The sequence below is a fragment of the Nomascus leucogenys genome, chromosome 11, assembly GCF_006542625.1.
Source record: "Nomascus leucogenys isolate Asia chromosome 11, Asia_NLE_v1, whole genome shotgun sequence".
Classification (NCBI taxonomy): Eukaryota; Metazoa; Chordata; class Mammalia; order Primates; family Hylobatidae; genus Nomascus; species Nomascus leucogenys.
Window position 1 is genome coordinate 24,899,376 of NC_044391.1, and position 72,089 is coordinate 24,971,464.

At 37.1% G+C, this 72,089-nt stretch overlaps 1 protein-coding gene across 1 annotated transcript; it reads left to right on the forward strand.

The window, feature by feature from the left end:
• The first annotated feature begins 255 nt into the window (after positions 1-255).
• On the forward strand, positions 256-36,837 carry COL1A2 (collagen type I alpha 2 chain). Its single transcript, XM_003252507.4, has 52 exons — positions 256-796; positions 3,416-3,426; positions 4,050-4,064; positions 4,715-4,750; positions 5,862-5,954; positions 7,234-7,287; positions 10,189-10,233; positions 10,326-10,379; positions 10,472-10,525; positions 10,832-10,885; positions 11,306-11,359; positions 11,878-11,931; positions 13,475-13,519; positions 13,811-13,864; positions 13,965-14,009; positions 14,401-14,454; positions 14,957-15,055; positions 15,199-15,243; positions 15,358-15,456; positions 15,874-15,927; positions 16,051-16,158; positions 16,520-16,573; positions 16,685-16,783; positions 17,698-17,751; positions 18,215-18,313; positions 18,719-18,772; positions 19,327-19,380; positions 19,533-19,586; positions 19,862-19,915; positions 20,864-20,908; positions 22,042-22,140; positions 23,361-23,468; positions 24,142-24,195; positions 25,139-25,192; positions 25,867-25,920; positions 26,025-26,078; positions 26,175-26,282; positions 26,638-26,691; positions 27,539-27,592; positions 28,582-28,743; positions 29,936-30,043; positions 30,717-30,824; positions 31,211-31,264; positions 31,351-31,458; positions 31,599-31,652; positions 32,033-32,140; positions 32,621-32,674; positions 32,801-32,908; positions 33,240-33,498; positions 33,906-34,090; positions 34,789-35,031; positions 35,855-36,837. Exons 1-52 carry the CDS (start codon positions 727-729, stop codon positions 35,999-36,001), a joined length of 4,101 nt encoding a protein of 1,366 aa, XP_003252555.1. The 5' UTR covers positions 256-726; the 3' UTR covers positions 36,002-36,837.
• Positions 36,838-72,089: the final 35,252 nt, after the last annotated feature.

Below are 72,089 nucleotides of genomic sequence, written 5' to 3' on the forward strand. Positions count from 1 at the left end.
GGGGCGGGGTGCACGGGTGGAGGGGCGGGGAGGCGGGCTCCGGCTGCGCCACGCTGTCGAGTCTTCCCTCCCTCCTTCTCTGCCCCCTCCGATCCCGCCGGAGCCCTCCACCCTACAGGTGGCCTACAGGGCACAGGTGAGACAGGACTGGACAGCTCCTGCTTTGATCGCTGGGTTCCCGATCCCTCTCTAGCTGCTCAGCTGCCCGGAGATCTGCAAATTCAGCCCCATGTCGGGGCTGCAGAGCACTCCGACGTGTCCCATAGTGTTTCCAAACTTGGAAAGGGCGGGGGAGGGCGGGAGGATGGGGAGGGCGGAGGTATGCAGACAGCGAGTCAGAGTTTCCCCTTGAAAGCCTCAAAAGTGTCCACGTCCTCAAAAAGAATGGAACCAATTTAAGAAGCCAGCCCCGTGGCCACATCCCTTCCCCCATTCGCTCCCTCCTCTGCGCCCCCGCAGGCTCCTCCCAGCTGTGGCTGCCCGGGCCCCCAGCCCCAGCCCTCCCATTGGTGGAGGCCCTTTTGGAGGCACCCTCGGGCCAGGGAAACTTTTGCCGTATAAATAGGGCAGATCCGGGCTTTATTATTTTAGCACCACGGCAGCAGGAGGTTTCGGCTAAGTTGGAGGTACTGGCCACGACTGCATGCCCGCGCCCGCCAGGTGATACCTCCGCCGGTGACCCAGGGGCTCTGCGACACAAGGAGTCTGCATGTCTAAGTGCTAGACATGCTCAGCTTTGTGGATACGCGGACTTTGTTGCTGCTTGCAGTAACCTCATGCCTAGCAACATGCCAATGTAAGTGCCTTCAGCTTGTTTGGGGGAGACTGGGTAGAGAGGTTAGATGCGAGGGCACCCTGCCCTGAAAAGGAAAACCTGTAACCTGAATTCAGGTACACTTGGAGGGCAGACTCTCAGGCATGTGGGAAAACGCCGGAATTGATAAGAAACATGGAAATTACTTTAAAAAATGAAAACATAAAAGCCTTGCCAAAAGTTAGGGAACTTTTCCTCTAAGTTCAGAGTGAGACAGTTAACTCGATCTGGCTCCTCAGCTTAGTAACCCCCAAAGGGAGCTGAAGGTCTTTTCCCTAAGGATGAGATATTAACGACCAATGTGGTGGAAGAAGTCAAGGGCCTCCACCCCACAGGCCCCATAACCGCACTGATGTCCACCTTGTAAAACTTGAGGCCTGCGTTAGAAAGCCCTTCAACTGAGTAATGTAAAACTCACCTCCTAAGAGCTTTTATCTTGTGGGCATTGTAAGGCTTGTCCAGAGGAGGAGGAGGATGACGATGATGATATGATGATGGTTATAAGGCGCCCTCTGGAGGAAGGAAAATGAAAGTACAGGGGACAGGGCCTTAAGCAAATGGAATCCCAATTAAAGCTTCTACGGGTTTATACAGATTAATGATCAGCATTTCTGGTTGGAGCCTTTCCCGGTGGCTAGTCAGTGAACCCTGGAAAGAAGAATGGATGCTACTTGGAATGGGTACATTCTGAAAAGTAATATAAGTGTCTCAATTCACTTTCTAGTCATGGAAATGGTAACATTTTTTAACTCAAATCTGCTCTAAATTTTGTTTGAGCCTGAGAATTACCCCTTTGACATGTTCCCAGTGATAATCAACCGTTATGAACTCAGCAAGTTGAGAAATATCAACATTGACATGAGACTCAAGAGACCGGGGTTTTTCCCATGACTCTGACACCAATTTGCTGCGTGACTTTCGGCAAGTCAAACGGCCTTTTCTAAAATGTGAGACAGAGATTAAAAGGACCCCAAGGCCACTTTCCAGCTCTAGGTTCTATGGCCAGACTTTCATGTCAAGAGGGAATGAAGAAGATCGGTCCGTTTTCATCTTGAAAATGGCTGCCAAAGTACTAGACAAAGATATTGACTAGATGGGGGATGGTATTGTCTGACCACACCCAGTACTCCAAAAAGTTGTTCCACCCATATAGCACGGTGTCTACCAACGCATAATTTCTAACGCATTTGTGTGCGTGTGTGTGTGTGTGTGTCTGTTCCCCCTTCATTCACTTTTAGTATACATACTGTGGATACTAAGGAGTAATTGCAGTGAACAAATTCACATTACCGAGTTCATATTTTTAATGAGATCTGAGAGTGGGAGGAAAGAGTCGGCTCCTAGAGAATAAAATGAAGGCAGACTTAGGGAAATTTGAAGGTACAAAGGCAACTTACCTTCTGATCAACAGCCAACCACAGTCTGGAATAAATGTTATCAAACACACATTCTTCAAAATGGTCCATGTCTGAGTAATTAAAAGGCAAATTTCCAAAATCATAAGGACTTCCGTTAATCAAGTCAGGCATAATTATTCTTCCTACTGATGGACACAATGAAGTAAACATATCATTCTTGTAATTTAACAGTAATTCTCATAAATTGCCCTTAAATGTCAGTGCTGGATGTGGTCCACCCTCCTGAATTGTGACTGTCGCAACAGATGTTCTCACTTCAGATAACGCACTTCTTGGCCACCTAATTAAAGCAATTTTAGGGGTGATTCATCCTATTGCAAGCTTGGCCACACTTGTATCCTGTATTAACCTATAATTTTTATACCATAGGAGAGGAATTCACTCTTTAAGGACTTATAACAATTATGGCAAAAGGGGGGATAGTACTTTTGTTTATTTTTTCTATCATTTTTCAAGATCTTTAATCCACAGTTTTTCCATTTATACAAAACTATTTCTCTGAGACAAAAATGATACATATTGGTAAAATGATCTTACCTAATTTAAGTGAACTAATTTAAAGCAAAATTCAGATGTCTGAATTAATCCATTTTCATAGTTAATAATGTGCAAATTAGACCTTTTGAAAAAGGATATTAAGAATGGCACAAACTCAGTGAAGTACTAAGTAACTTCAATGTTTTATAAAAGAGTAAGTCAGCTTCAATATTTTATAAAAAACAAATTCAATATAGAATTTTAAGGTAACATACTTTCCTAAATTTTACCTTTTTTAGATATTTAGGTATTAAAAATGATCTAAATCGTAAATTATTTCCTCATCAATCTACCAGTCTTACATTCAGCGATTCATCTGTGCACTTTACCAGCTCAATTGCTAAGCATTCAAAATATCCTTCAGACACATTAATATTTTACAGCATTTATAAAATAGTAAATAATTAACAATTTAATTCAAAATATATTTACATTTTAATATTGCAAACAAATCACCCTGCTGATTCCTGCCATACTTCTGACCTGCATAATTTCCGAGTCATTAAAATATTCTTAATAAAAAATATAACTGGTACTTTAGGTAACTCAATTCTATAATCTTGTTTCTCTATTTGCTAATTATTGCTATTGATCCGTGAAGTGATACTAATAATTATTTCCTACTTTTTCTTTTTTTTTTCTACAGCTTTACAAGAGGTGAGTAAAACTTTTTTTAGAATTTTTAAAAATACTTTGATTCCCTTGGCTACAGTGATGTCTTCTCTTGGAGGGGAAGAAGTTACATTAATATTGATCATCCTAGATTCCCAAGAAAATTGTGAAGAATTATGATAGTCAAAACCTTTCTGGCTGCCTTAGAAAGTACCCACCCAATTTTCCAAAATAGGCGGGGCTACTGAATAAGACTAGGTTTATAAAATACTCATAAGAAATATAGAGTAAATAATCAAATAGAAGCTTGAGTTTTAGGATCAGCTTCTATGAAGCAGAAAATTTCACTAAGCTAGAGAATCTTTTCACTCCTTTGGAATCATTTGCAAAAGCATTTATTGTTAACACATTCTTAGCTCATGAATTGAATTTGAGGCATAAGTACAGGTACGTATTGCTATGTATTTTTTGTTCTGTAGGTACATATTTTTATTTGACATGTTGGTAAAATTTTAAATTGTAGTTTGAAATATTAAACTAAGATAATAGTAAATGCATAATGTAATGAATTGTGAAGGTATATTTGTATACTACACCAAAATGGAAGCTGTTTTTAAATATATATATACAATTTTCTTCATAATAATCTTTGATTTATTCTTTTCTAGGAAACTGTAAGAAAGGTAAGAGTACACTACTTCTCTATAAATATCTAAAATTATCAGGGATAACATAATTTAACTAAATTCATAGTAGACTATAGAAGGAAAATACTTTATCAAAATTTTGCTCATATGAATATGCATTAGCTAAAGCATAAAATAAAGTAGCTTTGATGTTTAAGATAACAAAGTTTAATTATCTTCCAGAGTCATCTGTAATTACGTTTATGTGATGCAAACTGGTGATTTACATACAAAAGGAAAAAAAAGACTTGTTTTTATTCTGGAGATGGAAGGCATATTATGTTAATTATAGGTAGTAAAAAAAGTTTATTTTAAAGGGCTTTGACTATATAAACGTGCTGTTAAAAATGTAACAAAATGGTCATTTCATCTACAGTTATCATCTTACTCAAAATGCTATACATAGTATTGACCTAATAGTGAAGACTATAGCAGCTTCCAATCCCCCAACTGAAAAAAAATTACATATAATTATAATTAAAATATATACTTTTATCTGTTGCATTGCTTCAATTTTTTATGTGCTATCTAATAACATTGTAGTTAGATCAGTCTTACCAACTAATTATTATCAAGAACGATTTGCTTGTTCACTGGAAATTACTTCTTAGGCATTTATTATTGTCCTGTTTGTATCTTTCCTGTAGGGCCCAGCTGGAGATAGAGGACCACGTGGAGAAAGGGTGTGTAATTTTTGAACTATAAAGAGCTTCGCCCCATATTTGAATAACTATATATTAGAAACTACAGGAACTGGCAATTTATAAGAATATTATGTATCCAGATAATTGTACACCCCTTTAAACAGGTAATGCACTGCAGAAGAAATGAATGAGCATTATTATATGTGATCAATATTTGTTTTAGGTCAAAATTACCGTTAAAAAAGAAAAACTGTTACAGTCATATTCTTTGCATGGTCTGCTTTCTTTGTAATTGACCCATCCAACACATGCATAATGAAAATATATCTACCTACCACCACAGTCCTCTTTTTAACATATTTCATTTGCTTTTGAAGTAAGATCCCTTAGGTAGCTTGGAAATAATAGTGAATTAGTAGTCAGTAACATGTTTCTCTGCTCAAATTCATACATGTACAAGTCAGGCTTACATTTTATTTGTGGCATTCTTAAATCTCCCTGCTATGCTTATTTGACATTTATAACTACGTGGTTTTGCATTATATAACACTTTTGCCAATACATGAATACCTATATCTTATATCTATTAGGAAGTGGAGACTTACATGTATTCTACTCAAACAATTTATTAGAAATAGAATTATATCAGTTAATTATTTTAACAACACAAGTAGTTAATGATGGTAAATCTGCAGGATTTTCTATCCTATGATAAAGTGACCTTATTAACTGTCATATCAGTTAATTCATTCACATGTGACATGCCAAAACAATTGAATCAGTTTGTCACAGTCAGAGATCGGCAATAAAAATACAATGTAAGTCCTTGTGCACTGTTAAACATATGAAGCACGTGGAACCATACATTTTAGCTATAATTTTTATATTTGAATACTGGAGCTTCAGTATGAATTAATATTCAATGGCTGAGATAGTTCTTTAGGAAAACTTCCCTGTGATATCTTGAGAGTTATTAACCCTCTTTCTAAAATAGACTCATAAGTGAATTTCAATTAATGACAAATATAGTATATTAAATTTCCACCCTACTTGCACATAGAAAGGTCTGAACAACTGATCTTACCACATGTAATTCTTAGGTTTCTACAGGGCCTGTCTAACCTGACCTTACTCACTTTTTACATAACAGGGTCCACCAGGCCCCCCAGGCAGAGATGGTGAAGATGGTCCCACAGGCCCTCCTGGTCCACCTGGTCCTCCTGGCCCCCCTGGTCTCGGTGGGGTAAGGTGTCTTAAGTATTGCTAACTTTTAGCTAACTTTAGTTGAAAGAAGGCTTATTGTGGAATTTATTTTTAGCAGTTAAGGGATAATTCTTCCATTTGAAAATTAGTATATTTTATTTCATTTATTTGGTTTCTTCACTCAAGATTCTGCTTTACCCATTCTCTTTGTGAGCCCTTGTCAATTACAGGACGGGTCTTTGTGTGCACTGAAGTTAGCTGTGGCCATCATTACCATTATTTAATTTGGAGATTTAATATCTTTTATCAGTAAGGCACAAATAAGAGGTGTTGCATTATTAAGGATTTTGATTAGATTGAACTACATAAGTGAAATCCCTGATCTTAAGCAATTTTACAAACATACTACGCTTTTTATTCTCCTTGACTTGAAGTCTGCTGAACCAACATTCAAAGCAGTTTTAGGTTTAATTTGCTTGAAACTAATTTGAGAAAAGTACATTTCCCTTTTTCATTAATATCTTCTTTTAGCTTTATGTCTTTAACAATGGTATGAGTGCCAAATGGCCTCACTGCAGGAAGGAAAACATATTTGCTTAATTGGTTAGCACTGTGAATCAGAAGCCTGATTCTAATACCCAACTGTATGCCAGTAAAATAAGACCTTTCTCCCCCAAAGATCCTATTATGATTGCTTATCTATGAATTGCATTAAAAAGCAGCTTCTTTGATAGAGCTACCACTATAAGAGAGATCTTTAACAGTAAAGTTATTACTGTGAACTAGTTTTTAGAAGTTTTATCTTCCAAGGGGCATTTTAATTTTATTTTCCTCTACACTTGAAAACTCTTTATATCCTTCCTGAAACTCCAGCAAGAAAAAGATCCCTTAGTCATTTTGTGTAGCTCTAGTGGGGAAGGGCAACAGGTGAAAATGTGAAGATGTCCTCTTGAGCTCTGTCTAATTTATCAGGAGCCCTTAGCAACATTAAAAGTTTAGAAAGCTTCCCTTCCTCAGAGTAGAGGTAAAAGGTGGGAGTGGAGACACCGAGTTAGGGCAGAAGAAGGGCTCAAAAAATAAAGTAGGGAAGTTCTCCATTTCAAAGAGGTGTCGGCCAAGTTTTAAACGTACAGCTCTCCTGACTTTTTAGGAATTTAGTTCAATATAGAATTTTAAACTAATAACTATATCAAAAACATTGCCCTCTTTTAAATAACAACAGAAAAATATTTACAAGTAGAATGAGAAAATGAACTACATGACTAGTAACTAAAAATATTTTTTATATATATATAATTTTTTTTTTTTTACTTCTCTAGAACTTTGCTGCTCAGTATGATGGAAAAGGAGTTGGACTTGGCCCTGGACCAATGGTATGCTTATCTGTTTATCTTAGCCAAAAAATTTGCTAAATAAATAATTCATTTTATGTCACATTTTACCACTCCATTTATTTAGCTACCTAAGTTAACACTCAATATTTAGATTATACAAAAACAACTCTTTTTGTCTTCAAATTTATGAAAACATAAGTTAAGGAGTTCACTTTTCTTTACAAAAGTGCCTCATTAGGATAGATCATATACTTATGTCCAAGAAATAATCTTTGGACATAGGAACCATAACTTGGGCAAATCAATTTAATTTAAAACAGTAATCACTCTGATTAATTTTTTTAATATTCTTTCACATTGCTTAGAATTTTAAGCAACACTTAGAGGCTAGAACTATTTGTTAAGTTCTCTGAACTTGTTGGAAAGGATCAACAAGTTCTAGTCCAGCTAATTCATTTTAAAATGGGAGAGTTTAAGCCCTTTTCTCAAGGTCATCCAGGTAACTAATGACATAACTAGAACTAGCTGCCAGGCAAGATGTCTAATATTTGATTACATCATGGTTTATGTACCTAGTCCTTGAATAAACCACTCATTTAGTCAACCGATATTAATCAGGTACCTTCAATGGGCCCTAAACTGTATTAGGAACTGGGAAAATTACAAGGAATATGACAGATTCTGATCCTTCCTCAAGGAGTTAACAATATAGAAAATGTTTCTTTTTCTGCATTTTGACAAAAAAAAATCCTTTTTTAGTCTATTGATTGTAAATCAATATAGCATAGAGTATGAGTGAAAATCTAGCATTTATGTCACTCAGTACAGATATTCAGCACCATACCCTATCAGTGGAGCACCGCTTAGAAACATTCCCTATATAATGATGATGATGATGATGACTATTAACAAATGAAGCTTCTAACAAGCATTAGAGAGAAGTTTGAAGGGAAAAATGCTAATATGAGCATGCAAAATGTATACTAGCATATATGAAATAGAGGGAAAAATTGCCAGAAGTCAAAGTGTTAGGTTGATTAAGCACTACAGAATTTAATGTATACACACACACGCAATTTAGCGATTTTAATTAATGGTTTCAAAACAAAGGTATTTATCTGTCCAAAGTCAACATGGTCTTTAAAATGCAAATTTTACCTGGGCAGTGCACTTAGTGCTCTATCTTCAAAAGAAGATGTTCTGCTGGAGCTAATGGCCCACAGTAAGCTAATATACTCTAAGGGTGAGATAATATTTTCTGTAAATTAAAACTCTCACTTGAGAAATAATGTACCTTTAATTGATGACTTCTAATTCCCTAATTTTCTTCTGGTAATTTAAAATGTTCATATCTGAAATGAAAAAGTAGAGTGTTTCTTTTGGCTTTGTTTATATTGGATATTTGAAATTAGCTGTTTCAGCTAATGCTGGACATTAGTCAGTTTTAAAGCAGTACCTATATCTCAAGAAGAAGCAAAGGGGTGGAAAGTAAAGAGCTACTAAATGTCATTTTTAAAAAGCCCACTAAGCTGGGAAAATTAATATGGATTTCAGATTCCCCTGTTTTTGGAACATCTGTCTTGGGGGCATAAAGCAGAGTATTTTACTTTGAAATATCAGTGAAATATAATTTAAGCTTGCACATCCACACACATGCACAGACATACGTAATCAACAGATATCTGTTTCACAAATAGGGAAGATAGGCAGCAATAAAGTATTAAAATAATTTGCATGTTGGAAAATCAATAACTATAAAACCCCACAGGGTTCTTCTCTGAATTAATGAGTAATCATACTGTCTCACAGCCTCCATGAAATACACTACATTTTATGTAAATGAAATTGTTGCAAATACATGAAAAAATAAATATAATTAGAAATTCATGATGTCAAAGAAAATTATTTTTTAATGTATGCCTAAAAAGCTATTGTGATCGAAAAGTGACAGTTTCTTTTAATGTCAGAACAATTTCTAAAACCAAATGAATAATTCTTATAATTAAAATGATGTACATTTTAGATAAAATCCATGTTATTTCACTCTAGGCATTAATACAGTAAGGTAGGTTTGACTGCAGAGTCCCGACGGCTGATGTCATGAACAAATTACTTGAGACTGGTACATGAAATATTTTCAGTATTATGAGGAACAGACCCTACGGATGAGCTTACACAAGCATTGATTACTGCAAAGAGGAGTCAAGAAAGTGTATTTAGCTTACAAACGAGTAACAGCCTGTTTTACCCTACTTTCGTGCTATGGAAACAACAAAGGGGAAAACAATCTTCCATGATTTGGGCCATATTTTCAACAATAATATCATATAATAGACTCTTTCAGAAGGCTGTTTCAATAATATTTTATTTTTCCTTCACCCCTCATTACATCCACTTTTGTTTGACATTTTCATCAGTCACCAATAACCCTTAGAGGAGCGATAAGCTTATAACAAACTTCTCTCTAATCATTAAGAAGGACTTCTGATTCTTTTCCATTTATGTCCTTTGTGGCAATAAAAATACCAATTTCTTAGCTAAATATGACATAGGAAGATGACATATGATCAATGAAATCCATATGGAAATGCTTCATCTGCTGCATAGAAGACAATTGTATATTCTGCACTTCTGCAAAGCCTGATTCACTTCATTGCATCAGAACAAGCTCAATATGCCCAATTGTGCACAACTTTAAGGAACCTATGACTGCCCCGTCTAATTCTCATTGATTTCTGTTGATTTGGATTGGGAGAAAAGGAAAAGCAAAGGGAGAGAACTAGTGCAGGAAGTTTGAGTTCTTAAATTCTTCCTTGGGAGGAATAAAAACTATGGAATTAAACCACAACAATGGCACTGTTAAGTTGGTCGTATCTGACCCCAGCCAACACCATGACAACTTATCAGTGCTAACTGTTGATGTATCTCCTTTCTTTACAGGGCTTAATGGGACCTAGAGGCCCACCTGGTGCAGCTGGAGCCCCAGTAAGTACTGAAAGCTTGTAATGCCTCTTATGTAAAAAGACAGAGAATTAAGAAATAAAGGCTTGGAGTATGACATTCTTTTTTTCTTTTAGGGCCCTCAAGGTTTCCAAGGACCTGCTGGTGAGCCTGGTGAACCTGGTCAAACTGTGAGTACATTTTTCCACCTTTGTGATAAGTTTTTTTCCAGGAAGTTTATGAATATAACCTTAGCGAAATGATGGGTCTCCCATTTTCTTAGGGTCCTGCAGGTGCTCGTGGTCCAGCTGGCCCTCCTGGCAAGGCTGGTGAAGATGTAAGTATTTACCCTTAAGCACTTTCAAAATGCTATTTAAATACTCTTGCCTCAACAAGATTTTCTAGATTCAAATTAAGTATTCTGCCAAAAGCTGAATATGCCTGACAGAACTCTTAATGTATGGGAAATATTATTTTAATGAAATATTAACTAACCTGCTTGTATTAAGGGAAAGATTAAATATGTATCTGGATCCATATTTTTATGTGATAACTGTCTCCCCTTTTGTAAAAACCAAGATTCCCCCATTTTGTCTGACAGTTTACCAAGAAGAAGTTGACTCTACAATGTTTTCATGTTTAGGGTCACCCTGGAAAACCCGGACGACCTGGTGAGAGAGGAGTTGTTGGACCACAGGTGAGAGACTTTTTACATTGGTAGATAGCACAAACATCATAGGCCTATAAGATAGTTGCTAAAACTAGCATCAATCTGAATGACAACATCGATGTCACCCAAACTCATAACATGAATCGGAGGCATCTAACAAAGAAAAAAGCCTAGTAAAAAAAAATTCATATACATTTTATTCATACAAATAAAGGAATATAAATGACAGCAAGCATATATAAGCAACTAAATTGTGTTTTCTACAAATACCGTATTATTAGTTACACACATTAGAGCAAGTTAATTTGTTGCTGTGTGCTTAAAGGTATACTAGACTTTGATTCAAAGCTTGAACTTTGATGAGAATAAATACTTTGGAGGGAAGAAGTCACTGTCTTTTTATTTATGGTAAAACATTATTCACCATCTTCTGTATTTCTTTCTAAGGGTGCTCGTGGTTTCCCTGGAACTCCTGGACTTCCTGGCTTCAAAGGCATTAGGGTGAGCACATTCTTTACTCAGATGAGAGAAAATGCCTATTAATTTTTGGAAAAAACTCAAGTATGTTTAAAATCTTGGGTGACATACACTTACTTTCAAATTCCTGGAGTTTGCCAAAGGGAAGAAAGAGTTAAAGAGTCAGATTTCTTGAAAGTAAAGTGAGGTGCAATTTTTTCAGTCTGTTCATAGCTACCAAAAAACAGGCTCACTACAGAGAAAATTATATAGAACATGTATTACTTATTGAATATTTACAACCATCTGACAATCATAAAATTATTAAGGATGGAAAAGATGTGAGAGAACACCTAGTCCTCCATCCTTCTCTCTCAATGGCAAGAAAGTTAAGTGACATATCTAGGGCAATAGACTGAGTTTGCTGGGACCTAGAACACTGGACTTCTTTCTACTGCAGCAGGCAAGACTTACCCAGGAGAGATTAATGGCAAAGATATACAATTTTTATTTGACCAAACACTATCATGGAACAGCATTTTATAATAAGGCTTGCCTTTCAGGGACACAATGGTCTGGATGGATTGAAGGGACAGCCCGGTGCTCCTGGTGTGAAGGTAAATATTAAATTAGAAGCACTGTTTTTAAGCACTTGATTGCAATTCCCCATGACCTCCAGAAAAGTATATTATACTGAAGACTACCCATATTATAAAAAGCATTTTTTTTTCTTTTCTGTACTTCAAATCCCTCAAGGATGGGGACTATGAGAGTCTGTGAAAAAAGGTCAATTATTAATATTTATTAAAATTCAATATCTATTAAACAATTGAGATAAAAATAATATTAATAGTTTCTTCTTCCATTTCCTTTCCTCCCTCTATAATTTCAGTGTATCTCTGCAGCCAAAATAAGAGTAAATAAACATATATAATCAGAGATTAGGACACTCTGTATTATTTTAAACTGTAAATTCTCCTTTGCCACACACTAATTAGATAGGTACATTCATGTCGCTATACACTTTCCAACCTCTTTCCTGTGATTTATCTGTGCACACTCAAAAAAATTTTAATTAGGTAATTAAAGTCTCAGAAGTGTGTTATCTCTTGGCTAGGCTCTTCTCTGACAGTGTTTTCAACTATAAAATGTTCTCTTTCCTATTAAGGAGATAATGTGATATTAAAGTGAATACCAACGTAATTACAAATTAATGAGTAACGAATACTAGCGGGACCAGAAATGAACATGAATATGGAGAATCTGTTCTAACTTTCCAGCTGCCACACAAATGGATAAGGTCAAACTCATTCTCCCAAGAGCCCAATATAACAGCTCAGACTACTAATCACTGTATCATAAAATGTTAGAGCTGCAAGGAGCTTTGGAGACCCCCTCATTTTGCAGAGGTGGGAAACTGAGGCTTCGTGAGAGCAATTGACTTGCCCGAAGTCACACATCTAGAGGTTAGAAAGTCATAGGCTAGAAATGATCCCCCCCTGCCACTTCAATGCTTATTCCCAAAGAATAGACTTCACACAGGATCCTGGAAATGAAGGGTCCTTATGAGGTCTCTTAAACCATATTTCCTCTATATCTAAATCAGATTATCTTTAAAAAAAAGTTCTTTTACATGTGCCATAGTATTAAATCCCACTACTACTACTACTACTACTACCCTGATTTTTACTCAGGATAAGAATATAGATTGGAAATAAATATGATGGCTCTAAAAAATACCATGAAGCTTCAATTTTTCATGCACATTTTATGAAAGTGATAACACTGAGTGTTCAAAATAACTTTAAAGAGGATAAATACGGTTACATTGAAAGTAAATTTATCCTTTGCCATCTCTTTTTATGATATTGTTTCTAATATATAATTGATATCCTGAATCTAAGGGAGAAATTGGGGAAGAGGTACACTCAAATAACCACATCTCCTTAGAACCTGGATATTTGGTACTATCTGAATAAAAACTCATGTTAGCACATTTTAAAATCTGTGTGTCTGGCATAATTGAAAAACAATCTATATGTGTAGGAAATGTTATGAAATATATGAATGGTTCAAAGTAAAAAAATACGGTAAAATTGCACTATCAGGAAAAATAATTGTTATATTTAATGAACAAAAACTCAATCCTTCTCCATGTAGGGTGAACCTGGTGCCCCTGGTGAAAATGGAACTCCAGGTCAAACAGTAAGTATTGACTACTTCATTGTAAATTTAAATGTGTACACTCTTTATGAGATGGAACTTCTTTAATGTTTTTGCTAATCACTGTATCCTTTAGCATTGTATTCTTTGATATTTTTCTAATAGCCTTCTGATACTTAATTGAAATCCACTACCATTTAGTTGGAATTAGAAGGCAACTTATTTGTTTTTAGTGTATTCTTGTACAGGTTGGAAACTGAACAAAGCAAATGATGCTTGTGACTTTTTTTAAATTAGCATTCTGGATTTTATTGAAAATATTTCTGCTTCTAGGGAGCCCGTGGGCTTCCTGGTGAGAGAGGACGTGTTGGTGCCCCTGGCCCAGCTGTAAGTGCTTCCATTTTTGTTCACTTTCATCCTTTTAAAAAATCTTCTAATGACTGTCATTTAAGTTTCCATCTGATCTTCCTCATTATTTTCTTCCTAGGGTGCCCGTGGCAGTGATGGAAGTGTGGGTCCCGTGGGTCCTGCTGTAAGTTTTGACACTGGGGAATTTGAAAGGAGTTGAGAATGTGGGATGGGCACTGTCTTCTTCATTAATCTCTTATGAAATAGCATCATTTCAGACACTTTACCAAATGTTCTGTGAGGTCTTTTGAAGGCTCCATTTATAAGTAGTGTAAGCCATTTATAAGTACCTGTACTTTTGATTGACGTATAAAGCAAAATCTCCCCACCCTGGATACACCATGAATGTCTTGCCTTTGATGAGATCCTAACAACAACAGACTGGCTGTCGGTTTTTTTCTTTACTAATATAAATAGTGTCATGCCACTGTAAGCAACTTCAATCTTCTGTCATTGTTATTGTTTTCTTAATTTACTTGGAGGACATTTCTTACCACCTTCTGCTTTGATTTCAGGGTCCCATTGGGTCTGCTGGCCCTCCAGGCTTCCCAGGTGCCCCTGGTCCCAAGGTAAAAACACTGGTGACCATTGTCACTACTTTGGTAAACTTTTTACTGTGATATGAAAGATTGGAACTGTGTTTGCAGATAAAGAGATAATTACGAAATAGTTACCTTAATTACTCCTTCCCTTCAAAATGAACATAGAATGACCAGTTTTCTCACTCTACATTTAAAATGGATCATTTCTCTGCACTGTGCACTGTGCCCGTCCATATAGATGGCAACATGGAAATTGACTCTAGGACTAGTTAGTTAGGACTGACCGAAAACCAGAGTCAAGACACAGAGAGACAGAAGGAGAGGGAAGGTAGTAACAGTAGCCAAGATGGCAGAATCAAGCAAGGAAAATAGGAAACCAAACTCAAATCTTGTTGTAATAAAACGGATAAGAAAAATAATTGCAATTTTGAAGTTTTATGAAGACATTTCATAAAACTTGGCACCTTAAAAACAGATACGATGTTTCATTATTTGCTGGTTAATTCCTTGGTTTTATTTCCTCTTTTAGGGTGAAATTGGAGCTGTTGGTAACGCTGGTCCTGCTGGTCCCGCCGGTCCCCGTGGTGAAGTGGGTCTTCCAGGCCTTTCCGGCCCCGTTGGACCTCCTGTAAGTAGCCATTGTCTTTAACATTTATTGAGTAGAAGAAAACGAAGGTGGGGTAGGGGGAAGAAGAAGAATGAAGATGGCGTCAAAGAAGAACTGAAATATTCCAGTTAACTGATATCCTTCTCCTTTCCTTTTCCTCATAGGGTAATCCTGGAGCAAACGGCCTTACTGGTGCCAAGGGTGCTGCTGTGAGTATACCTGTGTAGCTAAAATGTGCTGCTATGATTTTAAAGGCATTTAATGTGTGCTGCCTCTACAGCCCATCACCTCCCTAATGGACCACACTGCATTTTCCTTCATAGGGCCTTCCCGGCGTTGCTGGGGCTCCCGGCCTCCCTGGCCCCCGTGGTATTCCTGGCCCTGTTGGTGCTGCTGGTGCTACTGGTGCCAGAGGACTTGTTGTAAGTGGTCATGACTGTGGTTCTCATCATCCTGAAATACCAGCTCTGCCATCATTTCATCACTATCTAGACTTCCACTCATAGTTTCATTATTCCTATTTTTCTCTTCCTTAGCATTTTTAGTTTATCTTTCTTATATATGTATGTACACTCCCATCTGCTATATGCACACAGACATGCCCCTCCTGTTATCTTAAATCATTACCTCAAGGTAAATGAGGCAAAGTTCTACAATATCAGTTTTGTCCCTTCGACCAATACCATTCCCCTGTACGCAATTTAAATATGAACAGGGTACATTTCCTAGAGAACTTGAGCTTCTCTTTACCTTGACCCACAAATATTCTAAGAGATTTGTCTGCAAGACAGTTTCAACAAATGTTTGTCATTTGACCACTGTTCTGTATTGAACCCTAGGGTGAGCCTGGTCCAGCTGGCTCCAAAGGAGAGAGTGGTAACAAGGGTGAGCCCGTAAGTAGCTCTATCATCACACTTTTATAAAGTTAATCGTTTTTCTCATTCCAGTTTCTCCAGCTGGACATAGTATAAAAATTACTTTTTACTCCCTCTTCTTTTGTTCTTTTCATTAAACAGGGCTCTGCTGGGCCCCAAGGTCCTCCTGGTCCCAGTGGTGAAGAAGGAAAGAGAGGCCCTAATGGGGAAGCTGGATCTGCCGGCCCTCCAGGACCTCCTGGGCTGAGAGTAGGTTTCAAATGCTCCCAACACCCAAACACACTAGAGGCAGATTATGACACCCCTTCATTGGGAATTGGTCAAAATTACTGACTGTGTTTTCTTAGGCAAAAAAAGCATCTGTTTTCCATCTGCCTTATTAAATCAGTGACTCTCAATTTAATATGTTATAAAATTGGCCTGGAAACAATGTTGACCTACTTTTGCAGGATGCTCATCTATGAGTTCCTCTAGGGGTTGGGTGAAGTGTTTTGGCTTGGTTTGTGTCTGTATCTCCCCTGTAAGGAGATCATGCTATTTTTAACAAACTCTACCTTATCAAAGTCAAGAGATTCCTTTAATTCCCTCTATTTCATGTACTTTCTCGCAGGGTAGTCCTGGTTCTCGTGGTCTTCCTGGAGCTGATGGCAGAGCTGGCGTCATGGTAAGTTGTCCATCACTTACTTCCTAGAAAGGAACTTGATGCTTCTGGTGGTGGGTGTGTCATTAGCTTTAACATCCTCCTCCTCTATCTCTTTTTTTTTTTTTTGAATAGGGCCCTCCTGGTAGTCGTGGTGCAAGTGGCCCTGCTGGAGTTCGAGGACCCAATGGAGATGCTGGTCGCCCTGGGGAGCCTGGTCTCATGGGACCTAGAGTAAGTTTCAAACTGATTCTGAGCAAATCACACCTGGCATTACTTCCTTCTTTAAAGGGTTGGTTAATATTGAAGATAACAATAAAAACATCAAAAGTAAATTTGTTAGTAGTCTTGCTGACAGTTGCATTTTTAACTTTATCAAAGCTCAGTAGATATTTTCCTGTATTTAATTAGTTCATAAATTTTCTATTTATTACTTGATACAATGGCTATGAGGTTTTTGGAAGAATAGATCTATTTTAATATATCCAAATTAGATTGGTCCTTCTATCAGCATGAATCTTTTATCTTAATTTGTGAGTTTTATATAAGGTGTTCATGAAATATATTAGGACTATACATTATTCGTTTATTAGATTCATAAGTGAAGTCTTTTTCCTAGCAATCACAAAGTGCTGTAATGTATTCAGCATCACACTAGCTATGGAGAAATAACCTCTAGGTCCATAGACACACTAATCCATAGCAATAGAGTAATTTTTTTGCCTCCATTACCCCTTATGGGTGAATATCAACTGTAATTGTACCATAAACAAGTAATAGGGACACCAAATATAGCAATAAGAAATCCACTTTGGAAATTGCTTACTAAAAGTATTAGTTTTTCTATTATGAGGTAAATAACGTGATACATTTTGCCCATATAGCATGTTGCTTAACAGTTTCTTGAGATATCTATAAAAGGATGAGTTGCACTAAATTTCAATAAAAGGAAAGCCACAAAAAAATAGAAGAAAAATTTCAGAACTCTTTTCACACTTCCCAGCTAGTGGCTAATATTCCTAATGATTTACCCTAGGCAACAAACAAAAAGTGGAGGGAAAGGGTGCCTTTGTTAGACTTCAGTTAATCCGAGGCTTGAGTATGTAAGTTAAAGTGCCAATATAAAAGCATCCTCATTTATTTTATAGGGTCTTCCTGGTTCTCCTGGAAATATCGGCCCCGCTGGAAAAGAAGGTCCTGTCGTAAGTATTGCTTATTTTCCATTATATTTTCAAGGACACTTATTGCACCCTTATCAAGTCTATTTTGTGGCTTATTTATACATGAACACATTGAAAATAAATATCAGACACATACATCATCTGGGAATGCAGAGTAATAGATCGTAATTATGGAGTCTAAATGAATGCAGGACTGAAAGCAGAGCAGGGGAGAGAAAAACATGGCAGGGAAAATTGAAGCAGGTGACAAGGGGATGGCAAGAAAAGGGAATGAGGGAAATTGCATACATACGAGATTGAATTGACTATATGTGTACCGACATTCTAGTTAGAAAAGGAAAATGGATTCATAATTTAATAACACTTTATACAAGAAGCTCTATGCATTCAGAAAATTATTCTGTTTCATCCGTGGCAGCATGATAAGCTTGAGGTTGTGAGAATATGTTGACGCTGAGTAAACTTGAAATAACTCTGCTTTCAGGGCCTCCCTGGCATCGATGGCAGGCCTGGTCCAATTGGCCCAGCCGGAGCAAGAGGAGAGGCTGGCAACATTGGATTTCCCGGACCCAAAGGCCCCACTGTAAGAATCACCACAACTTTCTTACCCTCAGCACTTTCTGTAGCGAAATTTTACCAAACTCTGGTATTCCTCTCCTGCGAATCAGTCCAGTCTCAGGGAGTTTCCTTTCAACACAGGAAAACTGCAGGCCACTTATCACATTAAAAGTTTACCTCTAGTGTATCCTTATATCCCTGCTAAAAATCCATCTCCTGATCCCCATGCTTCTACAGACACAGGGACATCTTACTGTACATGGAGCTGCATGGTGATGGATCACCCTTAGATAACAGAAACCACAGACTAGGGATCTCAAAAGAACACAAAAACAAGCAGGAGTCAACATTCCAAAATCATCGTGGTTAATTTGACATTAAATGTGTAAGGCTGTTTTTTGTTTTGTTTTGTTTTTCATTTTTACTCTAGGGTGATCCTGGCAAAAGCGGTGATAAAGGTCATGCTGGTCTTGCTGGTGCTCGGGTAGGTGCTAACTTGTGTACAGATCTATTCACATAGCATTCATCTAAGAACCACACTTTTTTTTTTATACCGTCTGATATCATTTTGTCACTTTCTTTTCAAGATGGCATCCCCAGGGGTCCTTTTACCATCATAAAATGCCTTTTTAAAAACCAAACTTATAAAACAGTGAGCAAAAACAAATCAGAACATACATTAGGTCAAAAATACAGAAGCACTTGGCTTTAATTTTATTCATTTTGGAATTAAAAGGGTGTGAATATGTAGTAGCATTCTCTGACCTTTATAAATTGCCTTGTGTCTGCATACTTCGCTTGAGTCATATCTAAAGTTAGTAGGCAAACCCATAAATATATATACCTACTATGTACCCACACAAATCAAAAATTTAAAAAGTTAGTAGGCAGTATTTGGGCTTTGGTGGGAACCCACAATGAGTTTAATTCATGCTAAAATGACAAACTTGTTTTAAGGAAGTTATACCTGAGGCTTTGAGACATCTTAAACTACCTGGCTTGCAGCTAACCATCAGCCTTTCTGTTAAATATTTTTAGGGTGCTCCAGGTCCCGATGGAAACAATGGTGCTCAGGGACCTCCCGGACCACAGGTGAGTATTTCTGCCACTCTTGTGCTCTTCTGCACTAGAACGTATACAGTCTCTCAAACTGACCATTTCCATTTTTCAGTCCAAAAGTTATACAGCTAGACAACAGTGGTGACATACGTTGCTATTTATGCTCTCTTTCCTGTCACTTTCAGGGTGTCCAAGGTGGAAAAGGCGAACAGGGTCCCGCTGGTCCTCCAGGCTTCCAGGTAAGTCAACTCAAACATATGCAATACTGCCTTTGGTCAGCCTATTCAGCTGTAAATCACCACACCGTACCTCTCTTCTCCACCACAATAAACATGATTTCAGGACTGAAGCAAAGAAAGGTGCATTTTTTTCAAACAAACTTTTGTGTAATGCTTTAATAACATACGATCATGCTCCTGTTGATATTTGGTAGCCACCACCCCCAAACTCAATTATTAGCAAATCTCCTGAACATAGCCATAGGATTGAGATTTGTATTTCTTTTCATTTTTAGGGTCTGCCTGGCCCCTCAGGTCCCGCTGGTGAAGTTGGCAAACCAGGAGAAAGGGTGAGTAAAACAAGTAATAGTAAGTAGTAACTACTAAACTTGAGAATTTCCCCGTTTAATACCCCACTGCTATGCAATTATAATATGTAAAAGAAAATTTCGTATTTCATATGTTAATGATAGTGTTTTACATACGTTGGTGCTGATGGAGAGAATGAGCCAAATTACTTTAGCTCTGATTACTTTGTTTTACAGATTTAATGAAACATCACCTTATGAAAGTAAAATTTATCAATGAATATTTTATTTAATAGCCTTACTTTTTGTATTGTTCTTGATAACGTTAAGATACAAATTATTTCCTTCCCCATAGTGAAAAAGTAAATGCACAATTTTCAATCAGACTAGATCCTGAAAAATTCCTTTTGTGTTTTTCTTGGCATTCAGACAAGACACTGCTATACACAATCAGGGCATGAGTTCTGAGTCATTTTCTCTCTAATTGTGATGAATGTGCCCCAATTTAGTTACATTCTGTGGCCTGGTCTCCTTTGTCAACAGTAGGACACATTAAGGAGACAGCTGGTCAGTAATAAAAGAGAAACACTTGGGTATACAATTAACTAGGTAGAATATGATAATTTCTCTTAAGAAGACTATCTGTTATATAGCTAAAAATAGGCAACGTCTAATATTGTTCATTATTATTTATCTTATTATTGAAGGAAATAGTCTGTTTTGTCGCTTTTTAAAAAGCAATAAACTAAATAATGGGAAACAAATTTTTGATACCAAGTTCTGGGATGGATACATTTTTGTCACCAATAAAATTCTCTCTTTCTGTATCTCTCCATACTAAAAGTTGTTCTTATTAGCCTGTGTACTTCTGCACTCATGTAGATACTGCCAGCTTTATTTCACTCTTTCCAAATTTTTCAAATATCTTAAGCATAAGTCAATTTAGAGATCACACACAAATTTCACGCTTTATTCTCATGTTTTGTCTAGGGTCTCCATGGTGAGTTTGGGCTCCCTGGTCCTGCTGGTCCAAGAGTAAGTGTTACTTCGTTAACTTTCATAAACTCTGGCAATGCGTTTTTAAAAGTAGTAGTACTTTCTCCTTAAAGCCACTGATGACCCTGCAACAAGTCTCTGATGCTCTTCTATAGTCAAATGTAATCTGCAGAGAGCATTAGATTTCTAAGGTGATAGTAGAATTTTTTGTTTCATTGCTCATATTTCTTATTCAATAATTACATAGTTATAAGAAACAAATAAATCAATATATATTATAGTCAGTGATTTATATAGACAACTATGCAACATTTGTGACAGCGGCTCAACTTGAGCTAAGGAAAAATAATATCTTACTAAGATCTAAAGTTAATTTTGGCAATGTGTGTTGATGTTCAAAGCCTAAAGCTGAACTTATGAGTAGTCATATAAAGAAAAAAATACTTAGTTTCTCAGTGGGTATTAGCCTCACTGAAGTGATTAATTTGCCCTGAAAATATTCCATCATGTCACTAGTTAACACATATGTAGGAAGCTCAAAGAACCAACTTATAACAAGGTCCTTTGAAAGAGTTACAACGTGGACCTATGTGATAAATATTTTGGGCTATAGAATGCTATGTTCTAGTGATATTTAGATGTAAATTGGGAGATATTTAAATAGACAGACATAGATATATATATATACAAATATATATCAAATATACATATGAATATTATAACTGTTACATCATTATTACACAAGGTTATAAAAAGGGGGCATAGATAGGAGAATATCTAATGTTATCTACACCTGCCATTGCTATTCAACCAAAATGACGCAATCTTTTCTTTGAATACTACACATAACTGGTGTCTGTTTTTACCTATGGATTTATGACAGAAAAGACTCCCCAAAAATGAGGAATAAATTGCAAAAATTGAATATTATACTCTAGAAGCAACAAATTCTGGAGTTGTAGTCATGGAACATTAGAGCTAAGTGACACTTTAGAGAATATCTCATCAATCTCTTGATTTTACTAGTGGAGAAATTAGGAACAAAAGAAATTTTAATTTGCTAACAAATGCAGAACCAGGGCTCAGGAGCTACACAAGTGTAAACTCTCATGTAAAACAGTATCACTGAAAGTGATGAATGGTGCAACAATTCTTCTAATCACTTTTTTCAGGGGGAACGCGGTCCCCCAGGTGAGAGTGGTGCTGCTGGTCCTACTGGTCCTATTGGAAGCCGAGGTCCTTCTGGACCCCCAGGGCCTGATGGAAACAAGGTAAAATCTTATGTTTTATATATTGCTGGTTTGACCCAGTCTGCCTAGAATAAGTAGACCCTTTACAATAGAAAGATAATTGTTTTTCAGATTTTTATTTATTTCCAGTTCTGTGATGACTTCCCTGTCAGTAAAGAGCAATCCGATTCCAGTGGACCTGAATTATTCTAAACAAACAAACAATAGCAACAAACTGTGGGGGAAAATTCAGTGTTCCCCAAACATAAATGAATTAGAGTGGGTTGTCACTCTTTTCTCATCACACTGTTTATGCTTTTGTTTTAATCTAGAAACATTGTATACATTGGGCATTATTTTCAGAGAAAAAAACTTTTTATCTTAACATCTCATCCCATAGAGTAAAATTTCAAAAAGTAGCCTGAATTTTAATAATAAGAGTTTATGATGATGAAAATTCACTGGGCAATACATTCACCCCAAAAATTTGTCTGGAAACTTGTGTTCCAAAATAGAATCTGTGGTTTAGATTTTAAAATAGATTTAACACACATTCCTGAAAAAGAGATTACCTTAACCACAATAAAAAGAAGAAAACTCATATTATTTTAATTCTTAACTCTAGAGGAAAAAATGTAAACATTAGTTGCAAAAAGCTATTTTAGTGTATGGAAGGATGTTCTTGGGAAAAAAATAAAAACATGAGGGAGAGAGGAAATAAAGAAACTATGGTTTTGTGAGGCAGTACTTTCAAAGGGATCTATTTATCTCAGAAGCTAGTCAACAGGTTTTAAGTATGTGGAATTGTAGGGTTTTATATAAAAATGGAAGATACAGTTTCTACTCTTAAGGAGATTAAAACACAAACATCTCCTCAATTGACACGGTCTCTTTCCATGTTTTCTATCTGGGCTAAGAGACTTATCCTTGAAAACTGTCTGTGAGTAAACATTTTTTACTCTCTGCTTCCCATTGTCCTATCCTCTTCTTCTCCATGCCTGCCATCCTTAAGAGGATTGAAGCAGGTTATAGAGGAATCGCAGCTGTGCACTCCCACTACCCTCATCTCTTCAGTCACCATGTCATTAACAGCATCTCTCTCGGCTATATTCTCCCTCCTTTCAATAGCCCAGCCTTCTTTGTGTTTCAAAGCAGGCGAGAAGCCTGTCTAGCTAACTGTTTAAATTGGAATTCTCCAAGAGTTTGATTCTTCATTTTCTTCTTTCTCCACTAAAATTGATTTTACATGTGTTTGACTCAAGGGTGAACCTGGTGTGGTTGGTGCTGTGGGCACTGCTGGTCCATCTGGTCCTAGTGGACTCCCAGGAGAGAGGGGTGCTGCTGGCATACCTGGAGGCAAGGGAGAAAAGGTACCCTCCCAGTGTTGAACTCTATTACATATTGTTGATGAACTCTAGCGAAGAAGGCTGCACAAGGATGCTCAAGTTTTCACAATTCTTGGCAGGTGGTCTGGTAGCATTTTGATATCTATCTATATACATCTCCCTCTGCCACCTAGCACCTACACATTTCTAAACTCACTAATCTGGCAAAATTCCTTGCTACCATGGAATTTCACACAAACAGATGGTGTTGAGTAATACATGAGGCTCATTTTAATGCCACTAACAATAATGCCTCATCCTGCCCTAATTAATGGGAAGAAGCTATATTGAACAGCTGTCAACCGTGCTGCTGCATTAGTTATGCCATAAGAGTGATCAGGCGCCGCAGCCCATTGTGATGTTGCCTTACAATTCTGTCCACATGAATCTGTACCTTGCTTGATTATGCTTCAGGAGAGTGTACGGAAATTAGAAAAGATTGTTTAACAATAATCTGGAAATGGCCTTGAATTATTTTTTCCTCATTGTTTTTCTCGATTAACATTCTACAGAATGGTAAGGAATCGAGACATTGCTAAAAATCTTAAATGACTGAAGGTATCATAGCATCTTCTGTAAAAAAGAAAAAACTTTCTGTTAATTTTGATTCAAAATTTTGGTCAGAAAACAAAAAGTTGCTCTTGCTTTATACTTTCAGGGTGAACCTGGTCTCAGAGGTGAAATTGGTAACCCTGGCAGAGATGGTGCTCGTGTGAGTAGAATTTTGTTTGTATGTTTGTTTGTACTTAGATTTTTTTAAATGTTTGAATTGAGAAGTTTTCCAAATTAGAACTACACAACACTTTATTTATCAAGTTTAATAAAATAATATTCCTTTCTCTCCTGCGTCTATGACTAACAATATCATTTATACGTTCCAAAGGAAAAATTAAAAGAGATTTAACCTCTTTGAAAATAATATCCTGAATTTTCTAACTTCCCTAGTGTCAATGATACCAACTACAAACTATAGACCAAAAGCTTTAGGTTTAATAGAATATTAAATGATTGTTTCAAGTGATAATAGAAATTAAAATAAATAAATAAATAACTCTCTTATGCTTTAGGAAGCCGGAACCTCTAACAAGATTCTATAGTTATTCAAACCTACTCCCTAGAAATTTATCACCCAAAGAGCAGCCCCAAAGATTAGCTGTTAATGCCATGAAGATGCCAAAGATAATCCCATGATAGTCTAATTACCTTATCTAGGATGTCAGCCTCATGGGTCTTCCAGGCCACAGTCAGCCTGGATTCCTTTATTCACCTCTCCTTCGGAGCTGAAAACTGACTGTAGCACATCTGTAATAGTCTTTCTTTTGAATCACATAGTTTTAACAGTTTCAAACAAGGCTACTCATTTGCTGCTCTCCAGGGAATTTTACAATAGCAGAAAGTTCAGATCTCCCAAATTTCTGACTGCTGTTGACTTACACATTTCCATAACCTTTATTACTGGAGTACCCTCCTTCTGAGAGTGGCTTCTAATAGTCTTGATAATTAGAACCAAAATGCGTCAGAAGCCTTCTTGATATCCAACCAGAGTGCAGTGAAAGTGTTCAGTCACTGTGTAAGCACGGCAAAAAAGAATGACAAGGTTCAATTTTGATGATATGGGGTGTTATTAATAAGACATGTTTCCCTTTTGGTACTAGGGTGCTCCTGGTGCTGTAGGTGCCCCTGGTCCTGCTGGAGCCACAGGTGACCGGGTAAGCACGCATTTTCACTGAGCCAACAGCAATATCTAAAATTTCCCGCCTTCCCTAGTCCCAAAGAGCCCCAGCAATTCATTTTTATGGCTTGGTATAAAGCCTACTTATTTAAAAACCTAGCTATTGTGATAGAGCAGCAGGAAACAAATGCTCTGTGTTTAAAATTACTTTTCCCTTCCTATAGTTGTGCCAGCTATCTGATCTATACTCTAATCCCTAGCATTTGTTTTAAAGTCTTTCCATGTTGCGCATTAACAATATCCTAATGCACTGAGGCTTCTCAAAGCCTTCAATTATAAAAAAAAAATCAATAAAATACATAGTGTTCCCATTTCACATTGAACTTAAAATAGATCTTATTTATTGTGTTGCAAAGATTGCCACAAATAGATCAGCCCCGTGTCCATCTAAAAATTAAAATGTCCTCCTCGTGGTATTGTGGGCACTGATTTATAGTGTTTTCTGAAGTGTATAACCCATACCACTTAACCCCCAAAATGAATACAGCATTAAGTAAAAATCCACTTCATTTTACTCTGTGAGATGTGCATTAGTTATCTCTTCCAAGGCAACTACAGACTCTGTCTGTCCACCACTGTTCTCTCTCCCTCCCAGTTCTTTCAGCATCTATGTCAGGCACATTAACAGACTCATCTTTGGTCCCATTATAGGGCGAAGCTGGTGCTGCTGGTCCTGCTGGTCCTGCTGGTCCTCGGGGAAGCCCTGTAAGTAAGAACCTGGATCATTTTGTATACTCACACCTCACGATGTTTAGACATTGATGAACCTAGGATTGATAACACATTTTTAAATCCCTTCTCCCACCTAGGGTGAACGTGGTGAGGTCGGTCCTGCTGGCCCCAATGGATTTGCTGGTCCTGCTGTGAGTATCACATAATGAAGATTAATCTGAAAATATCCTAAGTTGGGGAGTAGAGTGGGTCAGAATACCAGAGCTGTAACTGTTTCTTTCCAACAGGGTGCTGCTGGTCAACCTGGTGCTAAAGGAGAAAGAGGAGCCAAAGGGCCTAAGGGTGAAAACGGTGTTGTTGGTCCCACAGGCCCTGTTGGAGCTGCTGGCCCAGCTGTAAGTTGAATTCACTGGTGGTCCACATAGCAGCTACCCATTAGATCTTACAATTAAATATATATCCGTCAAGTGCCTACTATGCAACAGGGAATATACCAGATAGAAGATGGAAAATAATGGAAGGATTAACATTTGCACACTGTTTTACAATGTATAAAAGTTTCATAAATATTGTTTTAATTCTCTGATAATCCCATAAGGGTGGTAATATTGAAGAACATTCTGACACAGATAGTCATTTTTTATTTCTACATTTTCTTCTTAGAGATGCAGGAATGATCCCCTTGAAGAAAAGAGTAGCATTTACAAGGGTTTGTTTGTGATTTGACCCCATCTTTTTGTTTGCATTTAGGGTCCAAACGGTCCCCCCGGTCCTGCTGGAAGTCGTGGTGATGGAGGCCCCCCTGTGAGTATTTACAATGGACTCTTGCCACTTTTCTTTCTTCAGAATCTATTAAGGACACTTGAAAGTTTTGACATTTTTGGTAAATTTGGACTACCATGAGGAAACTTTTGAGATTCAAGTTCATTCTATTCAGAGCAATTCCGATATTGATGTTAACTTGAACTCAGCTGGAACTCAGTGTATGTTGCTATCACCTCACTTGAGGTAATAACCAAGGTGGGCCCTAGGCAGTTTAATTGTAAAGTCGGAAAAAATATTTCTTTGGCGTCTTTCATCTGTTTATTAATATGCCCCTTCTTCTGCCTGACCACGTCCTTCCCCTTTGCAGGCAGTGCTATCACAACAATTCTCTAGAGACCCAGAGCTCTCCAAAAATGAACTTTACTGACTTCTTCTCTCACTGGACAGTGCTGAATGATCTAGGTCATTTGTTATTCTTTCGTCCATGAACACCATTACTTATTAAATGTCCATTTCTTTAGCACTCAGCCAGGTGGTAAAGATAGTTATTAATGTATACACATTAATATGTAATAGTGACATAGTGTCTTATCTTCATACCTTTGCAACCATAAGATAATATGTCAGCATTTCAGAAAGGACCATCCAAACCTTAATGCGAAATATGGGCATTGCAACTGGTGGCATGCTGGTAAGGAAGATGTGTGGAGAAGGAGCGCCTTCAGGGTCCTGGCTAAATAATGCCCTATATAAAGCTGCCTACCTCCTACTCCTTGGTCTATCCCTGGTCACATGTACTGATTTTCCAAAAAAAAAGAAATTCCCATCTTACCCAAATTCTTGGAGTTGATGTTGACTGTGGAATTCTAATGTGCTTGGCTCGTAGGGTATGACTGGTTTCCCTGGTGCTGCTGGACGGACTGGTCCCCCGGGACCCTCTGTAAGTAAATCACTCCAAACATGTGTCTTCATTTCCTCTAGCCAAAAGGCCTGGCTTCTGGTAGGAAACTGGTAACAAACTCTTCATGAAAACACATCACTAATATTTGCTGTTACTCTCCTGGTCTGAAATCAGCTTGTCTGAACCATTAAGGTATTTCATCACGTTATATTTTATAATATCAGTTTAAGAGGCTTTTATTTATGTGAACACCAGTCCCCTTTCAGGGGCATGGTCTCTTTGAAAAAAAAAAAAAGAACATTTTTAGCCACATATCAGATATTTCTATATCTAATTACCTTTTATGGCTAACATTCTGCCTCCATTGTTAAGGTACAATTGTTCCTGAATTTAAAGGTGGTTTGGCCTCTAATTTAATTCTGATTCAGACTCTCCTGTCAGGACTCAAGAAAATTTAATTAATTACCAAGGATTAAGTCTTCTGGTTAAGGTTTCGGGGAAAAAAAATAGCAAAGATGTTGATTTCTTGGAATCCTTTTACAGGTTCATAACAGAAAAATCTTCATTCCCTGTAGGCATTTAATTAAACCTAGTTGAGAAGCATATGTGACTCCTCAATTATGAACAAAATGCCTATATTGGCTTTCTTTAAAAAAAAAAGAAGAAGAAGAAAGAAAAGGCAAAGTCCTTTGAAACTCAGAGTCCCATTCATTTATCATTAACTCCTATCATTCTACATAATTCTGATTCCAATATGCCAGGGTACCAGTGGCATGACATTGTTTTTTCTCATAGAAATTTGCCATAGTCTCTCCTCCATTATTTGGTTTCTTACAGCCTCATAAAGGAAGACAGGAGTCGCTTCTTTCTGCAAGAAAGTTAAAAACTATAAATATTTCCCCCAAATGGCCAGGGTATTATTTTATTGCATCACATTGTTTGCATCTTAAGATCTAGAATCTTTGCTGCTCTCTTCCAGGCCCTTGATGATTAACAGAAAGGAAATGACCTTGTACATTTGCTCATAGGGTATTTCTGGCCCTCCTGGTCCCCCTGGTCCTGCTGGGAAAGAAGGGCTTCGTGGTCCTCGTGGTGACCAAGGTCCAGTTGGCCGAACTGGAGAAGTAGGTGCAGTTGGTCCCCCTGGCTTCGCTGGTGAGAAGGGTCCCTCTGGAGAGGCTGGTACTGCTGTAAGTGATTTCCAACTCCTCTTTCTTAATACCTTATGTTGAATTAAAATAAAGCCCCTACACAAATCTTCAAGTGGCATCTATTTGTTGATGAGTATTGTAGGCTCTCAAGTGGAGCTCAGTTGAGCCAAGAAATCTGTCCAGCACACACTGAGGGGCTGTGGCTTCCAAGATTCTCAGAAAGCACAAAATTGCAAAGACAATAAATGAAGGAACTCAGTTTTATCACAGAGCCCTTTAAGCTATTGAAGGCACCTTACTAGTACCAGGATTAGAACAGAGTCCCATTGCTGTGGCCATCCTACTACATATTAATCAATCTCAGTAGGCTACCAATTTCTTAAAGGCCAAAGTCAAAATTAGAGGCCAGAGTCAAAATTTGCTTCCTTTTGATATACTGATTTTACTGATTTCCTTTCTGTTTTTGTTTTTGTTTTTTTGTTTGGGGATGGAGTTCCCCTCTGTTGCCCAGGCTGGAGTTCAGTGGCATGATCTCAGCTCAATGCAATTTCCGCCTCCCCAATTCAAGTAATCCTCTTGTCTCAGCCTCCCGAGTAGCTGGGACTACAGGCACACACCATCATGCCTAGCTAATTTTTGTATTTTTAGTAAAGACAGGGTTTCACCATATTGGTAAGGCTGGTCTCGGTCTCCTGACCTCAGGTGATCCACTCACCTTGACCTCCTAAAGTGCTGGGATTACACATGTGAGCCACCCCACCCAGCCTGATTTCCTTTCTTTTGTGTATATACCCAGCAGTGTGATTGCTGGATCTTATGGTAGTTCTATTTTTAGTTTTTTGAGGAACCCCTCCTACTATGTACAACTATTGTGTATCCATAATAATTTAAAATAATTTTTTTTATTTGTTTCCCTGCCTAGAGGCTATAAAATCTCTGTTTCACCACCCCAAGTGTCTTTATCAATCTCAACCACTTATTTTTAAATGTTGTGCCATTGGTCTCAAGGATGAATCAGATACAAAACTATACATGCCAAGATGTAAACTCACTGTCATCACTAGAGAAAAGATATCCAAGGATATGTCCTAGTAATAGGAAGTCATTAGCCTTTTTCTAAGCTGAAGACAGTGTATTCTCACAATCTTCAAGCCAACCTGTGTTATCACCTAGGGTCTTACCCATAATACTTACCCAAATACCCATAATAAAGTATTTTTTCTCTATTTAGGGACCTCCTGGCACTCCAGGTCCTCAGGGTCTTCTTGGTGCTCCTGGTATTCTGGGTCTCCCTGGCTCGAGAGGTGAACGTGGTCTACCAGGTGTTGCTGGTGCTGTGGTGAGTGCTTGACAATATTCTGACTCCATTAACATAAGAAAAGATTTTAAAAGCTGCCACTTCAAATGTGACAGATTGATCACTGAATAACTTCACTTAAGATTTTTATTCATGGCATTTTCTTTATACAGATCACATGTCACTTATCTAAGAAGCTTTAATACCACCTTACTTAGACACACACTATAAAGACACAGCTTAAAATTATGCAGAATGATTTTTGTTCTTTCCACGCACTTAGGAACGATACAATCTCTAATTGCATTTACTCCTCTGCAATATGAAATGCTGGCATCATTCATCCTGTAGAAAGAATGAAACTCTGGAAGTTCTGAATCATTCCATTAAACCTTATACGTGACAACAACTAGAAACCATCTCATCTCCATAAACTCTATCAACTTTTTGAATTCATTTCATTTGGGATACTGAATGACATGAGACTTACTTTTTACAGAGCAACATCCCGTGATTACATAAAGCTGGCCATCTACATGTGGAGAAGGAGGGCAGGGATGATACTAACGATACTTCTTACCATTGTGTGACCCATTCACATTCAATTTACCGTCTTTCTTCAAACTAGAATCTCCTGAGTAGGGTTGTTTTGGAGGGGAAGGTTAGCATTCCATCGAATGAGGGGAATGTCATTTTATCTTCTCTGCCTGTTTAGGGTGAACCTGGTCCTCTTGGCATTGCCGGCCCTCCTGGGGCCCGTGGTCCTCCTGGTGCTGTGGGTAGTCCTGGAGTCAATGGTGCTCCTGGTGAAGCTGGTCGTGATGTGAGTCCAACACTTGGTTTGTAAAATAAAACCGAGCAGGATTTCATTGTGTGAAACTTTATGTCCTGAGCTGAGGTTCTCTTGTTCCAAATTTCTGAACAAGATGGTCAGCTTCTCCATAGTATCTACACCTAGTATTGAAAATATGAAAAATTGCTTAGGCCAAAGAATGGGCTTTTCAATAGCACACTGCAAAACTAGGCCCAAGTATTTAAAACATCTCTAAAAAATATCTAGGTTGGCAGGTTTTTATTCCTAGTTTTAAAAGTCTGAAAGAGGGTTCGTTACTGAGCTCTGGAAGTGATGAAGACAGAGTAGCCACAACATAGGGGCTGGTAGGCAGCAGAGCCTCACCAACAGCCTTAATATGTGTGGTGTCTTCACAGGGCAACCCTGGGAATGATGGTCCCCCAGGTCGCGATGGTCAACCCGGACACAAGGTGAGTACACTTTTCATCTTTCTCTAATTCAAAAGTGATTAAAATACAACCCAGATTGATGCTAAGCTTCATTTTGCCTCTGGTAGGGAGAGCGCGGTTACCCTGGCAATATTGGTCCCGTTGGTGCTGCAGGTGCACCTGGTCCTCATGGCCCCGTGGGTCCTGCTGGCAAACATGGAAACCGTGGTGAAACTGTAAGTTTGTGAATACCAGTCCCTCAGTGCAGCATTCTCGTGGGCTTCACTTCTGACCTCCCCACACTTGGGGATGGTGGGGGAGTGGGGAGGGGTATCTTGGGCCTAGCTGAGTTGTGTTTTTCTTTTCCACTTCACAGGGTCCTTCTGGTCCTGTTGGTCCTGCTGGCGCTGTTGGCCCAAGAGGTCCTAGTGTATGTACATGATGAAGATTTCTTTGCAACACTAACATTTAGAGAGAATCAGTCCAAAACATCTGTTAAGAAAATAAACAATATATCAGCTAGACTTGACATTTTAAAAAAATTTCAGTCCATGCTGAGAATTGATACAAATAACTTGAGCTATTTTAAATCTCTTCTGCTTGTTTGTATTAAACAATTACAAGGATCTAGCCACTTTACAGATAGCGCAACTAAAGCAGATTACCAGCAGAGGTGAGAGCCTAGCTAGACCATTACATGTCCTGAGTTACCTTTGTAAACTTTGTAAACGAATTAAGCAGTATTTGTGGTGAAGTGAGTGTCATTTTTTGAAAACGGTAAGTCTTATCCATCCTTCTGTTTCTTTATAGGGCCCACAAGGCATTCGTGGTGATAAGGGAGAGCCCGGTGATAAGGGGCCCAGAGGTCTTCCTGGCTTAAAGGGACACAATGGATTGCAAGGTCTGCCCGGTATCGCTGTAAGTAAGCTGTAGCCATCTCGCACATAAACTGATCCTAAAGGCCTTCAGCTCAGCAGGATTTTCATATTTTCACTGGTATTGTTCCAGTATAGCCTATATAATATCCATTTCCCATTCTCTGGCTAACTCCATCTCATTCTTGGAGATAATGCTATTTCATCCCAACATGAAAGGTGAGGATTAAGGGAGATAGAAATATACATACATTAAAATCTCCTGGCAACAATGTCCTTCAACCCCACTTAAAATAAACATAATTAGAGGAATGACTAATATTGCACTGCTGAAATAGGTTGTGAAAAAACATAATTGAATATAATAGACATAATGGGAGAAAAGAGCCCCACTTTACATTTTCAATTTTCTCAATCCGGAGTCCATTTAAACTAAAGTTTCCCATTCAATTTGGAAAAAAAAAAAAAATCTGTCTCTTGACATGTGCTCTGAAAGTGTGATTTTCCTCTTCTGTCTTTAAAGGGTCACCATGGTGATCAAGGTGCTCCTGGCTCCGTGGGTCCTGCTGGTCCTAGGGTAGGTGGACTCAAGAGAAGACAGTTCATCTCTGAAATAGAGGCTAAAGTGAGCAGTGAGCCCCAGGCTGCTGCTCCCTTGGTGGGATTCACCAGCTCACATGCACCTGGTGTCTGTCTTCCTTAGGGCCCTGCTGGTCCTTCTGGCCCTGCTGGAAAAGATGGTCGCACTGGACATCCCGGTACAGTTGGACCTGCTGGCATTCGAGGCCCTCAGGGTCACCAAGGTCCTGCTGTAAGTATGATTTGGGGAAATAATAAAGAAGATCACTGACCTAAGGAATGTTTTCTTCAGACTAAACCAAAACAATTATGACAACCCATTAAAGTTAGCCCCATTTCAATATATCCTCTAAAATATCTGGAAATTGTCTATATGCAATGGGCTTGTTAAGTCCATCCCTGCAAGTGTGCCTGGGAGCATGTTATTTATTTATGTGAACTTGATTATTTTTTACTTATTAGAACATGCTTCCGTGTGAAGCTCAACTGAAAATCTGCTGCCATAGATGTCTCTCACTGTAACAAAATATAAAGCCTCTCCTGTCTCACCTTCACCTTTGCAGGGCCCCCCTGGGCCCCCTGGCCCTCCTGGACCTCCAGGAGTAAGCGGTGGTGGTTATGACTTTGGTTACGATGGAGACTTCTACAGGGCTGACCAGCCTCGCTCAGCACCTTCTCTCAGACCCAAGGACTATGAAGTTGATGCTACTCTGAAGTCTCTCAACAACCAGATTGAGACCCTTCTTACTCCTGAAGGCTCTAGAAAGAACCCAGCTCGCACATGCCGTGACTTGAGACTCAGCCACCCAGAGTGGAGCAGTGGTAGGTCAAGATGTCCAGACCAGACTGACCCTTCTCACAAGTTGAGCTTTTCAAAATTAGTTTCCATTGACATTTACAGTGAAAATGCATTTGGGTAAAGATTACATTATGTGAAATCACACCCAATTAATGAAGCATCATCTTCTCCCAACCAGCACCCAACCTCATTTCCCTTAAAGTGTATTTTTGCACTTTTCATACTAATAAGTACCCTGATTTGATTTTTCATAGAGGAGGGGAGGGAAGGAACTGTCTAATCTTAAAAATAACCACCCTCTTCCTCTTAAATGTGGGGTAGACAATCAAAAATGTTACTAATGAGAGTCAGTATCTTTCATTAGTTATTATTAGAATCTGTGTTCTGCTCAATGAGAAGTTTCATGATCTGAATGTTATTTTCTTAAAAGGTTACTACTGGATTGACCCTAACCAAGGATGCACTATGGATGCTATCAAAGTATACTGTGATTTCTCTACTGGCGAAACCTGTATCCGGGCCCAACCTGAAAACATCCCAGCCAAGAACTGGTATAGGAGCTCCAAGGACAAGAAACATGTCTGGCTAGGAGAAACTATCAATGCTGGCAGCCAGGTGAGGAATCCCACAAACACCTCTCCTTCTGCTAAATAATATTTTGGTAGGACTGTTTGTTAATTATCTGCATTTTAATCTCTGACAAAAATGGGCTTATTAAAAAAAAACCTATTCCTTTCCTGGGTTCCAATTTTGCCCTAAATTGCACATTAGAAGATGGATTGATTGGACAAATCCACGTAATTCAAAGTTATTATTCAAATTTGACTTAATTGGTAATCATTGAAAAAACTGACTAATGTCATTTAGTGTGAAGGAGCACTGGCCAGCTTTATGCCACACTCATACATATGCATTTTCAGAATGTGAGCAGCTTTTCTGAATTTTTAATCAAACCTTTTCACCAACTTTACTGAATGCCTACTGGAATTCCATAAATTACGAAATTACAGAAAAAGAAAAATGTGAGAATTTCTACCTCCTCATTCTCTTATTCTAAAGAAGAAGCATATGCAAAAAGGATTAATTGAAACAGATAACTTTTTTAGATGACCTTGCCTCAGTGCAGTAGGTCTTATGTTCATCTAAATAACTGATATTTCAAAGACAAGTGAATTAAGTTTTCTTTAAAAGTACCCTTTTCCTCAGGTTGGATCTGAGTCCACTCTTCCTGATATCTCTTTTTTTTTTTATGTTAGACTCTCAGTATCTGAGTCCTTCTCCACTTAACCGGAATTTCATCTTATTTTCTGTAGTTTGAATATAATGTAGAAGGAGTGACTTCCAAGGAAATGGCTACCCAACTTGCCTTCATGCGCCTGCTAGCCAACTATGCCTCTCAGAACATCACCTACCACTGCAAGAACAGCATTGCATACATGGATGAGGAGACTGGCAACCTGAAAAAGGCTGTCATTCTGCAGGGCTCTAATGATGTTGAACTTGTTGCTGAGGGCAACAGCAGGTTCACTTACACTGTTCTTGTAGATGGCTGCTCTGTAAGTAATAGTGAAATATGGGAATAGCTTTGGGAAGTGGGATGGGGGAGGTTCTAACTTAGACCCCCCCCAAGGGGGGTCTAAAGGAGGGTTAAATGAACAGAAGAATGAGAGAACTAACTTATTTCATTTTTATTTCATAAGTAAATTCAGTTTTTGTATGTATTTTGTATTTATTTATTTATACATATTAATTTTGTATTTAAATTCAGATGATAAATTCAGAGTATTCTTATCAGATAGTGCCTTCTGAAATACTGAAATGTATACTACATCCATGCATTGTTTTTTCTTTAGCGTGTTTTTTAAATGGTAATGTATGCCCAGGACTTAAAATTTCTTGAGACTTCAGTGGCCTAAACTATAATTTATAGTTATGTGTATTTTATTTTACTTACTAGCATGGCCTACATTTAACTTTTAATGCTTTTTCTACAATATGCTATAAATATAAGAAAAATTAAAATTCACTAACAGCAAGACTACATACCCACCCAGGTCCTGCTCCCAAAGACACACATAGAGGGACATACACACAACAATCCTAAAAATGACTCTGTAGAGATAAGTCACTTGGAATGTGTGTTGAAATGTTGGTTTTTTTGGTTTGTTTGTTTGTTTGTTTTTTGTTAGACTGATAGGGAGCCCCTCCCACTAAAGACACCCTTGATACTGTTATTTCAAAGATAAACTTCTTTATCTGCGACTGACATCTTTAGAAGGACACATGCCAAACAGTGGTTCTTATTAAATCAAAGGTTCAGATATTATCAGATTCAGAAATAGTGATGCTTTGTGTATCTATTTTCTTCTCTTTAAACAGAAAAAGACAAATGAATGGGGAAAGACAATCATTGAATACAAAACAAATAAGCCATCTCGCCTGCCCTTCCTTGATATTGCACCTTTGGACATCGGTGGTGCTGACCAGGAATTCTTTGTGGACATTGGCCCAGTCTGTTTCAAATAAATGAACTCAATCTAAATTAAAAAAGAAAGAAATTTGAAAAAACTTTCTCTTTGCCATTTCTTCTTCTTTTTTTAACTGAAAGCTGAATCCTTCCATTTCTTCTGCACATCTACTTGCTTAAATTGTGGGCAAAAGAGAAAAAGAAGGATTGATCAGAGCATTGTGCAATACAATTTCATTAACTCCCTACCCCGCTCCCCCAAAAATTTGAAATTTTTTTTCAACAGTCTTACACCTGTTATGAAAAATGTCAACCTTTGTAAGAAAGCCAAAATAAAAATTGAAAAATAAAAACCGTGAACATTTGCACCACTTGTGGCTTTTGAATATCTTCCACAGAGGGAAGTTTAAAACCCAAACTTCCAAAGGTTTAAACTACCTCAAAACACTTTCCCATGAGTGTGATCCACATTGTTAGGTGCTGACCTAGACAGAGATGAACTGAGGTCCTTGTTTTGTTTTGTTCATAATACAAAGGTGCTAATTAATAGTATTTCAGATACTTGAAGAATGTTGATGGTGCTAGAAGAATTTGAGAAGAAATACTCCTGTATTGAGTTGTATCGTGTGGTGTATTTTTTAAAAAATTTGATTTAGCATTCATACTTTCCACCTTATTCCCAATTAAAAGTATGCAGATTATTTGCCCAAAGTTGTCCTCTTCAAATTTAGCATTTGTTCTTTGCCAGTCTCATTTTCATCTTCTTCCATGGTTCCATAGAAGCTTTGTTTCTTGGGCAAGCAGAAAAATTAAATTGTACCTATTTTGTATATGTGAGATGTTTAAATAAATTGTGAAAAAAATGAAATAAAGCATGTTTGGTTTTCCAAAAGAACATATTGAGTAAAATTCCTTGCTTCAATGCTCTTTGCAATATAAATATGCATCTCTACCAGCCATTAGACCAAGTGCCTCTGATTAGATAGAAATTATGCAAAAAGGGCAGTTTGGTGTGGTAGAAAGAGCAGAGAACGAGGACCCAGGAGAGCTGAATTCCAGTTCTGGCTCTGTTCCTTGTGGCTGAGTGACCTTGAAACTCTGAGCCTCTGCATTTCAGTTTCCATAGCTATAATATGAAAAAATTCCTTTTCAGCACTATTAAGCATTTGCCCTACTCAAAATATGTGATATTTAAGCAACATGGCATTTTTGACCTAATTTTACTATAACCAAAGGTCTATAGAAACTTTTGGTTTATTATATATTAAGCACTTGTAACAGTGGCTGAAAGTTGGTCTATGAGCAATTAATACTATTAACTAAAACAGTTTCAAATATTCAGTAAAAATGCCATACACTTAAATCTGAGGCAACTGAATACAATGCCTGTTAAGAGGTAATGTGTGTGCTGTCAATCAGGATAGACAGTTGTGGATAATAGTACCACGAACACCTACCTGCCAAATCAAGTTCATTTTCCTCCCCTGCACCTTTCAATGACATCTTTAATACACTTAAACATAGTAATGTGTCAAGTAAAATGTTAAGATTCATTTAGAGCTTATTTCCTGTTGCAGAACATAATTGTGATTGTAATATTTGCCTCGTGTTATAAGTCATCTCAAGATTCAATTAGTTTTAAAGGCAAAAGACTGAACATGGTAAAAATGTAATATTAACCCTAAAAAGTTAGCAAGGTTGCCTAACCAAAATGCAGATTCCTGGTCCTCGTCTGCCAAATCCAGATTTAGTAAGAAATTGCTATTCTTATGCATCCTGTGAAATTCAGATGTGTACCAATTGAAGAACCACCTGATGAGGTTACTGCCATAGTCCTTTGTAGCTCTAATATTCTGTGTCTGACACAAAGGAATAGATATACCTGACCAAACCATTTAAAGGTAGCTCCTGGGATCTGAATGCTGGTACTCCCTATAAATTGGCAATTAAAATGACCATGCAAACTTACATGATAAAACAGAAATCTCTGGATCAAATATGAACTATACCCTCAGACTTATAGCAAAAGAAATAAAACAGCATTTATTGAGTACCTGTTAGAGGCAAAAGCCATGCTAAATAATAATAATGACCTTTGTCAAACTGAATCAGAATTAGCAGATTTCCTAAGTCAATGCTCACTTAATAATCACTTAATCATCATCAGAGTGAGACAACTGAAAATAGTCAAATAAATAATGATACACCTAATGGATTACAATGAGGAAACAAATTATGGTATATCCAGCAAACAATGAGGAAACAAATTACAGTATATCTAATAGATAACGATAGGATGAATAGTGAAATAAATTTTGGTATCCCAGTAATATTTATGAGGATGATTGAACAAAAGAAAAACTTCTTAGAATTTTCAGTCTTGAAAATCTAATATTCAAGAACACTGTCATAGTTAGATATTTTAAACATACATGTAAAAAAATGCTGAGAGTAGGCGCATTTGTATAGAAGTTTAAGGATGATTTTTAGGCCTAAAATTTTCAAATTTGCAACAATGTAGCTATATTACATTATTATTTACAACAAATTTACTCTTAAAATATTATGAAAGAAGATAAGCAGTCAAAAGTGAAAAGAATCTGGTTCAGGAGTAGCCATCTCCAGGGAAGGAGTGGTCAACCTCCCACCCACCTGTTTCCTGAAGAGAAGGGCAAGTCTGGCCTAAGGGTCATCATCCACCATGGACCAGCCACCCTGAGAGGAGCTTGGGAGGATGTGCAAAGCTCTACCACAGCATCTTCAGGGAGCTCAGGGAGCTTATAGTGCAGTTCCAGCGGCAGAATAAAATAATGTGTGAACAGAATTTTAAATTACATATCCTCTGAGGATAACAGAAGACACTATTAATTAATTACAGGGAGTCTCGGGAAATTAACCTTTGTCTCTCACACAGTAACTGATACTTGGATTGAACTGGCCTCTTTTGATAGAGATCTCATTTCACCTTCAAGCTCTCTGTCTAGCTCAAGTCTTCTTCTCTGGAAGTCACATATTAAAACAGCCTGGTACTTACCAAGCCAGGAGGTCCACTGTGAGTGTTCCCAGGGCCTAGGCTCAAATGTGGACATACAGCAATGGACTGAAGACTTGGCCATTCCACGACCAGCCCACTCTTCAGAGGCTGATCACGAGGCCCAAAGCACACTCCTCACAACATTTCTTGACCCTTGGTCGAGTGAAGGTCAGCCACCTCTGACTTGTCGGAGTGTGAAAGGGAAGAAAATTGCACATGAAAGAGAGAAGAAGCAAGTAGCCAAGATCTGGGGAGGGGACATTAATCAAGTCTAGTAAAAAGGGTCATTTAAAATTCTAAAATCAATACAGCTAATGCACTGGCAAAGAGCAAAGATACCTGAGCAATGCTGAACACATTTATTATCTTTAATGCCAAAAGACTTTTTTATGCTATTCCACTTAATATCACCGAAAAGGAAGTTCAGAAATTGGATTATATATAAGAAAACTTGGAAATGTCATTCTGGGTCAGAACAAAAATCCATCTAGATGAGTACTTTGCCTTTGACAGTGGCACCAGGGGAAATTTGGGAGAAAGAGCAGTTGGCACTTCTCGTGAAGCCAGCCTCAGAACTCCCATTTAATAACCCATTGTAAATCTTTTTTGTACATAGATGTATCTAAACCCTTCCAGAGTCCTCTATCTGTTTTGAAATATGTTGGTATTACAGTACCAATAGGAGAGAGCTAATGCTGAATTGTTAGCTCAGCTTCCTAACCTTCTGATCAAGTAGCTAAAATATGTTTTCTATCCTTGCGCCTGGATCAGCCAGGGATTCAACAACTCCATATCCTTAGGGAGCACAGTAAGTGCAACAATGGGGCCATAGACAACCCATAATGATTGACTTATCCCTGCTGTTCAGTGAAATGAGCACATAATTTGTGGTCAGCAGCCAAGGCTATGAGTACCAGCTCTGCCATTGACTAGCCCAGGGCCCTTGGGAAAGTCTCTTAACTTTTTTGAGAATTTAGTTAACATGCCTGCTCTTAGAGATTTCCATTACCATACCTATCATCTCACAGAACTGCTGGGGGTACCAAAACAGGCATGTGTGAAAGTGCTGAGTAAAGTATGGGCAATAGACTTGTCATCACTAGGTCCAAAATTTCCTGGCCACTGGTAGTAACCTCTTGATTTATTTTCTGATCACTGGCCCTCTAATTTAGGAAGAAGAGAGTGTAGAATTTACACTTAATTAGCACCACTCTCTAAAGTGGTAGTCTATCAATTTTGAGTTATGCCTCCTTATCAGTAAAAATTTGAGTTCTTACAACAAATTTACTTACTTATATATGTTATGTATACATTATGGTGCTAGTATATGCAATATAAAACCTCTACAGAAAAAAAATTTGTAAAGACAGAAAATAAATACACATAGAAGGGTCCATAGTCCAGTAGATCATTCTGCACGCCCCTGGGATGCATGCACCACCCCCTTCCATTTTAGAGAGTATTGCACTAAACAAGGATGGTCTTCAGGTGAGGAGGAGCATCAATGAACTCCTGAAATCGCATGTTAAATACATTTTGTGGGTGTGTGCATTTTTCTTGGAAGAAAAGTCCACAAATTTCCTGTGATACTCCTAGGGGTCCGTGTCCCAATTAGACTTTATAAGCCACTGCACAAAAGAAGTATTATCCACATTATTAAACCTTGGATTATTTTGAACTATGAATTTTTTTTTTTTTGACGAAGTGACACTCTTGTTGCACAGGCTGGAGTGCAGTGGTGCGATCTTGGATCACTACAGCTTGAACTCCCAGGTTCAACCTATTCTACTACCTCATCCTCCCTAGTAGCTGGGATTACAGGCATGCACCACCATGCCCAGCTAATCTGATATTTTTAGTAGAGACGGGTTGTACCATGTTGATCAGGCTGGTCTCGAACTCCTGACCTCAGGTGATCCACCCTTCTTGGCCTCCCAAAGTGCTGGGATTACAGGCATGAGCCACTGCACCTGGCCTGAACTATGACTTTCATGTCTCATCTTAGGTGTCTTACTCAGAGCATGCTGCTTCTCCTATCCTAAGACCTGAGAGAACCAACCAGCACCAGTCCAAATTTAAATAATGGTTTGTCTTCTATTCTTCCACTTTTCTGGTATGAGCCCTCTGTCCTATGCTTTAACAAGGCTTGATATATACCTTATGAACCTGTACTTTGTAACATAAAAATGCACCAATCTTCAGAACCTTTTTAAAGAAGAGCAAACAAACTCAGTAATGGGGGACAATTAATTGAGCTATGCCTTTTAGGTAAAATGTGCATGTATTAGTTTTTTTAATTTTGAAAAGTGATAGAGTTTAACCTAAAAATTATTGCAATTTCTGGCACTGTAAAATGTCTTGAGGACAATACTGTAATTGTTCTCCAGGGATCCTCAAATCATCTAATAGAACCAAATCTTTTCATCTGATTGCTCCAAAGCAAACCTATTATTCTGAGCTCCAGACATAGGAATAATTCTGGACAAAATTAACAATCCTACTGGAATCTAGAAAGGTGTCCTTAAAATTGAGATTCACCATAAATTTAAAGACATTTATAAGCAAAGCACACAATGCATTTTTACTATCAAAGTGAACATAATTTTGTAGTGTAGTATTTCTCTTGGTGTCCAATGGCTAATTAACCACAATAATGATGAAATAAAACATAAACAATATCTTAAAAGTGGAATCTATTAATGCTAGGCAGAGTAAGAACACCTACTGCCAAGTGGATGGACCTATCTCTACAGTATGTCAATTCGAGTTCAATGCTCCCCCTGCTGGCTGGATAACAGAACACCTCAGTCCTTTAACAGTGCCACGGCTTACCATTGGAGAATGAAAATTCCAATTTAAGAGGAGAAAATAGAACAGCTTCCTGTGCTTATATCCTGTTAACTCCAGACACACAGGCTTCTCCTCAACTTCCATAGGGGTCTACCTTCATGTTCTCAGCACTCCCTATTTTACTTTCCCTCTCTGATCTATCTTTAATATTTCTCCCATGGAGCCAATAAATGGAAGCCACAAAGAAACAAACATAATCTCAAACAAACAATGAACTTTTGGAGGCGTAGAGCTGTCCGATGCTACAAATATTGCCCCAAGATAAAGTGAGCACCTTTAAGGATTTAAGTAAAGGGTGGGTGGATTATATGGAACAGAGACAAGAGGGTGTGATAGAAAAGAACCAGTGTTCAGGAATCCAGAGCTATCTGGATTTGTATGCTGTCCACCATTTCCTAATCTAGTAAATGGGGATAATAATAACACTATCCATGGGACTGTAAGGTTCAGAGATATGAATGCATAGCAGCTTGCAAGGTTGGCGGGACGTAAGCACTCGGGAGCATTAGAACCATCACTATCATTATCCCCTCAAGCCTGAATCCTCCCTAAAAGCCTTTAATTCCATCACCAAGAAAAGTAACCACCTTTTCACGAGTACTATCTTCTCTAACAACAGTGGCCTAAAATGATAGCGCATCTACAATTCAATTATACTGCAATTTCCCTTACCACAGATAGCTTCCAGCAAAGTCTCAAATACTCATAATTTTGGTGAGTCCTTCTCCACAACCCAATAGAAAATCATCCAGTTTTTATTAAAAGCATAAAAATCTCTCCAATTTTTTGCAAAAGTAAACCCACAATTCCACCTTCACAGTCATAAAATAAAATTGCTGACAAAAAGAACAAATTTGCATTTAATATTTAACTGGTCTCTGCCCTATGCCTTTAGAAGTGTGTCCAATTTTGGAAAAAAAAAAGGTTTCTAAGCTTAAAAATGGCTCCTTTGCTTACTTGGAAGCCAGTTCTTCTACACAAATAGACTGTAACACATACATGTTAAATTTGCCAAACCTCTGACACTTAATTTTTACTTGATTTTCTAAAACTTTGTGGCTGGCTGTAAAAATTCTAACTCAAGAGTTTATCAGCATAAGAAATAATCACAATTATTAATGTCCTCAGAGAAATTTCTTGCCCTATATGAATTTACTAAAGGGCTTTAAACATATTAAATCACCTATTACTGCTAGTGCTTTGAATGTTTATATGAGTCATATTATAAGTGGATCCATAGAAGCAGCTTTGATTATAGATATTTTCAAAATGGTTTTTCAACACTGATTATAGATCTACTTTCCCTTATAATACAGAAGTTTTAAATCATTTCTAAAAGTTTATCAATATAACTAGAGTTTTCAACTGCTACTTTGTTCATCATGATAAGGTTTGTTCCTAATCAAAATAATTTTTAAAAAAAAACCTTCCTCAGATAGTATCTAGAAAATTGCCCATTTAAAAATTTCTCTGAGTTATTCACAACAAATACGTACTTTTATTTACAACTGGGAATACTTTTTAAAATATAGTGAATTTATGGTCAGTTTTAACCTCCACATGTTTTCTTAGACTTTCTTCCACTAAAATATCACAATAAATGGTCACCTTGACACCATAAATTATAAAAAGCGCTTTGCTTTCCTTCTCTCAAGCTTGGGAGGGCTGTGTATCAAAAACAGAACAAAGTCCACTAAATCCTTTGAACCATTGAAGAGAGAAAGACAAATCAATGACAAAAATGATGTGCCTTCTCACCAACACACAAATTAAACTGCATACTTTGTAAGATGTATAGGGTTATTGGTCTTTTTATTATCACTTTTGTGAGGTATCTGCCAAGTAAGTCTAATTCAGTAAAATAGATTGATACATTGGGAAAAAATCTCTAGTCTGCACTCTGGGTTGGGAAGAAAATCATGCAGACTGTTTAGTCATCCTATACCACTCATGTTTTTATCTAATTGGTCTGAAATATTATTTAAAACTCCCTTGGTGATTGTAATTTGCAGGAAGTCTTGAGGAAAACTGTACGAGACTAAAGCCACAAGGTTCTGAAACCCTCCCTTAAAGTCAGTGGCAAAGTTGAAAGTCTGTGCCTATGTGCCTTTTTCCAGGAAGAGTATATTGTACTTCTCTAAGTTTTTCCAGATCCCACACAATATTTACCAAACCAGAATTGCTAGGGGTAGACCCAAGATATTTCTATATTTAATTAGTACACCAAGGTGGTTCCCATGTACTCTCAGAGTTTGAGAACCACTGGTTTATTAACATCATATTTTTAGGTGATTCTATATCCCTCTCCCCAAAATGTTTAAGACTACAGCTCTCAAATAGTGGGCTCTTTAAGCTGTTTTAAAAAGAACATGTAATGGCTCATTGAACATGTGAGCAATTAATTTGGGAACAGTTGCAATATTACAAATGTGATTACTTATTGCAAACCCAATTAATCCAGTGAGGAAGAATGTTAATTACAAAGGAGTGTGGAAATTAGCATGAGTGCATGACTAAATGCCTAAAATCTGACCTATTATATTGTCTGTCAGGTAATTTACTTCAAAAATACTTCCACAGTTTTTATGTATATATGTGCATGAGGGCAATAAAGTAACATTAATCCACACTCCAGGGCTGATTGAGTAATCTTGGACATATCCTAATTAGGAAAATCCATAGCTTTAGAATTGGCTATTCTGGCATTTCAAATATCATTATTAAAATCTACACCAGAGGGTGTGTTAATTAGCATAAAAGATGTCAATAATAATTTTTCATAGTTGAAATATGGTCTTGAAGATATATGGAGAACTAATAAATATTTAACATAATGAAACTTAGGCTAAATCGTGCTCTACTTGTGATATGCCACTTGGTAGCAAGATTGACAAGGAAAGATATATAGTCCTATCTATCTTCAATCACCAGAGATGACTTACATTTACCAAAAACTCTTGAATTACTAAATTAGCTCAGATCACTTCAAAAGATGACTCCAAAAAATGGGAAAATGGTACAAGATGGCCAAGAAAATGACACACAAAGCAAAACTGTACTGAATTGATTTAAAAAGCGAAATGAAATAATGCTCAAAACAATAACTACATTTCTCTAATGAGCAATGGAATATCAATAAAAATGAATCCAGATATAATAGAAAGCAATCGGGAAGGATGCCAAAGTTCCAAAGAAATCATCTCTCTTTCTATGGGAACAGCCAAGATTTACTAGGTGCTTTTATGGCCCTTCCGCTCTGGGCATAACTGAAAAGCTAGAGGAAGAGCCTTAGCCAAGCTGAGCCACTCAACTCCTCTCTTTTGAAAATTTACAAGTTGCAGTGGAGAATGGCAGGGAATAATGGAGGCATGATAACGACAGCACTCTACAGACGACTGTGAACTTTTGCAGATGAGGTCACAAAACAGTACTAGATTTTTGGTTGTTCTTTCAATTATGAAATTATCCAGTATCCTTCTACTAACTTTCCTTTTTGCTTAAGTTAGAGAAAGTTAATTTCTGTTATATAAAACAAAAACAGTTTTAACTAATATACCTAGTAAACAGGACATGGCAAAAATAGGGGAATACAGGACCATCTTAAAGTAGAAATAAGAGTCACAATTTTTAATGGTCTTAAAAAGTACCCAGAGAAAGAACATTGTTGGAACACAATTCATGGATGTTTGGCATTTCTGCATGTTTTGCAAGCAGAGACACTGATGACCTTCGTTCTGAAATATCTGTTCAAGGATGTTTGTATAATGATAGTGTGCAACCTTGGAAGAGAGAGTTAATGTCTCCCTTCAGAGGAGAGGTTACTGTCCACTATAATCAAGATAATAGCTCCCTGCAGGGCAAATGTCCGTCAGGTTTGCTCCCAGCCCATTGTAGTTTTGGGTTCCATATGTTGGTGTTTCTCAATTGCAACACATCCATTTGGATTGCTCTGCATTTTCCCCAAGGGACTTGGGGAAAGGGGGCCTGAAGCAAATATAAAGCTTTTAGTTCCTTGCCTTGCTGGAACAAAGTCTTTAGTCTCTGACCCAGAAGCTGCATGCCTTCCGCCAACATCTATTAAACTGTGGCAGGCTAACATCTTAGCTTTAAAGTAGAGAAAATTCCAGATCCTTCAGAGTTCTTGACAAACATTTCAAAGAAGAATTTATAACAGAATGAAGCTGCATCCGTTCTGTATTCTTGTCTTTCAAGTTGCCTAGCAACTAGTTGGTCACCATTGATCTGACAATCTGCAGTAATGAACGACCACACTATATAGAAAAGTGTAATTGAACTACATGCTTCTAGATGGCAGGTTGTCTGATTCATCTCTGTATCTCTATCACCTAGCCCAGTAATACAGACTCTAGACTTTGTGATTTTATTGTTGCAGGACTTTTCCTTAGTTTAGCTAATGACAAGGTTCTTTGTTTCATGGCCACAAAAATTCAGGCTTGCAGACAGTTTGAATGGTGAGTAAGACAGGGTTTTACTGGGTGAAAAAAGAAGAAAATGGGAAACGGGGACTCTCCCTAGGCCAGAGTCCCTGCTAGAGTACTTCTTGCCTGGCCATTTGAATTCTAGGTTCCACATAGGAAGAGGAGGGGTCAGACTACTCCCCTCTGCAAACAGCGTGAACTTCTGTGTCTCCACCCCAATGCACATTCCTCCTAGTGTGCAGGCTGGTTGGAGTTTTTCCAGGGACCCCCTCCCACCTGGCTATCTCCTTGTGTTGAACAATTGTTAAACAAAAGAGGAAACTATAAAAATGACTGCTGGAATATGTATAGAGTTGTAGTAACTAAGATAGTCCAAAATCTGTAACATAGGTACTTTACCTTATAATCATCTTGTATCTTCAGGTTTATTTAAGCAAAACTAACAGAGATCCAGTCAAGGAAGCTCAAGTGACAGGGACATACATAGAGAAATAAGAGCAAGAAAGGTAACAGCCTACTGAAATCGGAGCTGCAACGTGGCTGCCTCTCTATTTATTTATTTTTTTAGAGACAGGGTCTTGCTATGCTGCCCAGGCTGAAATACAGTGGCTATTCATGGTGCCATCATAGCACACTGTGACCTCAAATTCCTGGGCTCAAACAATCCTCCTGCCTCAGCCTCCCAAGTGGCTGAGACTACAGGCTCACACCACAATGACAGGCTTTGCTCTCTATTTAAGGTGGCTTCAGAGACCTCAGGAGCAGGAGTTTGTGACTTTTTCAACTCTTTCCTCTACAGCTTCACCAGTAATCTGGTTCATTCACATTCTGCATGTTTTTTTTCATATCTGCTGTTAATTGGCTTTCATCATTATTATTATTATTATTTGTCATTCTGATTTCTAAGAGAGAGATTGTGATACAGTTCATAAATCCCTAGACAGCCTAGTAAGTGCTGACATTTGGGTAAATATCCCATCATGAGAGTTGTGTGATATAAAACATAGCCACCTAGACATCAGAAGCTCTGCGTGGGCAATTTTTAAAGGGGGCAAGTGTATGAAAGACCATAAATAACATCTCTATTACAAACTGCATCACAAAAATTGTAATGTTTTACAACTTTTCTCAATAAAATAGAAACTTAATTTAATTCAAATACTTTGTATTTGAATGCCTGCTTCGTATCTACCCATCTCACACTCTTCCTAGCACTCCTTTCTCCTTGAAAATATATATGTTGGTCAGGCCTGGTGGCTCACACCTATAATCCCAGCACTTTGGGAGGCCGAAGCAGAAGGATCACTTAAGCCCAGGAGCTTGAGACCAGCCTGGGCAACATAGTGAGACCCTGTCTCTACACAAACTTAAAAATTAGCCAGGTATGGTGGTGTGCACCTGTACTCACAGCTACTACAGAGGATGAGGCAGGAGGATTGCTTGAGCCCAGGAGGTAGAGGCTGCAGTGATCATGCCACTGCATCTCAGCCAGGGTGACAGAGTGAGACTCCATCTCAAAAAAAGAAAAGAAAAAGAAAATATATATATATATGCTTCTTCATGCAATTTGAGCATTTTGTTTTTAGATAAAGACTTTAAAGAGTTCTTAGACATCAATTTTTTTAATGCTTGTACAGAAAAAAAGAGGGGGTGGGGGAGACAAAGAACATGAATAACAAAAAACGAAAGGTCATTAAAATGCACAAAAAGTGTCCAATTACTTTAGAAATCAAAGAAACACGAAGTTAAAAAGCTCACTTCATCTCTGGCTATGTTTCTTTTCAAAATAATAGGTTGATAAGAGTTTAGACAAAAGATCACTCTCATCTACAGTTGATGTGGTATAAATTGGTACAAAATTTCTGGAGAGAAATTTATCAGTATATATGAAAAGCCTTAAAAATGTTTATATCTTGGACAAGGAATGAATGCTAATAAATTAATATTTGATTTTTTTAAAGACTTTGACCCAGTGGAGTCCATATGAAGGCTTCTCGTAAAGCTGTGAGACTCAAGTTTTCTCTCCACTGCACAAATCAGAACAGCGCATAGCTGTCCTCCAATGCAGCTGTCTGGGGCAACCTAAAGTTGGAGGGAGAGCTGTGTGGGTCTGAAGAACAAGCACGTGAATCACAGAAGTCTTCTAACTTTGGGAAATGCCATGGCTATTTGCAGCGCAAAGCTGACAGAAGGAACTAGAACACTGCAGCTCTCAAAAAGCCACGCAAATACACTCTTTGAACTGGTTCACATGACTATGTGCAAATCCAACCCTCTGAACAGGTGTCATGCAAAGGAGTCTGCAAAAAAACACCAAAAGGTTATTTTTCTAAAATCATGTTTTATTGCCTTCTCTTCCAATGAAGGCAACCCCCAGCTGGTTATTGGGAAGTCACAGCCCCCTTCTTCCTATATCTTAGCATGGGAGTGGTAAAATTGCCTGAAAGAAAGACACTACAACAGCATTAAGTCCATGTGCAAATATAATGACTGACTCTCATATCGTATCTCAAGCACAACAGTTGTCATGGCCTTATTTATAACAAAACATTGGAAATTAACCAAATGTCTAATAATAGTGGATTGGTTTAAGTAGATATGGTGCATCCATTTGATGGATTGCAATCCAGTATTTTAAATGTTCTCAAAATATACTTATAGAAGAAAATTAATAGCTATTTGCTAAAATAAACAAGTAGATTACAGGGGAGTTGCATCCCATGCAGGAAGTTAGATTTTAAAACCAGCACATAATGGAGAAAAAGTTTTCCATAATCAACATTACCCTTGAAAATCTCTAGTTTGGAGACCGAATACCATAACTTACACGCAGCTTTTCTTTTAGTATTAGAATACATGGCTCTTTCTGTGATTGTGCATCAAAGTTGTTGGCTTGAGGATAGACCATGTTATAAGAAAAATATGTATTTTTGCCATCAGAATCATAGTCACTGTAGCAAGTTGCACACACCATGTGAGACACACAGAAACTGGAATTGACCAAGAAAAAAGCAAATTCCTATCCCCCATTTCATGCTTATTCCAAAGCATGTATTCATGAGCTAAATGAAGAGGAATTTTAAAAATTTAATTAAATTATTGTCTCTCTCACACACAGAGTAAAATTCATCTAAGTGAATGTGTGCAGTGATTATCTGTGTAAATCATTAGATACAAGTTCAAGTTTGCTTAAAAATTTTTATTTTTTACAGATATGCATAAAAATTCAGAAAGGATGTAGTAAAAATATTAATAACCATTATCTCTAGTAAGGTGATGCATATTGCCAGGGTTTTTTCTTTAATTTGTCTGCATTTAAAAAAAAATAAACATATATTACTTTCATTATCAGAAGAAACTAGGATTATTTTTAACTAGCATTCACAAAACATAGATGGTATATTTAAAACTAAGCTTTATTGTGCTACAAATGCAGGCCACATGTAGAACAATATATAGTTTTGATGTACAATTTCTGATTCAAAATAACAAGCACTTTGTTAAATTACTGCTAAACATTATGGAAACATGGGAACACATTATGACGCAGGATGTTTCAATCAACAAAATTTTATTCGTCTCCCTTGGTAAAGCAGTGTTATTAGGGACTATTGAACAGAACACGGAGACAGCCTCCTTATATTGAACTGGATGTTAAAATACACTTGTCAAGGAAAAAAAGATTCTGTCTAGATATGGATTATATAAGTATACATACAAAAATCTATAGAAAATTGCCCTAGGGGGTCCTTTCTGAGTGTTTAGACATTCCTAATCTTCCTGTGCTTCCGTGATATATTGTTAAAATATCTATTATAGCAATATTTTCTCTGCTTCATTCTCAAAAGATGCATAGATGCATTCAGGTAATGAGGGAAATTTGTTACTGAAACACATATATCACTCTAGTAAGCCTGTTTTAATGATTGAAAAAAATGTATGTCTCATATAGAAGGATTTAAAAGACAGTTTAGTTGAAATGGTTCTTTGATTATGTAAAATCACTGGTGGTTGATTCATTGTGTCAAATTAGAAATGAGATTAAATTGTAAGAGTAAGTTTTAAATTCTCTGCATTAAACTGAATTAATAAATTGAGCAAAGACATGATTCAAATAGGACCGAAAGGTTCTGTTAAAACCAGACTGTTTAGGTCCATTAGCAACCAGCTAAGAAAGAATATCTTATCAGAAAACAGCGTAGGCTGTGGAAAATTAATAGTGCTAGACCCAGTCTTGGTGTAGAATTACATGGAAGGGATTAGGAAGTGAGGGGAAGGTAATTAAGTAGAAAGAACAGCCGGAAAGAACTGAAAAGCCAAAGATCAGATGGTCCTCAAGTTGAGCCCCTCACCATCTGTTGGCAATCATCAAAATTTATTTGATCTTATTGTATATTTACTTTGTGAAGGAAAGGAATAAAACCTCATTCTAATGAATGAATAGGTGAGATCAAGGAGAATACCCATTATAACAGAGCTCATTATTACAGCAAGTAAAATCATTCCCATTGCAACATAACAAATACAATTAATGTAATCTAATTGTTCCATCTTTGTCCATGTCCCTAATATCAGCTTCATAAAAAGATTTTCATGTTTTCCTGGCCCGTTGTGATTTAGTTGGAGCACTTTGTTTATAATTTTACTGTCATTGTTTATTGTATGTTTGTCTATACAATTGCTCTTATAAAATTTCTGAGTGACTGCATGTATCCATCAGGAAAAGTAGGTCAATCAGCCACTTAATGTTTCCTCTTCTAATCTGCATTAGCACCTGTGATTTCAGTATCGGTTAAGGGGGTTACTACTATTTACCCAGTTATACAAAACAGAAAATACAATTCTTTCCTCTCCTTTACCTCTGGTTCTCACATCCAATCAACTACCATATCCTCCTAAATGTTTTTCTATAGCTTTACTTCTTTAGCCTTTGTTTTTGGGGCTTCCTCCCTTCTTTTTCAGCCGTACTGCAACTTTTCACTTCAGCCTTTCACCTTAATTAGTTACTGCCTGCCTCTTTTCTCGTTCCCCTCAAACCCATCTTCCATTACACAGAGAAAACACAAATCTGACCTTTCAACTCCCTGTTAAAAGATTTCTGTTTCCACAGCACTTGCAGGATAAAGTCCAAAGGCATTTGTGTAATATGGGAAACCCTTAACCACAGTGTCCCCTATTTCAGCTCTCTCTTTTCTCCCATCTCACAGTTTATGCCCTCCAGCAATACCAGAGAGTAATTTATAAAGCAACTACTAATAAATAATTAAGCAATTTTTATTATAATCAACTCATGACATGCCTCAGGGATGAGTATTTCTATTCATTCTTAGGTCTGTGCTATGCAATAGTATTCAAAAATTAGCTGCTAGGGTTTTAGACTGTGAGCCTTGCAAGGCAGGCAGACCAAACTATACAGCCAGCTATCACATGGGAGCATCTGTGCAAGAGGTCTCCACACAGCTCAGCAAGACAAGCAGATACATCATCATATCTCTGAATACATGTTAGTATTGCCCACCAGTCAAGCAATATGCAGCTGCACAGGAGAGCTGTGTATTTTCCTTTATTAAAAAATGATTGAGACTGTCATTCTTTGCCTAGTGTCATCTTTCACATACCTAGCAGCACACTTTTAACATGCCGGATATTTGAAAGCTTTATAAGAAAAGGCTGGCTGCCTCATATCAAGTGTTTAATTTAGTTCTGAAGTCGCTTGAGAAAAATGAATTGATGTCAGATTTTTAATTTTAAAGTTACATTTGCATTGCAGATGGACTATTTAACAGTTCACATAATCAATAAATTTACTACTTCAGCACAGGACATGTTAATGAGAGATGCTAGGATCTAAATTAGTGGTTTCTTTTGAAAATTCACATCATGCTTGCTTGCTTGCTTACTTAAATCTGTTAATCATAAGAAATCACCATCTTGTAATGAAAAAATAAATAGCTGAATGTTTCCACAAAGTAGTCAGCTTCTTGGACATGATATTCATTTATTTTTAAGGACTAACATATCTTGATAAGTAGTAATATTCTACCCCACTCACCCCTCCCTACCAACCTTGCAAAGAATGTGCAGATCCAAACTTCTAAAACCTGTTTAAAATGCTATTTCATTACTGTGCCAAATGCTAGCGAACAAATATTTTTAAATATATTGGGTATTGTATTAAAAGTAATTAATGGCAAAAACCACAATTACTTTTGAACCAACCATACAAATGGGCACTGAGCTAGTAAAAAGTGAGTATTTTGTGTTTTAAAGTTATTCATGTTTCTTTTTATAAAGAATAGATAAACTTGTTTTATTGAACAGCATTATACATTTTTATCAGCTTTATTGAGATATAATTGACATAAACTGCACATATTTAAGGTATACAATTTGATATGTGTGATATATATATGTGTAGGCTTTATGATTTCTAGTTAAAAAGTTAGAAATGAATGAAGAAGAAAACTATCCACTATATTCACAGTACTATAATCACAATTAAAACTTTAGAACATGCCCTTCCAAGTTTTTAAAATCTATTCATATACACATATGAATAAAATAGACATGTGCTTCCATTTCTATCAAATTGTGAACAAGCTGCATATATTAGGTTTTTTTTGTGTGTGTTTTTAACTAAAGTTTTCATAAGTGTTTTTTCATATTACTAAATATCTTTCTAAAGATCATTTTTAATGTATATATATATCACATACATTTTTGTTTATCTGTAGTAAAATAATCACAAAATGAATGATGAAGAAAATAATCACCTATAGCCACCTATAACCTATAACCACTACTTAAACCATAAAAATATAACCATATAAGTAACCATGCATATAATCACTATTAAAATTCTAAAATATGTTTTAATACACTTATATGAATTTTAAAATATATATAATTATATATAAACATGCTTTTATTTTTACTAAAATATTAATCAAACTATATGTATTATTTTATACCCTGATTTTAAAGAAAATTTAATAAGCAGTTTATATACTTGCAATTTTTCTTTTACAAAAAAGTTGAAAAAATACAGAAATGAATGAAGCCGATTATCACCAATAACTCAGGTAATACAGACAATCACTATTTAAACTTTGGAATATATCCTTCTGGACAGATATAGAAAAAACCATTTTATTATTAAATTCTATTTTTAATTTAAATTTTATATGAGCATTTTTCCATGTTATTATATGTCTTCTTAAGAAATAATTTTAAGCAGCAGAATAGTTTTATAACATGAAGTACTTTGATAACATTGGATATAATAAAATATTTTAAATCTTGGCCAATTTTATAGCAAAACTTTTCATTTTTAAAAAACATACAATCTTTTGATTAGTATTGAAGTTAAATGTGTTTTTCAAATGCTCATAGACCATTTTAAATGATGTCTTATTTATTTTGTCCGTTCTGTGTGCTATAAATAATTTTTCCATTTTATCATTTCCTTTTATGGCAATTTTCATACACACATTTTCCTTTATATTTTTTCTTCATAATTTTTTTCTTTGCCTTTTTGCTTAAGCTAAATATTCACTTATATGGTTTTTTGTGTTTTTTTTTGCTGTTGTTGTTGTTGTTTTGTAGAGATGGAGTCTTGCTCTGTCACCCAGACTGGAGTGCAGTGGTGCGATCTCTGCTCACTGCAACTTCCACCTCTTGACTTCAAGCAATTCTCCTGCCTCAGCCTCCTGAGTAGCTGGGACTACAAGCTCACACCATCACACCTGGCTAATTTCTTTTGTATTTTAGTAGAGACAGGGCTTCACCATGTTGCCCAGGCTGGTCTCAAATTCCTGAGCTCAGGCAATCCACCTGCCTCGGCCTCCCAAAGTGCTAGGTTTACAGCTGTGAGCCACCATGCCCAGCCTCACTTATACGTTTTAAAGTTGATTTAATTTTGAATTTGAATTTTTAACATCTGGGATTTATTTGTTGTATAATGTAAGGTGACCAAGCATGCTTGTACATGGATTTGAAATTACATCTTTATCACATAATAAATTCTTTTGTATGCATTTGAATTTAAAATTTGTGCTAGTGAAGTGATGAAAGCTGCAGTTCAATCTCTAAGCTTTTGTTCCTTTTGTATCTGTTTAGTTAAATGTGGCATTGATTTAGGGTGATACTTTTTCTTTTTTAACACTCCATAAAGCACCAAAGATACATTTCAATTTATATACATACATATAACTATTTTTCCTCTTTAGGTTTATATTTTCTTTTAAAGCAATCCAAGCTTTTTGTAGGAAAAATGTAAGTAAAATTGTAAGGAAGCAGAAAAATTATTTTGATCTCTTTTAATCAACAATAAACACTGATAAACACTTTGGCATATTTAGTTTTACAACTTTTTTCACTTTTTCTTCTTTGTGGAGGATACAAGAGATGTAAATAAAGGTCTTTAAATGGTTTCATAATGATGATTGTTTTATGCTTCTGGTAGAACATTAACTTGATTTGTAATAATGAAATTTTTAATCCTCCTAATGGGATGTGAAACATATTTCTTAAAGAACCTAAATGTACAAACTCATATTCTGAAAACAAAAAAACAAATGTTTTTTAAAATTACTCATTAAAATGGAAATTCTCTATTTTCACCAGCGGGTGGCAATCTCAACATATACACTGTTTGGTATTTTCGACAGACCTGTTTATTGCAAAGGGGAAAACTACCTAAAATGTCTGACAACTGTAACTCCAGTAGCTGTTGTTGCCCTTTAGTTGTTGCGCTTAAAAAAAGAAAAAGAGAAACCCGCAGGAATAATCACAAGTAAGAACATTACACAACATGGAACAAAATTACCCTGGTTTAACGTGGGCTTGGTGAAAATAAAAGCTCTGTGTTAAAATACTATTCTTCATATGCTTCTAAAAAATCCAGTGTTTTAAATATTTCTAGAAAGGACTGAAATTTACATCAAATTTCCTAAAATTACGTGAGTTTTAACTATTGCAGAAAAAAAAAGGTTATGGAGGATATAACTGTGATGTATAAACAGCAAACTTTAATGGTTAGCAAAGTATCCAAAACACATAGCTAAACCAACATTATAGTTAGGGGCATTCAGGTAGTAGAAAGCTTTAAAGAGTGGGCGCATCCACATGGGAAAGACCTGCAAATAGCTGTCTGAAGTTGCATTATCTCCTATTTGGAAACAAAAACAAACATAAAGCTAAAGTAATTGGTTTTTTAAAGTGCAAAATCCAATAATCTCAAACATCAGATCATGAAAGAAAGCAGTTTGGGGCATTTCACCTATGTTTTGATCTACATATTTATATACTCAGTCCCCCATTTCAAATATAATATAAACATGGCGATTTTTTATTTCGCAGGTAAACCATATACTTTCTTACAGTGGTAATTAAAACCAAATGGAAAAAACACTTGCGAGTGAGAATCCCCAGAGTGCAGGGCAATCTAAAAAAGAGGGTACAGTTGGCAGTAAAGTTACAGAGTTTATCTTCAAACCAAGAGCATGCTCTCAGACAGCTCAGAGCGTTGAATCCACTCTGTCCAACCCAGTTATCTCCTGGTGATTATGACACCTGGCCTCTTGGCTCTCTACAGTGTGTTAGTTTCACTTGTTTCTATTCCATTGCTCTAGAGCCTACTGAGTCTGGGGGACAGGGCATAAAGTGAGTTTGATTCAGGATTCAGCAATGCTTATGCCCCCCTGGCAAACTGGTAGGCACTCCCTCAAGAAGCTCAGTTGAGTAAAAACTAAGGAGACTTTAGGAAGAGCTATTTAATGCAAAGAAAATTGCAAGGATGACAAAATTAACTTAGAAAAAAAGCCATAGTAGCTGTAAGAGTAAAGATACTAAAATGTGGTGACTTTTGTTGGTAATGACCCCTAAACCAGCCTTGGGAATACGTATTCAAGCCTGACTGTAAACAGAAATCTAAAAACTGCAAACCTCTCCAACAACACCTAACATCAAAGAAAGAGAAATTCTCATCTGCTGTATCATTCAGTTCTTTCAACTATTTCTCATGTCATGCAATTTTCTAGACCCTCCCATCGTAATTACCCTCCTATGATATCCTCTTGTTATTAGCGCAATTCTTAGGATGTAGATTCCCATAATTAAACCCAATATGCTAGCAATGAGCCACAAAGTAAGGCTTCTATAAGCTGTACACTTATCCGCCATTAACAGAACACGATATTCCTTGAGCTTTTTTAGTATTGACCTAGAGCTTTCAGTAAGTATTTATCAGGGGTCAGTTTAATTGTGAACAGCACTAAAATAGGCAGTCTACTTGCTTACACACTGTTTAAACCATATTCAGCAATCTGCAGGGGATTAAAATCACCTCAATAAATAGAGATGAAGGAATTAATGCACGATCAAGTACCAAAATGAGCATTTCAGATTCCAAGAGCTTTAATAGTTCAGAGTCAAGGAGTAGTTACAAGGCAGACAGGACTTAGCAGCTAACATTCACTGAGTGTTTATTTGGTGCCAGACCTTGTTCCATGTACTCCAGTAGCATGAGCTCATTTAATCCTCACATCGACCCTGTGAGTTAGATACTATTATTATCTCCATTTTACAACGAGGAAACTGAGGCTTAAAGATGTTAAATAACTTGTCCAAAAGTACACAGCAAGTAATTGGGAATATCTGGGTCCTGAACCTAGACAGCCTGACTCCAGAGACACACATAACTGCTCTGCTATGTATTCTCCCTACACAGCTGTGGCACCATCAGTCTCAGTCATGCCTGAAAAATCAGAGGTGTCTCATTTAGCCTGGTTCATGGTCACTGCTTTGTGATCTTCAGGGACTGCCACTTCCCAGCTCCTTCTTTAATGTGAAACCAGGCACACGGGCCGTAATGAAACAGTCTGAAGCTTCATCACATCTGTGTCCACTGCATTCATGAGGATCCAGCCTATGGTGGCAGGTGAGGGCTTCATGAAAATGAGCAGCATAAACATCAAAATAATCCATAGTAGAAGATTTATGAAAAGAGTTGATATTCCTTCCGATTTTTGATTTGGGGATAGTAACAGATAATTCATAACTATTTACATCTTTTTCACTTAAGTAACAAGCAAAACGATGCAGATTGTCTGCTGGACATTGCAATAGATACCATAACTATTCACTGCAGGGCTTTAGGAGATATTTATGGCTCTTTAGAAGCAGATGCACTTTTTAAGATTTTTCGCTGTGACTTAAATTTTGAATTCTAACCACTCAAGGCTATACTGAGAGAGGTGAGTATGAAAACTACTACACAGAAGCAAAAGGAAATACACGAAAAGCCAAAAGGAAGAAAGACTTTCCCCCAAATTAGTTGAAAATATGTATGCTAATTGAAAGCCAGTAACTCCAGACCTAATGGGATAATATTCATAACCCCAAGGGAAGATGCTTTGAATAATGATAAATTAGAAGGAATTCATTCTACAGATTTAAAATATTTCTGTACTGTTCTTAGGGGGAAAAGCAAAACAAAAAAATTTGTCAGCAAGCATATGAATAACTCCTATTAGACTAATGAAAAGTGAAGAAACTACCAAGAAAAGGTGATCTGACGTCCTTTGTGAAACAATTTAAACATTTATCTAGACAAGTACCGTATTTAAGGAGCCAAATTCTGCCTCAAAGGGAACCAGCTGGCCATGAAATATAATCTCTTTAGCTGGATGGAGGATAAACAAAGTTTAGTCCTTCGTGCAGAACATGCAATGAGGATAGAAAGCACATTGCCCTGGGATTTGTCCTGAGCAGGTGTCAGCAGCCTCTGTGAGATGGCTGCCAAGTCTTTATTCACTCTCTCAGGAACTGGAAGAGGGAGGGCTTCTGGTATCCTTAGGTCACACACATGCCCAGAAGTGGATGTACTTTGAGGCAGCGAGGTTACACCTATAAGCCAAAACACTTGAAAAATACCTGGATCGTGTTTGCTGCTCCACGGAAAATGTGGGGCTCAGGGGTCCCCCCTCCCCCAGGAACCTCTCTTCCCACAATCCCAGTTACTGTTCCTGGGGTTTATTTAGAGTCCTCAAGAATTTCCTTTTATAATGCAAGTACCCTTAAGACAGATGGCACTTATATTTATTTTTGCAAAAGACATAGAGAAGCTGTGAGCCAGGTAACACGGTAGACTAATTATGACCTTAAGAGAAGAACAACTCAGTTCTGTGTGTTTCTCCAGTCCTAAGAGTCTGCATGTTGGGGGCACAGTGACAGGTTGAGAGTATTGTTGATTAAGAAAGCTAGTGGAGGCTGGGTGTGGTGGCTTATGCCTGTGGTCCCAGCACTTTGGGAGGCCGAGGTGGGAGGATCGCTTAAGCTCAGGAGTTTGAGACCAGCCTGGGCAAGATGCAAAACCATGTCTCTACAAAAAATACAAAAATTAGCAAGGTGCGTAGGCCCATGCCTGTAGGCCCAGTTCTTGGGAGACTTAGGAGAATTGCTTGAGCTCAGGAGGTTTAGGCTGCTGTGAACTATGTTCTCACCACTGTACTCCAGCCTGGATGACAAAGTGAGACAAAAAAAAAAGAAAGCAAGCAAGCAAGAAAGGAAAGCCAGTGGCCACTTACATTGCTGTTTTAGTTTTCTATGTTTATCTGTGTTAAGGCCTCAAAGGAAAGGTGTTATACATCAATTCTGAGGCTAGAATACTATATTACAATAATATTTTGCATATATTTATGCTACTGGGTAGGTCTGTAAACAAGAATAATTGAGATCTGACCAGAAGCAGAAGCAGTGCACTGTATCTGGGATTTATGGAATAATAAACAATATGTTTGGTTTACCTCTAGTTTGTGAGCAAACAGAATTTTTTATAATTATTTACCTATTCACTAAAGCCAAATGGAGCAATGTAATTAAAGTTTTCCAGGTCTTCGTAATAAATAAAAACAGTCTCAAGTGCACTTGGATTAATTAAGGAAACATTTCCTTTTTCCTTTTTCTATTTTACTTTCTATATAATTTTATTTTTTTAGTTTGATTCTAAATAAATGTTCTTTAGTCTATACATAAATGAACAGAAATATTATGTGAGATTGACGACAGAAAACTAATTAGGAACTTTTACAAACCTTTATAATTTGATTAGTTCTCTAATAAAAGAGAACTGATAGCCACTTTCAGATTCTATGATTGGAGTTAAAAACCTAAGTCTATTCTCTCTGTGTCTTCCGTACTCAACCATAACTATGACATATTGTTGTTCTTCACTTCCCAATATTCATTTCCTCCTTTTTAAAATTAAATTGCACAAACTTCCTTCCAGAACTATTTCTCCACCCTCAACTATCAATCCATGTGTTTTGGTTTGCACACCGTCCTAGTTCCTGGCCACTTAGAGCAACAGATCCCCCAAGAGATTGGGTCAGGGACCACATCACCTACGTTGGTCCCATTACAATGGCTCCCAGGATTTTTGTGGAAACTGCTGGAGCAGACACTTTCTCTTTTCTTCTGGATTTGAGCCTTGGAGAAGTTAGGCCTAGGGATAGCCTGAGAATGAAGCCAACAAAGGAAGTATGAAACTAGAGAGATATGGCAAAATTAGGGCCTGATGATATTCTGAGTCCTGTGTCAAACCTTTAACATTTTGTTATGGGCATCAATACATTATTTTTCTTAAGCTATTTAGAATCAGGTTTCCTTTTCCATGCAGCTAAAGGAGACCTATTTCATATAGAAATCAATCTGATTGCTTCTTCTTATTCCATGACTATTGTGTCTATTTTGCTTAGATTCTCTCATTAAGTATTTTACATATTTAACAAAAATACCATGTTTTCTTTTTTTTTTAATTATACTTTAAGTTCTGGGGTACATGTACAGAACACGCAGGTTTGTTACATAGGTATACACGTGCCATGGCGGCTTACTGCACCCATCAACCCGTCATCTACATTAGATATTTCTCATAATACTATCCCTCCCCTAGCCCCCCACCCCTGACAGGCTGGGCATGTGATGTCCCCGTCCCTGTGTCCATGTGTTCTCATTGTTCAACTCCCACTTATGAGTGAGAACATGCAGTGTTCGGTTTTCTGTTCTTGTGTTAGTTTGCTGAGAATGATGGTTTCCAGCTTCATTCATGTCCCTGCAAAGGACATGAACTCATCCTTTTTTATGGCTGCATAGTAGTCCATGGTGTATATGTGCCACATTTTCTTTATCCAGTCTATCATTGATGGGCATCTGGGTTGGTTCCAAGTCTTTGCTATTGTGAACAGTGCCACAATAAACATACATGTGCATCTGTCTTTATAGTAGAATGATTTATAATCCTTTGGGTATATACCCAGTAATAGGATTGCTGGGTCAAATGAAAAATACCACATTTTCTTGACTTTAAAACATACCTTTGCACATGTCATGTCCAAAAATACTTTGAGAAGTAAGTAGTGATGCAGCTGGCATTGCCTGCACATAAACAAACTTATTCAAATCAAGAAGAAATCTTTACTTGTATAGAAAATATCCAAGTAAAGAAAAAATTCTGTTTGCTCGCAAACTAGAGGTAAACAAAATGGCATTGGGTTGTGACCCTGTTATCTGCACTGGTTTCACACACCATATAGCTGCACATTGACTTAAATTCAGATTCCAAATTTTTACTTAACATGCTTTCAGAAGATATTATGAAGCAGCACTGAAATAAAGTGTTATTGCGGTAGCAGAAGCTAAAGATTACCTGGCAGGAGCCAGGTGATGCAATTAAAGCTAATAGAAATTGCCAAACATTTTTAATCCTCAAAATTTCAAAACTAGCAGAGATTGGTCTAAATGATACATGCTTATAAAGAACCATAATCAGGCTCCCAAATAGCTGTCAAAAATCTTTGACTAACTTTCAAGAGAAGCTATTTAACTTCCAGAAATACTTAATTCAATTAAAGATAAAAAGAAAGTGTGAATTTAATCAAACATGATATACAGACAAAATATCAGCGTTCTTCCATGGTACAGTATCAATGTTTTGATCCTAAACATGTTAAACAATTTGGTCTCCCAGGAAATGTGATTTCCATATAGTGCTATACATGGATAAGAATGATTCAGAAAAGCCTTCAGGCTCCAAATATGAAGAAGAGTTAGAGTCAATATTTATGAAGCTACAGACATAAAATGTAATTGCTTACATAAATTTATTAACATACAGGTACTAAACATTATTTATAGATTCTGGTTCTAAGATTTAGACTAAACCTCCCTATCAAACCAAAGGAGAAGAAAAAAAGAAGGAAGGTAAGGGTAAGGGAAAGGGAAAGGGAAGGGGAAGAGGAAGAGGAAGAGGAAGGGGAGAAAGAAAGAAAAAGAAAAAAGAAAGTAAGAAGGAAGGAAGGGAGGAAGAGGAAGAGGAGAAAGAAAGAAAAAGAAAAAAGAAAGTAAGAAGGAAGGAAGGAAGGAAGGAAAAAGAAAGAAAGAGAAAGAAAGAAGGAAGGGAGGGAGGGAGGGAGGGAAAAGAAAGAAAGAAAAGAGGGAGGGAAAGAGAAAGGAAGAAAGGAAAGAAGGAAAGAAGGAAGGAAGGAAGGGAAGGAGGGAGGGAGAGAGAAAGAGAGAGACAAAGAAAGAAAGAAAGAAAAGAAAGAAAGAAAAAGAAAGAAAGAAAGAAGAAAGAAAGAAAGAAAGAGAAAGGAAGGAAAGAAAGAAAAAGAAAGAAAGAAAGAGATAAAGGAAGGAAAGCAAGCAAGCAAGCAGGCAAGAAAGAAGGAAGGAGCCTTAATAAGAGAAGAAACTTAGTGGGCGTGAAGCTGTGCATCGTCACAAAAAGACTGGCAGACATAGAAGTGAACCAAAACTACAGCCATAGACTTAGGAGGTATCCATTGTGTGGAAAACCATCATAATTGAAAGTCATTATAAGCAGGAAATGTTTGAGGCCTTCACATCTGGAGCATGTCAGAGCTGCTGTGCTGAGAAGTCAAGACAGCCACCCTGAAATAAAATACTAACCTTGCCATAGCCATGTCATGTTCTGTAAGGAGAATTACATTATTCCTACAAGGATTCAAATTGGATCCCATGTGGGAGGATGTTACAGACCAGCACATATCCAGGAGAATTCTGTTATAAACAGCCAAATAAGACTTACCAACCCTTGGCAACAATGGGAAAGATTGTTAACACACTCAGCCTCTCACCTCACAAGAAAGAACTTACACCTGAGGAAATGAATTAATAGAAAGTATTTCAAAGAATATTTAATACTATAAGAGAATTAAAGCAGAGCATGTAATCAAATAATAAAATAAGAACAAGTGGTTATGAAATAAGAATAAATAGTGATACAAATAATCAGCTAAAGGTTTTAGAAATTAAAAATATTAAGGCGGGATGCGATGGCTGTCGCCTGTAATCCCAGTACCTTGGGAGGCCAAGGCAGGCAGATCACTTGAACTCAGGAGTTCAAGACCAGCCTGGCCAACATAGTGAAACCCCACTCTACTAAAAGTACAAAAATTAGCTGGGCATGGTGGTGCATGCCTATAATCCTAGCTACTCGGGAGGCTGAGGCAGGAGAATTGCTTGAACCTGGGAGGCAGAGGTTGCAGTAAGCTGAGATCGTGCCACGGCACTCCAGCCTGGGTGACAGAGTGAGACTCTGTCTCAAAAAAAAAAAAAAATATATATATATATATATGTATATATATGTGTATATATATGTGTGTGTGTGTGTGTATATATATATATAAACACACAATTTAGTAAACAGACTGAATAACATGGTATTAATGTATCTACTAAAGAGTAAATTGGTAGCTGGAATATGTTGCTGAGGAATTCTTCCAGAGCATAAAACAGAGGTAATGAGATGTAAACAGTGGAGGAAATTGTAAGAGACATAGCAAATAGATCCAGGAACTCTATCTTGACTTAAGGAATTTTCCTAAGGGGGCACAAAAGACAAAAAGGAATAGCTATATTTGGAGCAATAGAGGCAAAGAATTTTTAAGAACAGAAAGTGATGGGATTCCTCTGTCAAAAGCATTCCTCACGTGCTATCAGAAAGTTAAATTCAATGGGAAAAAAAATCCAAACTAGAAACGTTAGAATAAAATTTCAAAACACAAAGTATAGAGAAGAAAACACTTCTATTCCTCTTTGTTTTAGCCTACCTAATTGGTTTCCTAACACCTCTTTCTTTGGAGTCAGCATCATGACCAAAGAAAGGCAGGCATGGAGGTGAAGGGATTGTGGGGCAATGGGGCCAGCGATGGACTTAAGGCAGTAGCGGCAGAGACAGGGGCATAGGGCGGGGAATAAAGGGACCATGAGAAGTAATGAGGGAGCTAATTGCCAAAGAGATACTACTGTGGTCTAGAGATTAGGTACACACAGGAGGCTTGAAGAAAGAAAGAAATATAGTCGTATCCCCCATAACGCAGTTTCTGTCAACAAGGAACAGAATATAGGAAGATAATCCCATAAGATTACAACAGAGCTGAAAAATTCCTATTATCTTATGATGTCATAGCAGTTGAATTCACATGCTTGTGGTGATGCTGGTGTAAGTAAAGTTACTGTGCTTCCAGTTATAGAAAAGTGTAGCACATACAGTTATGGACAATACATAATACTTGATAATAATAAACGACTGTGTTACTGGTTTATGTGCTCACTACATTATACTTTTTCTTGTTATTTTAGAGTGTACTTCTTCTAATAACTTTTTTAAAGTTAACTGTAAAGCAAGTTTAGGCAGGTCCTTCAGGAGGTATTCCAGAAAAAGGCATTGTTATCACAGGAGGTGGCATCTCCTTGTGTGTTACTGCCCCCGAAGACCTTCAAGATGTGGAGGTGGAAGACAGGGATAGTCATAATCCTTCCCCTGTGCAGGTCTAGGTGAATGTGCATGTTTATGTCTTCATTTTTAACAAATAAGTTTAAAAAGTAAAAAAAAAAAATTTTAAATAGAAAAATCTGATACACTAAGGATAAAAAAATATTTTTGTATCACTACACAATGTGTTTGTGTTTTAAGCTAAGTGTTACGAGTCAAAAGTTAAAAAATTAAAAAGTTTCTGAAGTAAAAAATTTACAGTATGCTAAAGTTAATTTATAATTAAAGGAAGAAAAATTTTAAAATAAATTTAGTGTGGGCTAAGTGTACAGGGTTTATAAAGTCTACAGTAGTGTGCAGTGATGTCCTAGGCCTTCACATTCACCACTCACTCACTCACTGATTCACCCAGAGCAACTTCCAGTCCTGCAAGCTCCATTCATGGTAAGTGCCCTCTACAGGTGTACCATTTTTTACCTGTTATACCCTATTTTTACAATACCTTTCCTATGTTTAGATACATAAACACTTAGCATTGTGTTACAATTGCCTACAGTATTCAGTACAGTAACATACTGTACATGTTTGTAGCCTGGGAGCGATAGGCTATACCATCTAGCCTGGGTGTGTGGTAGGCTATACCATCTAGATTTGTGTAAGTACACTCTATGATGTTCACACAACAATGAAATTATCTAATGAAGCATTTCTCAGAATGTATCTTTAGGCCAGGTGCAGTAACTCACACCTGTAATCATAGCACTTTGGGAGGCTGAGGCAGACGGATCACCTGAGGTCAGGAGTTGGAGACCAGCCTTGAACCTGGGAGGCAGAGGCTGCAATGAGCCAAGATTGCACCACTATACTCCAGCCTGGGTGACAGATCAAGATTCTGTCTCAAAGCAAACAAACAAAGAAATAAATACGAAAAAGAGGGAGGCTAGAAAGGACCCTGAGCTGTCAAATTGAAAGTGGAGGTATCCACGTGAACATGTTTGTTTCTATATGTTTATAAAGCAATATGTATATATCCATATATGTGTATATATATGTTTATATACACATATTTTTGTTATTTTTAAATATTTTAACTTTTTACTTTAGGTTTAGGGGTACATGTGCAGGTTTGCTACATAGGTAAACTTGTGACTCAGGGGTTTGGTGTACAGATTATTTTATCACGCAGGTACTAAGCATGGTGCCTGACACTTTTTTTTCTTTTTCTGAGCCTCTCCCTCCACCCACCCTCCACCCTCAAGTAGGCCCCAATATCTGTTGTGCCCCTCTTTCTTTCCAACACATATATGTTTTATTCACCGAAAGGGTCTAGAAGTAGTGACAGTCTTTAAGAACTAACAATGAATATAAGTGAGTGCCTAGATTTTAGTTTCAAAATTTCATCTTCCACTGAAAGGAATTCAAGATTTTTGGGGAAATAGCTGATTCTAAGACGGGAGCAAGAAAAGCACAAAATGAGTCTGAAACATCTTGTTGTACCACAAAGTAAGACAGTACTAAAAGAATAACTAGAGCCAGCTCTGAAGGAACTCATGCTGGCCACACCTTGAAAATTTGAGTATTAAAAAAATAATAAGAATTGATCACAACCCAATGAATAAAATATAAATCCTTGAGTTGATATAGACATACATACATACATACAGGATAAAGAAAAGCTCTTTCTTGGTAGAATTCTGTTAATAAAAGCAGAAAGAAAGAGAAATATAAAATTATCATATAGCAACCATCATAGTGGTAATTGATGCAGATGGGAGCTGTCAATTGATGCCAAGTTTTCTTGATAGAAGTTAGAAGAAGAACAATACATTGGTATAATCTAGTATCTTCCTCCAAAATCTTCAACACTTACAAAGGGAAAATGGTGACTTTATAATGGAGAAATCTTGCAGAAACCAACATGATTAAGATCAGCATTATCATTCATGGGACAGGTCAACATTACGTACCTCCAGATGGGTGCACTGAGAAGAACACAGCATCATATCTGTGGTATTTCCACCAAGTCAGCTAGGTCTAAGTCTCGACATAAAGAAACATCAACTGGACGCAGAAAAGGGACATTCTATAAAATAGAAGTCCTGTCCTTTAAAACTCTCAAGTTTATAACAAACAAAGACTGAGGAATTTCTCCAGACTGAAGGAAATTAAAGTCACAAAACTAAATACATCTAAACCTGGACAAGTAATGAAAAAAACACATGCACATACACACACTTTTGGAACATCTGATAAAATTTGAATGCATATGTATGTTGGATTGTAATGATGCCTAATACCAGTTTTTGCTTTGGATTACTATATTGTCATTATGTAGAAGCGTGACTTTATTCTGGGGAAATATACATTTAAATATTTAGATGTGATGGAGCATCATGTCCTTAATTTGCTCTTAAATTATTTAGAAAAGAGTAACAATAGTTAAGAAGAGAGAGTACAAATGTTAACAATTGGGGAATCTGGATAAAGAGGATATGGCAGTTCTTTTTTTTTTTTTTTTTTTTTTTTTTGGCTGGAGTGCAGTGTTGAGATCATAGCCTACTGCAGCCTCAGACTCCTGGGCTCAAGTGATCCTCCCCAGGAGGTGGGATTACAGGTGCACACCACCATACCAGCCAAATTATTTTTATTTTGTGGTAAAGACAAGGTCTCTCTCTGTTGATCAGGCTGGTCTCAAACTCCTGTCCTCAAGCAATCCACCCCACACCCCACCGCCTGGCCCCTCTCCCTTCCTCCAAGTCTCAGCCTCTCAAAGTACTGGGATTACAGGCGTAAACCATTGCACCCAGCCCGGCAATTCTTTGTACTTTTCTTACAACTCTTTTGTACTTGGAAATTATTACAAAATTTTTTTTTAAGTAGAAAAAATTCTAAAAGCCACAAGTGAAAGAGAAAAAAGATTACTCACAAAGGAAGAACAACCAGATTGATATTAGGCTTCTCATGAACAATATACGAAGGTAATGAATTCACATTATCAGAATGTTAAAAGAATCTAACTTTAAAAATATAAATCTATATGCAGCCAAGTTTGCCCCAAAAAGTGAAATTAAGACACTTTCATACATAGAACTCAGAAATTTTACCATCCTTTGGTGATCTTTGAAATAATTGCTAATAGCAACATACCAAACCAAAAAAGTGGACTAGAAGGAATTAATGGTATTCAATAAGCAATAGACGTCTTGTAAATCTTCATTGTCATATCCATGTAAGTACTAATTGTTTTTTAAATTTGCCTTTAATGGTGACTGGAGCTACAATCCCAAATGATTAAAAAAATAGATTTAATGAGATGGGAGTTAGGGAGTTCAGGTGAGTAACAAAGACAAGAAAGAAGGACAAAACAAGCCTAGTTCTTTTTTCTTTTTGGAGGGGGGGAAGAAGAAGATAAGGATACTCTTTACTTAAAAAGTGTGCATGCTAAAAATGTGAAGGTAACAGAGGAAAAAAGCATCAAAATATAATTTTCAAAGTTAAAAGCATGACTGTCATGGAAATATAGAAAGAACATATGTTAAAGATTTATAAAATGTCTTTTTTTTATTTTTGTAAGCATTTAAAAATGTTAGAATAGGGCCGGGCGTGGTATCTCACACCTGTAATCCCAGCACTTTGGGAGGCTGAGGCAAAGGGATCACTTGAGCCCAGGAGTTCGATACCAGCCTCAGCAACAATGTGAGACATGGCCCCCTCACCAACCACATATCTATAAAAATAAATAAATAAATAAATATTTAAAAACAAAAATGTTAGAATAAAATTGCTAGGTTAGATAATATTAAGAAAAATTATCAAAAATGTGGAATTAAAGCAGCTATCCTTTCAATGTTATAAAGGGGCAAAGACCTAATCAAGGGTTACTTAAGGCAGATTCTGCAAATGTTTTCCGTAGAGAACTAGAGAATATGTAAATATTTTTGGCCTTGCAAGCTACAGGTTTCCTGTTACAACTACTCAACTCCACTGTTGTAGCACAAAATCAGCCAAAGGTAATACATGAACTAATAAGCTGGCTAGGTTTGGCCCATAGCAAGCTAGATTTGCCCTGCAGGCTAGAGTTATCAACCCCTGATTTATAGAAATGTACTTTTTTGACTCACTGCTTATCATTGATTAAGGGTCCCAGATTTAATTAATTTACATATTAACTTTTACATTTTTTCCAGTGGAGGTATAAATAATTTCTTTTGGTAGAAAACAGCTTCAAACGTTGTGGTTTGTTATCCTGTAGACTATTAGACAGTTTTATTTTTAAATTTTCTTTGAACATGTTATTAAATGACAGAAATATGTAGCTCCCCAAATGTTGTTTGAAGTTGTCTTAATATTTTACTAGTTCTCTCATTAATAAATGAGTTGAATAAAATGTTTGTCATATAAACTTTTTTTTTTTTTTTTTTGAGACGGAGTCTGCTCTGTCGCCCAGGCTGGAGTGCAGTGGCGCAATCTCGGCTCACTGCAAGCTCCGCCTCCCGGGTTCACGCCATTCTCCTGCCTCAGCCTCTCCGAGTAGCTGGGACTACAGGTGCCCACCACCACGCCCGGCTAATTTTTTTTTTTTTTTTTTGTATTTTTAGTAGAGACGGGGTTTCATCGTGGTCTCGATCTCCTGACCTCGTGATCCGCCTGCCTCGGCCTCCCAAAGTGCTGGGATTACAAGCGTGAGCCACCGTGCCCGGCCAACATTTTTTATGAGAGTCATAATTTTACCTTTTTGAAAATTACATTTTAACAATACAAAATGTCCTCTAGGAAAAAACAAAACAAAACAATTATGAATAGGATTATCATTCTTAATGGACAAAAATCTACAAATTAATATGTAACTTCATAGTGTCTAAGCTATAGTCAAATAGTAAACAGCAAATTTAAACATGGGCATATTCCTCTAGATCACTAAGTAATCTACTTTCCTTAGTCACCTCCAGTATGACATGAAAGGATATGCTTTATTCCCTCTGCCTTATTTCCCAGTTTCGGGATAATTTTTTTTTTTTTTTTTTTTATACGGAGTCTTGCTCTGTCACCCAGGCTGGAGTGCAGTGGCGCTATCTCAGCTCACTGCAAGCTCCGCCTCTGGGATCTTGCCATGCTCCTGCCTCAGCCTCCTGAGTAGCTGGGACTACAGGAGCCCACCACCATGCCCGGCTAATTTTTCGTATTTTTAGTAGAGACGGGGTTTCACCGTGTTAGCCAGGATGGTCTCAATCTCCTGACCTCATGATCCACCCGCCTCGGCCTCCCAAAGTGCTGGGATCACAGGCGTGAGCCACCATGCCCAGCCTTGGGAGAAAATTTTAACAAGAGAAAACAATGAGGAAAATCTTTATTTTATGCAACATAAAAAAGGACATGAGAAAAAGAAATAAGAATTATAATAAATTTAAAATTCAGGATGAGAAGGTAGAAATAATTCTAAACATAGCAGTAATTATGATAAATATGAATGAATAAAATTCCCAAAATAGATTTAAGCTAATCAGTCTCTGTTAACAAATTTGAGTGTTGTTAACATGACATACAAATTAAAACAACACAGGCAGGTTTTTAAAGAGTAGGAAAAAAACATACCAGGCAAATTCTTTTTTTTTGAGGGTACAAGGTGGGTAGCTTAGTTGTCATACGGCATATAGTACTGGTTCCTAAATCTGTCTGTGAATCAGAATTATCTGAATTGCTTGTAAAGACTCCTGGGTCTGACTCCAGACCTACTGAATAGGAATTTCTAGAGAAGTGATGTCCAGGAATCTCTCATTTTAACTAGCTCCACAAGTGGCTCTTGTTCAGCCCTCTAGGCCTTAGTCTGTGGACCTCAGTTTGAAAATCACTAATAAAGACAGGAACGGAAGCTGAGTATCTCCTTCCTGCTTCTGCCACCAATGCTATGTGATCTTTTCAACCTATAAAGTTTCTCCATTCTGAAATGTCCAATGACAATAATAATTATAGAAGCTCCTCCTTACCAAACACGTGGAGATAATCTAGGAACAAACTAGGTTATACCACAGTGTTGTGCTTTGAGCTTTCTGGGAGAGGCATACTGTAAATATAAGGGCTTATGACTGCAACTACTTCTATCTGGGGATTTTTTTTTCAATCTAAGATGAACCTGGTGATACTAATTGGTCACACAACACACATATAAACAATACAATTGCTAAATGCAGTGAGACCCCAAACTAAGAGAGTAAAGGCAAGGCCAAACACCAGCTAGACAGAACTGGTGGGGTTTTTTCCCCTTGTTTTCCTTTTTTTAAAAAGACTTCAAAATACAAATCCTTGTGTCCCAGGCTAACCTCCTTTTATTATTTTCTTTCCAGCTTTTATTTTAGATTCAAGGGGTACATGTGCAGATTTGTTATATAATTTGTAAATTATGTGTCACAGGGGTTTGGTATACAGATTATTCTGTCACCCAAGTAACAAGCATAGTACCTAATAGGTAGTTTTTTGATCCTCACCCTCCTCCCATCCTCCACACTCAAGTAGGCCCCGGTATTTATCTTTCCCTTCTTTATGTCTATGCGTACTTAGTGTTTAGCTCCCACTTATAAGTGAAAATGTACAATATTTAGTTTCTGTAAATTAGTTCAGTCACTATTGAAAGTTGTTTGGAGATTTCTCAAAGAACTTACAACAGAACTACCATTCAACCCAGCAATCTCATTACTGGATATATACCGAAAGGAATATAAATTATTCTACCATAAAGATATATGCACATGTGTGATCATCACAACACTATTCACAAGAAAAAAGTCATGGAATCAACCTAGATGCCATCAACAGTGGACTGGATAAAGAAAATATGGTACACATAGACCACAGAATACTATGCAGCCATAAAAAAGAATTAAGTCACGTCCTTTTCAGCAACATGGATACAGCTGGAGTCCATACCAGGCAACCTTAATAAAAGGAAGGCTCATGTCAGACCAAAAAAAAAAAAAGAGAATTCAAGGCAAAAGTAAATAAGAGATGAAAATAAATATTTCATTCATGTAAGAGTCATAAAATATTAAGCACCAATCAATATAACATTTATCAGAAAAAGAATTATAACTCCTAAAAGAAACTAATAACTTCACAGGTACAGTAGGAATCTTTAAGATGCCTGTCTCAGAAAGCAACAGATAAAGCATATTCAAAATTAGTAAGCAGGCTGGGTGCGGTGGCTCACGCCTGTAATCCCAGCACTTTGGGAGGCCGAGGCAGGCGGATCACAAGGTCAGGAGATCGAGACTATCCTGGCTAACACGGTGAAACCCTGTCTCTACTTAAAGTACAAAAAATTAGCCAGGCGTGGTGGCTGGCGCCTGTAGTCCCAGCTACTTTGGAGGCTGAGGCAGGAGAATGGCATGAACCCGGGAGGCGGAGCTTGCAGTGAACTGAGATTGCGCCACTGCACTCAGGCCTGGGTGACAGAGCAAGACTCCATCTCAAAAAACAAAAAAAAATTAAGTATAGACAATGTCTGAATAACGTAATTTAACCCATTTAACCCATTTATTTGCTAACATATATAATATACATATACACATATACATCAGTGAGTATATTCATGTATGTTTACATATATATGAATACATACACTCTGAGAATAATTTTTTTCTAATATAAATGAGAAACTTACAATGAATAACCATGTGCTACCCACAAAGGAAATTTCAAAAAATTAGCAACAGAAAGCCCTAATATTTTGCACACCATGTTCACTGCCCACAATACAATGAAATTACATATATACCACTAAGAGATAGCCAAAAAGTAAAAACATATGAAATAATAATAAATGAAACATTTAATTTTTTTATTTTCAAAACTATCTTTATATGGTAGTGCATTCTATAATTAATGACATATTAAAGCTGACGAACTATATGCCCAAATAACTTATCCAAAATTCCAAAATCCAGAAAACTCTAAAAGTTTCAAGTAATTTTTAATTCATTTGACAGCAAAATATAACCTAATCTGAAATTATTTAGTAGCTACAGTTGATCTTA

What these genes read in the sequence shown, in the direction of transcription:
- COL1A2 (XM_003252507.4), top strand. Translation starts at nt 727, where the DNA reads ATGCTCAGCTTTGTGGATACGCGGACTTTGTTGCTGCTTGCAGTAACC. An exon ending in CCGGTGCTCCTGGTGTGAAG is followed by an intron (nt 11,932 to 13,474) that starts GTAAATATTAAA and finishes TTCTCCATGTAG; the next exon opens with GGTGAACCTGGTGCCCCTGG. An exon ending in TTGGAGCTGCTGGCCCAGCT is followed by an intron (nt 26,283 to 26,637) that starts GTAAGTTGAATT and finishes GTTTGCATTTAG; the next exon opens with GGTCCAAACGGTCCCCCCGG.